The sequence below is a fragment of the Arvicanthis niloticus genome, chromosome 27 (genome assembly GCF_011762505.2).
Source record: "Arvicanthis niloticus isolate mArvNil1 chromosome 27, mArvNil1.pat.X, whole genome shotgun sequence".
Classification (NCBI taxonomy): Eukaryota; Metazoa; Chordata; class Mammalia; order Rodentia; family Muridae; genus Arvicanthis; species Arvicanthis niloticus.
Window position 1 is genome coordinate 19,098,920 of NC_133435.1, and position 72,089 is coordinate 19,171,008.

The 72,089-nt window shown below is 41.8% G+C and overlaps 2 protein-coding genes across 4 annotated transcripts; one reads left to right on the forward strand and one right to left on the reverse strand.

The window, feature by feature from the left end:
- Positions 1 to 3,605: 3,605 nt before the first annotated feature.
- On the forward strand, positions 3,606 to 9,257 carry LOC143439768 (uncharacterized). The gene is given in 2 exon segments (XM_076926314.1): positions 3,606 to 8,779; positions 9,135 to 9,257. Coding segments are annotated over 2 exon segments (4,425 nt in total). The 5' UTR covers positions 3,606 to 4,363; the 3' UTR covers positions 9,144 to 9,257.
- A 16,509-nt stretch (positions 9,258 to 25,766) lies between these two features.
- On the reverse strand, positions 25,767 to 31,828 carry Spp1 (secreted phosphoprotein 1). 3 transcript variants are annotated; one of them, XM_076926316.1, is made up of 7 exons: positions 31,687 to 31,828; positions 30,516 to 30,583; positions 30,379 to 30,417; positions 29,175 to 29,255; positions 28,582 to 28,623; positions 27,314 to 27,592; positions 25,767 to 26,626 (listed from the first exon to the last, which is right to left on the reverse strand). In XM_076926316.1, the coding sequence occupies exons 2-7, from the start codon at positions 30,567 to 30,569 to the stop codon at positions 26,198 to 26,200; spliced, it is 924 nt and encodes a 307-aa protein (XP_076782431.1). In that variant the 5' UTR covers positions 30,570 to 30,583; positions 31,687 to 31,828; the 3' UTR covers positions 25,767 to 26,197. The 3 variants fall into 3 exon arrangements, with proteins under 3 accessions (XP_076782431.1, XP_076782430.1, XP_076782432.1); XM_076926315.1 differs by having other exon boundaries at positions 31,635 to 31,787; XM_076926317.1 differs by lacking the exon at positions 31,687 to 31,828 and adding an exon at positions 31,112 to 31,133.
- Positions 31,829 to 72,089: the final 40,261 nt, after the last annotated feature.

The window sequence follows — 72,089 nt, forward strand, 5'->3', positions numbered from 1 at the left end:
GCTTGAACTGAACTCTCTGGGAAGGGAAAGAAATCCATCCTTCATTTAAAAGCCAGAAACAAATCACTAAGGCTGTCCCACTTGCACTTGGTGGCCCCCACCTCCCTGATTCTGTGTTTATCGGATGAATTCCTGTCTCCACTCTCCAGACATCTTGAAGAATCCAAGGGCTGGGTTTTGGGACTCTCAGATTTCTGATGCCTCCACCATTATCTCATTTCTGCTCCTGGCCAGCCCCTGAGTAAGGTCTAGATCTCCATCCTCACTATGCCCCAGCTGGCGCATCCTACTTAAGACTGCAGTTGGATCAGGCAAAGCCTCCTCCAAACTCAGTTTTCCCTGGTTTCCTCATCTCTTTTAAATGTCAAACCCCTGGCTGAGATCTGTGCATCTCTGCCCTCACTTCTCCAGCTACTCTAGGATGTCCTCATCCACCTCCTCTTCAAGTCCTGCATGAGTCTTCTTGTCACTTCTGTCCCCGAGGGTTTCTCTGATGCTGTCTCTGCTTTTTACTCCCACTGTGAGCAATGCCATTCCACACTGGAACAAATTATTTCTGTCATTTCCATCTCTCTTCTGCCATTCTAGTACTATAATGGCCTCTCTCTGGTTAGCCTCAGGGATAGGACTGAATTGGGAACCTATGGGTGGTATCCTGTTCCCCCGAATTCTCCAAGGCCCCACTATTTCCAGGTAAGAGGTCAGTCATGTTGGTGAATAAAGGAGTCAATGGAATTCTAGCGTAAGTGGTAACATTTCATTTCTGAAGTTTACCAAATGTGCACAATCCGATCCTGTATTAGTTTGGCAGGCTTGTTATAATATCTTACCACATGCTGTGTTCAATAATGCAAATATATTTTCTCAAAAAATAAAAAAGTTGATTGACCTTTTCTGAGGACTCTCTTGGCTTGCACATGGCCCGTTTTGCCTGTGTCTCCCCATCCTCCTCCTTTAGATGTTTCATTCTCCTTCTCTCCTCCTCCTCCTCCTCCTCCTCCTCCTCCTCCTCCTCCTCCTCCTCCTCCTCCTCCTCCTCCTTCCCCTCTTCCTCCTTCCCCTCTTCCTCTTCCTTTTCCTCTCTGTGGTCGCTGTCATCGTCATCATTATCATCATCAACATCATCACCATCATAGTTGTTACAGACAACCATAATGGTATGATTTAAATTTAATTGCTTTTATAAAGACCGGATGACCACATATAGTCATATGCTGAAGTAGCAGGGCTTGGGAATTTAACATTATGAATCTGAGAGGTACATGATTCATTTAGCTATAATGGACACTACAACACTTTTCTAGAATGATCTCCCCATCACATGTCTATCTCTCTCCCTATCATTATTTGTTAATCTCATGTACGTTTCCCATATGTAAAATTAAGAATTGGGCAACTTAAGCAAAGGACTTTGGCCTAAGAAAGGACCCAGACCTCAAGAAAAGAAAGATACAGAAGTCTCCCACTAGAAAGGTTGGGATTCCTGTCTATCAAGAGGCGTCTAGAGCAGCAGCATTCTGAGCTGAGCCACCTGCACTGCACTAACAGAATAACTGCTTAGCAGGCATATTTTCAGAGGAGCCAGGTATAAAGAGGAAGCACAGACTTGGGGTCAGAAAATAGGTTTTATGCATTGGTTTTAAAATGTGACTCAAAGAACTATAGCATCACTTAAGATACTGAGAAATAGAGACATCGGGTCCTCCACATCAATCTTACTGACTCAGAAATTCTAGGAATTCTGCCCTGGAACTCTAAGTCTCCTTGAAGCCCTCTGGGCACCCTAAGTTTGAGAAGCAACAGTATATGCACATAAAAGAGGTTTCATAAAATATATCTTGTAGCCTGGGATTTATAGTCACAGTGGTGACATCATCTAGAATCCGAGACCTAGAAGAACTGTCAATGCTGCTCCAGCCTTTGACCCTGTTTGCTTAATTAACTCATTATCAGAATCAGAGAAGCAGACAAGTGCATGACCTGGGGCAAGGTACTTCACTTGTGCCTGTGGAAATGGAGATGGTGAACGCTTGCCTCACAGGCTTGTGAAGATACGTTGAATTGATACAGATGATGATGAACGCTTGCCTCACAGGCTTGTGAACATACGTTGAATTGATACAGATGTCTAAGGCTGCTGTAACAAAAATACCACGACAGGGTGACTTATAAACATCTGTTTCAAGAGCATGGTGCTAGCCGAGTGGGTGTGTGTTTCTTCTTTTCGGATCCATGTGGCACCATTTAGATTTATCTTCATGTGGTGAAGGGACAAAATGCTGCATTAGGATTTGGGTCAGAAATGTCCTTTGAGATTCATGTATTGAAGGATCAGTTCCAGCTTGTAATCCTGTCGGAAAGTGGTGAACCCTTTGTGAGGTGGGAGCCAAGTAAAGGTAGATCTTCAGAGACATACTTCTTGAAGGGGATATTAAGATCCAGGTCTTTCCTCCCATCTCCTCTTCTCTATCTTTTGCTCACCTTCCACTCACCATGGGTAGCCTTGTTCCACCACATATGTGGGCTCCAGTGATATTCACACTCTAAATCAATACAGCCAGTAAACCATGAACTGAACCTTCTGTGACTATGCCCCCAAACAACCTTTTTACCCTTTTGATTTACCTCAGGCATTTTGTCACAGCAATGAAAAATTAACCAGCACAACTTTCTCTGGCCATATAAGCCATCCATCTCTATGACTAATATCCCTATAAAGACCCCATCTCCTTTAATCATCCTGTGATAGACAGGGATTTCAGTGTATGAATTTGGGAAACATCACATGGTAAACACCATATACTGTTACAGATGTATTCACACTTACATCTTAATCATATTAATTATTTTTGATCCACCATAATTACTCCTTGGTCTTCTTTGCCTTGGCTTGACTATGCATTTGTTGAGAACAGGGGAGCCATAGCAAATTCAAAATTGTAGAGAAAATACTTCCTGAGCATCCAGCGTGTGTGAGACACATCTCTGGGAGCAAGACACAATCTCTGAAATGGGTCAAATCTAGGCCTCATCTGTTAAGCAAGTGCTGAACCTTAAGACACTGTAGTCATAGAGCTGGACCTTTCCTGCCTCCTTGAAACAGGGCAAGGGTTGCTTGCTTGCCTTTTGGGATGTTCTTCCAACTAGAAGACAATGGGTCACTGATGAATATGTTCCTTTTTCATATGTCTTTGGCCCCTATTCCTAGTACATGTGAAGTCTTTGTTTTAAACAGTGCTGCATGGACAGGAAAAAAATGACTCACCCAAGAAAGAATAAAGCAATCAAATTCATTCAATTACTTTATATTTTCCTTGAATGTCTGATTCTGTGTCTTTACTTACATAATAAACTGTGATTCTGGTTAGGATGGGATGGACACAACTCAATGCAATTTAGGCAGATCTTTCATGGGCTAGTGTTCACCTTGGAGAGCTAGTTCCCCTGGATACAAATAACATCATGCAGGATCTAGTTAATATGGACGTTTCTAGCAAAGAGGGAACACCTAGGCTGAAGTGGTTAGGAAAAATTATGAGCCCTGAAGAGCTCAGAGTTGATTCTGATAAACAAATCACAAAGTTAGTAATGATAGTAGGGCTTTTTTTTTTTTTTTTACAGTGTTAATTACTTAAAACTAAAAGCCTTTGGGGGCTTCCCGAGCCTTTCATCTTGGTGCATGGGCCGGGAAGCTCGTCCGGGGTTTGTGTGATCACCTAGGACCTCTGAAGACCTCTTGGAGGTGGGTTTAAGTCTGTGTGTCTGTGTGTCTGTGAGTGAGGTGTATTTGAGTGCGGTGTTTGGGTGTGGATTCTGGTTTCTGGCTCTGATTTAGGTTCTGACAGCTGCCGTTGTGAGACCGTGAGGTCCAATGGCCTGAGGCTGAAAAATCTGGGAGACGTCCCAAGTGGTAGGGAGTCAGGATAGCCTGACTGCCCATTTTTTTTGAATGAAGGAGACGAAGCACTCCTCCTATAGGGGAAGGTAAGAGGACCTGCCCCATCGGAACTTGCATTTGGCTGACTATATAAGACTAAACGTGGGCGAGTGTGTTTGGCGGTGATAGGGGTTTGTGTTCTTATCCTGTTTTTGTGATAGGGTTTTGCGTTCTTATTTGTTTTTGTGCTAGGGTCTTGTGTTCTTATCCTGTTTTTGTGATAGGGTTTTGCGTTCTTATTTGTTTTTGTGCTAGGGTCTTGTGTTCTTATCCTGTTTTTGTGATAGGGTTTTGCGTTCTTATTTGTTTTTGTGCTAGGGTCTTGTGTTCTTATCCTGTTTTTGTGATAGGGTTTTGTGTTCTTACCCTGTTTTTGTGCTAGGGTCTTGTGTTCCTATCCGGATTTTGCGTTTTCTGGTGGACGAGATGGGACAGGCTGTGACAACCCCCTTGTCTTTGTCTATGGACCATTGGTCGGATGTTAGGGACAGAGGACGTTTATTGTCAGTAGTTGTAAAAAAGGGGCCTTGGCGGACCCTTTGCACCTCTGAGTGGCCAACTTTCAATGTGGGATGGCCACCTCGAGGGACTTTTGATTTACCCACCATTAGAGCCGTTAGGGCAGTTGTTTTTCAGGAAGGATCAGGGTCGCATCCAGACCATCAACCATACATCACCGTGTGGGAAAACTTGGCTCGCTATCCACCCCCATGGGTCGAGCCTTTCCTCCCACCTCGCCAACCAAGCTCCCGGGTCTTGGCTGTGCAAGAGGGCTCTGCAGAAGAAAGACCGAAACCACGTCAGAATGAAGGCGAGCCCAGCACCCCGCCGGTGTCCGTTTCAAAGATATACCCTGATATAGAAGAACCCCCTGAATGGCCCACTCCCCTGCCCCCACCTTACCCCTCAGCTCCCCAACCTGCACCCCTGCCCTCAGCCCCCGAACTGGCCCCAGCCGCCGGGGCCACAGGGGGGCCCTCAGCAGGTACTAGGAGCCGACGTGGAGCCACTCCTGTAGGACCTGACTCCACCGTGGCGCTGCCCCTTAGGGCCGTTGGGCCGCCCCCAACTGGCGAGAACGAGCTGCAGCTCCTGCAGTATTGGCCTTTTTCCTCCTCTGATCTCTATAATTGGAAAGTTAACCATCCCCCTTTTTCAGAAAATCCTGAAGGACTCACAGGCCTGATAGAGTCCCTGATGTTTTCCCACCAACCCACGTGGGATGACTGTCAGCAGCTCCTACAGACACTGTTCACTACTGAAGAGAGGGAGAGGATTCTCCTTGAGGCTCGGAAAAATATCCGAGATAATCAAGGACGCCCCGCCACTCAGGCTGCTATAGACGAGGGGTTTCCCTTGACCCGTCCTCCGTGGGATTACCACACGGCAACAGGTAGGGAACGGCTGTCCATTTACCGCCGGGCTCTCGTGGCTGGTCTCAGGGGTGCAGCGAGAAAACCCACCAATTTGGCAAAGGTAAGAGAGGTTATGCAAGGAGCGACTGAACCCCCCTCTGTGTTCCTAGAGAGGCTCATGGAGGCTTACCGTAGGTACACTCCTTTTGACCCTATGTCAGAGGGGCAGTGAGCTTCTGTAATCATGGCTTTCATTGGGCAGTCCGCCCCAGACATTAGAAGGAGGTTACATCGTATTGAGGGATTGCAAGATTATACTATCAGAGATGTGGTGAAGGAGGCTGAGAAAGTGTATCATAAGAGAGAGACAGAGGAAGAGAAACAGGAGAGAGAAAAGAAAGAAAGGGCTGAGGATGAAGATAGAAGGGAAAAGAGACAAGAAGAGAACCTAACTAGGATACTGGCCGCAGTGGTAGGAGAAGGAAGGCGTCAGGGAACTGGTAGGGCTAGACAGACAGGGAACCTGGGTGACGGCAGAAGGCAGGGGCCAAGGAGACCCAAAAGAGACCAGCTGTTACTAGAGAGAGATCAGTGTGCATACTGCAAAGAGAAGGGCCATTGGGCCCGAGAGTGTCCTAAAAAGAAAGAGACCAAAGTGCTGTCCTTAGATAATGAAGATTAGGGAAGTCGGGGTTCGGTTCCCCTCTCCGAGCCTAGGGTAACTCTGAAAATAGAGGGGACCCCTATAGATTTCTTGGTGGACACGGGAGCAGAATATTCTGTGCTAAAAAAACCTCTGGGAAAGATACAAGATAAAAAGACGCTGGTGATTGGGGCTACAGGACAAAAACCGTATCCGTGGACTACTTCTCGTACAGTGGATCTTGGAAGAAACCAGGTATCCCACTCATTTTTAGTAATACCAGAGTGCCCTACGCCCTTACTGGGCAGAGACTTGTTAACCAAATTAAAGGCCCAGATAAAATTTGCCCCCTCTGGACCGGAACTGTCATGGGGAACTGAGACACCCCAAACGTTAATATTGTCCCTTCAGCTAGAAGAAGAATACCGGCTATACCAAGAGAGAGAGAAGCCCCCCGAGGAGCTTCAGGAATGGTTACTTCGATTTCCTCAGGCGTGGGCTGAGACAGGGGGCACGGGAATGGCTAGACAGGCCCCCCCTGTGGTGATTGAGCTCAAGTCTGGAGCCACCCCCATTGGGGTCCGACAGTACCCCATGAGCAAGGAAGCCAGAGAGGGCATACGCCCCCACATTAAGAGACTGTTAGAACAGGGGATTTTAGTCCCTTGCAGGTCCCCTTGGAACACCCCCTTATTGCCAGTAAAAAAACCGGGGACAAACGACTATCGTCCGGTACAGGATCTTAGGGAAGTCAACAAGAGGGTACAAGATGTCCACCCTACAGTGCCCAACCCCTACAACTTGCTCAGTACATTGCCACCCACTCGAACCTGGTATACCGTCTTAGATTTAAAAGATGCCTTCTTCTGTCTGAGGTTACATCCAAACAGCCAGCCCCTGTTTGCTTTCGAGTGGCGGGACCCTGAGAGTGGGAGAACCGGACAACTCACGTGGACAAGGTTACCCCAAGGATTCAAAAACTCCCCAACACTGTTCGATGAAGCTCTACACCGGGACCTTGCCCCCTTCCGCGCTAATAACCCGCAGGTGACTCTTATCATTTATATTGATGACATTTTGCTGGCCACAGAGACCCGAGAAGATTGCGAACTGGGGACTCAGAAGATCCTGGCTGAGTTAGGTGAGTTGGGGTATCGGGTCTCTGCTAAGAAAGCACAGCTATGTCGAACTGAGGTGACATACTTGGGATATACCCTAAAAAATGGACAGCGGTGGCTCACAGAAGCCAGAAAACGAACAGTCACACAAATCCCAACCCCAACCACCCCTCGCCAGGTAAGGGAATTCCTGGGGACCGCGGGATTTTGTAGGCTTTGGATTCCAGGATTCGCCACTTTGGCGGCCCCATTATATCCCTTGACAAAAGAAAAAGGGAAGTTCATCTGGACAAAAGAACACCAGGTGGCTTTCGAAACTCTTAAAAAGACACTGCTACAGGCCCCTGCCCTAGCACTGCCAGATTTAAGCAAGCCTTTTACCCTATATATTGATGAGAGAAAGGGGGTTGCCAGAGGGGTCCTCACCCAAGCTCTAGGACCTTGGAAGCGTCTGGTGGCTTATCTGTCAAAAAAACTAGATCCTGTGGCTAGCGGATGGCCCTCTTGCCTGCGAGCGATAGCTGCAACAGCCACACTGATAAAAGATGCTGATAAGCTAACTCTGGGCCAGAAAGTGACAGTAGTGGCCCCCCATGCTCTCGAAAACATCATCAGACAACCGCCAGACCGCTGGATAACCAACGCTAGAATCACCCATTACCAGAGCTTGTTACTAACAGAGCGAGTGACTTTTGCTCCACCTGCCATCCTCAACCCCGCTACCCTGCTACCTGAAGCCGATGAGACCCCAGTACATCAGTGTGAGGAGATACTGGCTGAAGAAGCAGGGACCCGGTCAGATTTGACCGACCAGCCGTGGCCTGGGGCGGAGACCTGGTTCACCGACGGAAGTAGCTTCGTGAAAGAAGGTAAGCGAAGGGCTGGGGCAGCGGTAGTAGATGGAAGGACTGTCATTTGGGCTAGCAGCCTGCCGGAAGGAACTTCGGCGCAAAAAGCAGAACTTATTGCTCTGATCCAAGCCCTAAAACTGGCAGAAGGGAAGTCTGTAAACATTTATACTGATAGCCGATACGCTTTTGCAACAGCCCATGTTCATGGGGCAATTTACAGACAGCGTGGGTTGCTGACGTCTGCTGGCAGAGACATTAAAAATAAAAAGGAGATTCTTGATTTACTAGAGGCTATCCACTTGCCACGAAAGGTGGCAATCATCCACTGCCCAGGACACCAGAAGGGGACTGGCCCTATTGAAAAGGGAAACCAGATGGCAGATCAGATGGCTAAAGAGGCGGCACACGGACCAATGACTCTTATAGCCAAAGTGGGGTCCCGCCAGGATGAGAGGGCCCTGGAAAAGAGAGCCCTCACAGAAGAAGAGGGGCTAGAATACCTGACCAGTATGCACCGCCTCACCCACCTGGGGGCCAGAAAAATGATAGAACTATCCAACAAATCCCCTTACCACATTCCTAGGCTCCAAAAGACAGCCGAAGATCTGGTAAGAAACTGCAGGGCGTGTGCCCTCACTAATGCCGGATCCAGCAGGCATAGTGGGGGAAAGCGCCTACGGGGAGATCGACCTGGAACTTATTGGGAGGTCGATTTCACAGAAGTAAAACCTGCCCGATACGGCAACAAATATCTTCTAGTTTTCATAGATGTTTTCTCAGGGTGGGTCGAAGCATTTCCCACTAAGAAAGAAACAGCAAATGTAGTGGCCAAGAAGATACTGGAAGACATCCTTCCCCGATTTGGAGTACCTAAGGTAATTGGGTCAGACAATGGGCCTGCCTTCGTCTCCCAGGTAAGTCAGGGACTGGCCAGACAACTGGGGATAAATTGGAAGTTACATTGTGCTTACCGACCCCAGAGCTCAGGACAGGTAGAAAGAATGAATAGAACTATTAAAGAGACCCTTACGAAATTATCGATTGAGGCCGGCGGGATTGACTGGACAGCCCTTCTCTCCCTAGCCCTGTTCCGGGTCCGGAACACACCCGGACCTTTGGGACTAACACCCTTTGAGATACTGTTTGGTGCACCTCCGCCTCTGTTTGAAACCCTAGATAGTGTGACACGCCCTGATGACAATAATTTTATACCTTCCACCCACCTTTTAGCCCGTTTAAAGGCCCTTGAGACGATCAGGAGAGATATTTGGGAACAGCTGAAAGACACTTACACCGCCGGAGATCCTGCAGTTCCCCATCAGTTTGAGATTGGAGACGCCGTGCTGGTGCGGAGACACCGGGCGGGAAATCTCGAGCCGCGCTGGAAAGGACCCTACCTGGTACTGTTGACAACTCCAACCGCCATTAAGGTGGAAGGGATCCCCACCTGGGTTCATGCTTCACATGTCAAAAGGGCCCCTCCTGAAACTAGTCCAGATGAGTGGATTTTGGAAAAGACTAATAATCCTCTTAAGTTGCGTTTATGTCGTAAACGCAACCCTGAGTCAGGACAGCAACCCCCATGCCCCGATGCGACAAACCTGGGAGGTGATTAATGAAGAAGAAAACACTGTGTGGTCAATTTCTGCTATACATCCTCCATGGACTTGGTGGCCAGATCTTACGCCTGATATTTGTAAGTTAGCAGCCGGATTGCTTACCTGGGATCTTCCAGACCACACAGACCTAACTAAACCACCCGCTGAAAGACAGTGTGTTCCTAACGGGATAGGAGGCACACTTGGGTGCTCAGGACAATTCTACCGGGCTAATCTCCGGTCCTCAGGATTTTATGTTTGCCCTGGTCAGGGCCACAATCGGAAGCTCCGACACAAGTGTGGGGGGACCTCTGATTTTTATTGCGCTACATGGGGATGTGAAACTACCGGTGAGGCCTACTGGAATCCTACTTCCACATGGGACTTGATTACGGTAAAGAGGAACAGCAGCTATGATAAGTCCAACCAAGGAGAGAGAGATAGTTCTAAATATCCTGAGAATGGGTGTGGATTTGAAAATAGTCCCAATGGAGCCTGTAAAAACAGCTACTGCAATCCCATAGTTATAAGATTCACTGATGCAGGGAAACGAGACCATCGGAGTTGGCTTAAGGGAAACAACTGGGGATTGCGTATAGATGCTGCTGGAAAAGACCCTGGGTTAATTTTTAAAATTAAGTTGACCCTAGAAACCCCCTCTCCAACACCTATGGGACCTAACAAAGTCCTTCTTGCTCAGGGGCCCCCTCCAAAGTCCCTTACTCAAACACCAGTGCAACCTGCGCCAGTGACTGCTGGTCCTTATTATTTTACCCCCTCACAAGGCCCCAAGATCTTGACCACACCACCCGATCCTTCGACAGGACAGAGACTATTTAATTTGGTCGTTGGAGCCTTCCACGCTCTAAATAATACAAGCCCAGACTCTACTGAATCTTGCTGGCTATGTTTAGCAATAACACCCCCATACTATGAGGGAATCGCCATGAACGGTGCCTTTAATAACACCACTTCCCATCACTCCTGCACTTGGGGAACTGAGAGAAAACTAACTCTAACTGAAGTATCGGGGTCAGGTTCAGGACTCTGCCTAGGTACCCCACCTGCCTCCCACAGACATCTGTGTAATCAGACAGTCTCTCGTCCTAAAACATCTATCACCTATTATTTGGTACCAGGGCCCAACCGTTGGTGGGCTTGCAGTACAGGACTCACCCCTTGTGTGTCTACAAGTGTATTCGAACCAACTACAGACTTTTGTGTGCTTGTGCAGCTGGTACCCAGAATTTATTATCATGCTGTGGGTAGTTTCGAAGATAAATTCGATATTAGGCCAAAGATATACAAGAGAGAGCCAGTTTCCCTCACTTTAGCCATCTTACTGGGTGCAGGCATTACTGCTGGCATAGGAACAGGAGCTGCCGCACTGGCCACCGGCCAGCAAGGCCTTAATGCTCTCAGTACTGCTATTGATGAAGACCTAAAAATACTAGAAAAATCTGTTTCCAACTTAGAAAAATCTTTATCATCGCTATCAGAAGTAGTACTCCAAAACAGACGAGGGCTCGATTTGTTGTTTTTAAAAGATAGTGGACTGTGTGCAGCCCTTAAAGAAGAGTGTTGCTTTTATGCTGACCATACTGGAGTAGTCAGAGACTCGATGCAGAGGCTTAGAGAAAGACTAGATAAGAGACAAAAAGATCGAGATGCCCAACAGGGCTGGTTCGAGTCCTGGTTCTCACGATCTCCCTGGATGACTACCTTATTTTCTGCCTTAGCTGGACCGGTGATGATAATTTGCTTAATTTTGATTTTCGGCCCATGTGTGATAAATAGAGTTATGACCATCGTCAAAAATAGAGTTGATGCTGTCCAATGAATGGTGTTGAGACTACAGTGCCAACCACAGGAAGATCCTGATAAGGTAGAAAACGATTTTTAGAGCCTAGGCTAGATATTTTAAGGTTAAAATTATTCAGGAGAGGGAGAGGGAAAATAAAAGAAAATTTTATGGGTCCCATGAATTATAGATTCTTTTTCCCTAGCCTGAGTAGCTAAAGTTGCCCCTCTGGTTTGCCAACCAGAGGCCAGTTAATCCGTAAACAAAGAATGCAGAGTTACAGGACAATGGGCTACCGAGGCATCCCAGGAATGCATCCCAGGAATGAAGATCCTGATAAGGAACTGCTCCCCGCCCCCATGGACCGGTTTGGCCAGATGTTCAAAAATTGGAAAACAACCAATCGTATGCACCCGCGCGAAAGTTTCTCTTTTTCCCCATCCCGAGCTTATATAAACCCTAAACCCTGGAGCCACGAGGTCGATGCCTCTGTCTCCCACATTGAGACACGTGTCGGCCCGGAACGTTCTGCCATTAAACTACCTCGTGTTCTTGCATCAAGTTGGTCTTCCGTGTGTCCTTTGGGTGCGCGCCATCCCGTGACTCGAGTGGGGTCCCCTTTGGGGGCTTCCCGAGCCTTTCAAAACAAATATGAAACATTCTTACTAAGATGTTACCTTCACCTCTAAAAGTAATTCAGGTTGGTTAAAATGTACCTAAACAAATAAGTAATTCACATGGTGTAAAATGTTTCTAAACAAGTAATTCAGATTGGTTAAAAATGTATCTAAACAAATAACTTGAAGTTGGATGCATATTTGCCTCAATTTTACTTGCAAGAAAAGTAATATTAAGAAAATCTGCAACTTTAATGCACCATAATTCAAAAAGCACTGGGCTCCTTTATGCTGAATCTGGCTTAACTTTAGTCATGAGCTCAGCTATGCAAAGTCTTAGTTCTTTTTGGTTTGCTAATGTCCCCCACTTTGCTTTTACTTTACTGTGTTTATCCTTTCCAGAGCAACTAGCTCAAGCAAGGCCCGAGGCTGTCAGATTTTCTCCCTGTGGACAGAGTTACTTCATTTAAATAGGCATTTAAAACCCCTACTTCTCATAGAGTTTTCCTTATATAAAGTGAGATATAACAAATTGTGGTTTTCTTTGCCTGGCTACCACAGTCCTTTGTATCACATATTTCAGAAATCTGATACTGTGAGACATGTTGTGCATATCATAGATGTTGTTTGGTTTCCTTTCATCTCTGTAGTGGGCTTTTCTGGGGACACACTGCACACATCCCACATTTAGTCTGGGTACTCTGTAGACATCAGAGAAACTTGTGAACAGCAACCTTGAAGAGAGTCTACTTAGCTTTGGCACACATACATCCAACATATACGTTCAACATGCATCCAAACTATGTTCAGCAATCCACTGTTGATTTAGCTGTTTATTTACTAGTTTTCCATTGAAAACTAGTGAGACAGACACAAACTGAGTACCCGTTGGTCTGGACGGCTCCCCCTTCAATGCGAACTCCAAAAAGTTCCAGGCTGTGTGGTGTTACTTAGCAACTCACCAAACAAACATGTTTTCCCTCATTTCCCCTAAGCATGTATTTATTTAACAACATTGTAAAATAACCCTTTGTCACTCAACATCTGAAATCATTAGCAGAAAATCTGATGTTTGTGCCACTGTAAGAAGAAATGTTAGCCGTTTTTAAAGCTTTGTTTTATTCTAATTTTATTTCTAATAAGGCGAGGCTCAGATCTGTGCCATTCCATGTCTGGCTTGCATTTAGATTGGCCTGCCTGTGTCTGTGAGGGGTTATCTTGGCATCAGCCTTAGCTGGCACTGTGGTGATAGATTCCTAACCTCTCCGTCTTAGTTTCTTTTTCAGAGTAATGAAGTTAAATATCCATTTTCAGATCTCCTGCAGAATTCAGATCAAATGCTAATGAGAAAAAATTAACAAATTCACCAATCGTTTAATGAACGTTCACAGACATCAGGTGCCATGTTTGATCCCAGGGAAACAAAAATGAGACATAATTCTGTGTTCAAGGAAAACAAATTGTGTAAACAGACAACCTGGAAGTGTTTTCAAGTCTCTCTCATTCCCTCTTTTTACAGTTCACAGAAACTTAAGGATCTTTCTAGACTCAGCCTCTCAGTTATCAATGTCTCCTGGCATCTTCCTTATCTACAGCCCTAGTTTTCATTTACTTGCTGGCCCACCATGTAAATGTCTGAGTCCCTTGTACCCTCTGTCAGTCATCTTCCTGCATAAGATGCATACCCAGGTTGGGGTGGTGGTGGTTTCTTCACTGGCGTCTGTGGCTCAGCAGCCTGTCTCTTTTTGAGTGACAGTGGTAGTCAGACTTTCTGAGCAGCAATGGTTCTCTCCTATTCTGAGTCTGAGTCTGCATGTGACTCAGAGGTGGCTGGTACCCTGTATCTCCCAAAAAGTGAGTCAGGCACTCAAACATGGCCAATCAAAGTATCTGGCTCCCTCAGCCTCTGTGGTTGTAATAGAGAAGGAGTGCTATTTGATTGATGTTACTCAAGCCAGAATGTGGGTTAGTTTTTCACCAAGTATTAAAAGGGAAAACCTTCTCTTGCCTGCTAGTATGTGTTGTGGAGTTCTAAGTCCAGACAAGCTGGCAGCCAAACTTGGCTCTCAGGAAGTGTGGAACCAAGAGCATATAGGCAAAAACTGCTTCACACAGAATGTGAGGACCAGAAGCAAATCAAAATCAAATTAATGTTTGGGTTGCTGCATTATCAGTGCGCGCGCGCGCGCGCACACACACACACACACACACACACACACACACACACACACACACACCTTCTTTCATGTAATATGTAATCCAGACTGGCCTCAAACTCAGTGTGTAGCAGAGGATGACCTTGAACTTCTGATCCTCCTGTCCACACCTCCAAAAGGATGAGATTACAGTTGTGTGCCGCCATGTCCTTAATTCCAGCACTCTCCCAAACAGCACCATCTCCAGCCTGGAGATAGATATGTTCCTGTGCTATCTCCTCATTTGACCAAGTGCACATAGATTTATCCTCTGCCTCTTTATTCAAGGTGGGATGAGAACAGAATTATTTGGACTACTATATAAACCTGCATCTCAATTAACTCTAATTTATTCATTGTCACTATTCGGGCATGGTTGCTACAAGACTTTGAACTATACTTTCACCAGCCCAGACTTTCTCATAGTTTATCAGATAATTTCTCAAATACCTCTTGACTCCAACATGAACCATGGTCTCAGCATCCCAGTTCCTACCAGACTTCACACAGCACTTGCTTTGTGTTCATTTTGTAAGATTGCGGCTATGAATGAGTGGGAAGGACCATCTCTGGTGGTAGTAACTTTGTTATTAGGTTGCCACAGGAGTAAAACATTTAACCAACATTTAATACTTTATGACACACTGCCAGGAAATTGTTTTGTTCTAAAACACAGATCCTAGAACTCTGAGGAGCTCTGATCTACTGTGTGTCTTTAGCGGATCACAGAAGCATACACGTTAAAGAAAGCACAGAACAATCCTTGAGGACATGTATTTTGATGACATGACAGTTGAGACACAGAGTCAGCACTTATTGGAGCCATAGCTTTTCTTTTTTGACTGTCTTACTTAGGTTAGGGTCTCTGACACTTGCAAAGGAAATTATAACAAATAAATACATTTGGATAGAAGTGGATCATGCAGACTGATAAGAGTCATGCTAATCACACACACGAAGGACTCTATGAGCACATGTGGGCTGAGTAAGCTGAATAAGGCAAACAGTAGCTGGCCTCGGTGTCTCTAAGGTGTGTGTCTGTGTGCATATGTATGATGTATGCAAGTATGTATGTATGTATGTATGTATGTATGTATGTATGGTGTAGTTTGTGTGTGTGGTGGGCTTCATGGCACACATCTGTGTGGCATGTGTGTGTATATGGTGGTGGTTGTGGTGCTGTGTGTGCATGTGATGTATATGTGGTTTGTGTGTGTGTGTGTGGTTTATGTGGTGTGTATGTGTGTATGGTATGGTGATGGTTGTGCTATGTGTGCATGTGAAATATATGTTGTTTGTGTTTGTAGAGTGTGTGTGTAGTGTGTATGTGGTGTGTGGTATGGTCTATGTCTGTGTGGTGTATATATGTGTGTGTGTGGTGGTGGTGGTTGTGGTGTATGTGGTATATGTGTGTGTGTGTGTGTGTGTGTGTACCTGAGTCTGCTGTTAGAGGACAGGCATGAGAACATAGAACACATGTCACTTTCCATTTCTTATTTTCTTTTCTCCTGTTCTCTTTTTCCTCCTCTTAGTCATTTCTCTTTGATTTTCTCCTCTTTGACTTTTGTTACTTGAGGACCTGAGCTGGAGCTTGAAAGACACTGTTCATGTTTGTTGTGTTTGAGGGGTGGACGAGATTACACTTATACTCAGATTATGTAATAGTGTGTTAATGGGTAATTTTTTTAAAGTTAGAGTTATAGCAAGACACATTGAAAAAACATCAGCTTTTTTTCTGTAACTTATCTTTTGAATTTGAAATAACTGTAAACACACACACACACACACACACACACACACACAGAGAGAGAGAAAGAGAGAGAGAGAGAGAGAGAGAGAGAGAGAGAGAGAGAGAGAGAGAGAGAGAGATAGATAGATATCTGGTGGACCCACACCAAATCTCCCTTAGTGCTAAGTCTTGTAGAACAAAAATATGACACCAGCATTTGAAAACTGACGTCAGAGGGAGGTAAAAGCTCATTCAGATGACACAAACTGTTAGGTGTGCTCATTGCCCCGATTGGTGGCACAGATGTTGTGGGTTTGGGCCCAGCCATTGTATCCTGGATATAGTTTATCTAATTACTATTGCAACAAAAATACTTAAATCTATCATCACTAAAACACGTCCCTGGGTTACAATTTCACAGCCATGACAGCACCCTTCCTCTCTGTCTCTAGCTACTGACAATCATTCAGCTTATCACCATCTGTATATTTACATTATTTCACAAATATCCTATGACTGGAATCATATAATATGCATAATTTTGAAGTTAGCCTTTTTCACTTATAATTTCCTGAAGGTCAATCCCAGTCATTGTATATTACCAGTGTTTCCTTTTTTATTTGTGAATAGAGTATCAAGATATGGATACAGTGTTTGTCTTAGCTTTCTAATATGGTAACAAGTATCCAAGGCAACTTGTTTTTAAAAGTGAAGGGTATATTTTGGTCCACATTTCTGCTTCAGCTCATGATCCACGGGCTCCTTGCTTTTGAGCCTGTAGTGACGCAATGGTCACAGTGGGAAGCACACAGTGAAGCAACGCTATTCACCTACTGGTGGTGAGGAAGCAAAGACAGAGAAGATGCCGGAGCCCCCCAGTCCTCTTCCAATATGTCTCATGACACAACCTTCTCTCAGTAGGCTGTAATGCTTCATAGCTCCACCACATGCCAGAAGCTCTGCAGCATCTGAATGAAGTCTTTAGGGCAGTGGTTCCCCAACTGTGAGCCACAGCCCCTTTGGAGGTCACAAATCATATATTCGGCATATCAGATATTTACATTACAATGATAACAGTAGCAAAATCATAGTTATGAAGTAGCAATAAAATAATTTTATGATTGGTGGTCCCCACAACATGGGAAACTTCATTAAAGGGTCTCAGTGTTAGGAAGATTGAGAACCACTGCTTTAGGTTATATTTCAGGTGCAAACCACGACAGTGCTATTGTTTAAGCATTCACCCATTGAAGTGTGTGGTTAGTTTCCAGTTTTTACTATTTTATATAAAGTTGCTTTAAATTTTGTATATTTCCACATGAAAATAGATCCCCGCTTAGGATGTATGTCCAAGGGTTCTTTCATATGTAAAGTGCATATTAACAACAAAGAAACAAATGACCAAACTACTTTTGAGGATGAGTACTACCTTACATTCCCATCAGCCATGCATGGTCACCTGCTCCACACCCCTCACAATGTCTGACATCATTGCTATTTTCAATTGTTTTTTTTTTTTTTTTTTTTTTTTTTTCAGTACTGGAAATTGAACCTAGGGCCCTGCATCCTCAAGGTACGTGAATAATGGGCCACTGACTTACAGCCCTAAATATGTCCAAATAACACTGAACATCTTTGCATGACATCTTTATGGTCAGGTGTCTATTTTGTCTATTTTCTAGTTGTATCATCTCATTTGTTTAAAGTTTTCACTCTTTAGCATTCTTTATGATAGTGTATTAATATAAGAGGTCAGTTCTGGCCATGATTCATGAGACATGCTCCTAAAACACTTGGGCTCTTCTTGATGATAGGAGTGTCCTGCCTGGAAACAAGCTAGAGTCATCTGAAAGGAGGGGCCCTTGGTTGAGAAAATGTCTCCATAAGAGCCAGCTGTCTGTCTCTCTGCTGACACAACACTGTCTCAATTGTTATACCTGGATACTAATCTTAATACCACAAGAAAGGATGCTGTTGAGTATGCAGCAAACCAAACTGAGATATTATTGTTCACAATAATGTTATATTTCTGTTATATGTTATAAAATATTGTAATAATATGGTATTTATTTATTATTATTTACAGTAGCTATTCTTAAGGTCTTTATGTTCTCCTGTGAATTTTAGAATAAATTTCACCATACGTCCAAATTTCTCGCTAAGTTTTGGATAAGAATTGTGTTTGTCCAATTCTGACAAATTTGAGAGGAACTGCCTGAGCACTCTTCCTATCTCTCTGGTTTTCAGTCACTAGATCTCACAACATTCACCAACCAGGTTCTGCAGGTGCTTGGGGTGTTAATACCAAAACAGGGAATTTTCTTTGCAACAATTGTAATGGCAAATGGCATTCTGCTTTTGATGGTGTCTGCAACTATTCACTGTCAGAATACAGGAGTCCAACGGGTGTTCCTGTTGGTCTTTACCTTGTGATTTTACATGCTGGTTCTAGAAGTGTTTGGGTAAATAATGGTGCTGGCTGGCTTTATGTCAACTTGATACAAGCTGGAAACATCTGAGAGGAGGGAACCTCCTTTGAGAGAATGCCTCATAGCAAGCCTGTGGGGCTTTTTCTTAATTAGTGATTAACATAGGAGGGCATAGTCCATTGTGGATGCGGCCACCCCTGGACTGGTAGTCCTAGGGTCTATAAGAAAGCAGGCTAAGCAAGCCACGAGGGGCATACCAGTTATCGGCACTCCTCCATGGACTTTGCATCAGCTCCTGCCTCCAGAGCCCAGCGTGGTTTGAGAGGCAGCCTTGTCTTCCCTAAATGGACAGTGATACCCCAATATGTGAGCCAAATAAACCCTTTCCTACACAAGTCATGTTTGGTCTTTGTGTTTCATCACAACAATCGGCACACGAAGATAGAAATTGTGATTTGGCTTTTACTTTTACATAGGGCTATATAGGCTTAGATTTTTCAAAACCTACTTTTATTAAGGGTTCTTAAATGCTTTAACCTCCCTTCTAGCCCACCACCCACCAGAGGTAGTGGAAAGGAAAGGGTAATAGAGCAAAGGAGGGTGTGGATCTGTTTAGAAATAGTTTCTTTGGAGCAAATCTAGTCTATGTTGCCAGGACATCAGCAGTTCAGTTCACATGAATCAACAGTAACAGCTTGATTCACTCACAAACACCATTCACTAATCAGCAATGGCAGGTTGATCCAGAACAAACTGCGAGGCTCTGCCAATTGGCCCGAGTCCTCAGAAGTGGTAAGAAGTGTCACTGGAATATCACCAGAAGTTTTTTGGTGGCATTACTCTCTATGAAGTCATGACAAATGATGACCAGCAAGGAATGGTAAGGTGAACCAATATCACATAGCATCGTCCAGAGCCTGTTGGGTTATAAAGGTTATAAATCCTTTACAAACATCATGTGTTCTCTCAAGCATCTGCCCCTTTCCCAGGGTGCTGCCAGAAAAACACCACGTATTTGTTCTTAGGGAAACATCCTCCCACATGTCTGCTTAACATAAGACTGTTTCCTCTCATAAGACTGTTTCCAGAAAAACATCACATGACACAACTGAGTCTCCAAAGGAACCAGAAATTTCCAGTGTAGGCTTAGAATTAAGAGATTTTCTCAAGTCTGAGAAGAGACATAAAGTTTGTACTTTGAAACAATGTTGATATTGTGATAGACTGTGGGAACTTTTGAAGTTGGACTGAATGCATTTTGCATTATGATATAGCTACAAGCCTATAGGGGCCAGGGAGTAGAATATGGTGATTTGAGTGAGAATGGCCTCCAGACACTCATAGTTTGAATAGGTGGTTCCTAGTTAGTGGAACTGTTTGGGAAGGATTAGGAGGCATGGTCTTGTTGGAGGATATAGGTTACTGGTGGTTGGCTTTGACTTTTCAAAGGCCATTCCAGGCCCAGTCTGCCTCTCTCTGCCTGCGGCCTGTGGACCAGGATGTAAGCTCTCAGCCCCAAGCCTGCCTGCCTGCCACCATGATGACCTCCCCACCATGATGACCATGAGCTAACCGTCTGAAACTGTATTAAATGGTTTCTTTTATAAAATTTGCCTTGGTTGTGGTGTTTCTTCACAGTGTATAACAGTAACTAAAACTGTTAGAATTTTCTTTCCCATCCTCTATCCAGCTCTCACCTTGGTAAGGTCTCCCTACTCTGCCCAATCTTCCTCTGAACTCACAATCCTCCTGCCTTAACCTCCAGATTGCTGGGATTAAGGATTTCTGCCACAATGTTCAACATTCCCTAAGTGTTTTCTACATGAACAATCGCATCATCTGATAATAGAAATGTTTCTAGACTGTGTGCTTTTCTTTTCTTTTACCCCACTGCAGAGAATCTGACTTCCAGTTCTGTGGTGAATAAGTGTGATGAGACATTCTTGCTTTGTTGCTAAGGAAAAGCAGTGTGTTATAAAAGATGCTCTTCTGGGTTGAGAAAATAGTCTGTTCCTGTGTGTGTGTGTGTGTGTGTGTGTGTGTGTGTGTGTCTGTGGGTGGGTGTGAGTATGCATGTGTGTGTACAGTCAGTGTGTATGTGTATGAATGTATGTACGAGTGTGTGTCTGAGTGTGTGAATGTGTGTGTAAATGTGTTTATGTGTGTGTGTGGTGTGTGGGTGGGTGTGAGTGTATGTGAGTGTGCATATGTGTGCACAGACAGTGTGTATGTGTGTGAATGTGTGTGAGTGCATGTCTGAGTGTTTTTATGTATGGATGAGTGTGTGTGTGTGTGTACATGTGTGTGCAGATACTCAAGTAGGCCAGAAGTTGGCATAGGGCACCTTCTACAGTTGCTCCCCACCTTATCTCTCACTGAATCTACAGACCAACTGACTAATTAGTTGCCCAGTGAGTTTTGGGAATCTTCATTTGTCCTGAGACAGGGTTATAAATGTGTTTATCTGTGCCCAGCTTTTTAGAAGTGGATGATGCAGACACAGGTCCTGCAGTTTAGACGCCAGATGCCTTACTGATTGACCTGTTCCCGTTTCCACATGTGCTCTTCTTTTTCCTAGTTTTTTTTTTAAAGAGTGGATTGTATTTATTAAATTTTTTATATCATTGATGATATCATGTGATTTTTCTTCTTTAGTTTATTGATATAATGAAACACATTGTTCAGTTTTCAAATACAGAACAAGCCTTGCATACCAATATTGGCTCCTGCCTGGTTAAGGTGTAGAGCTAAGGTGCACATTTTCATACATGGTTGCATTTGGTTTTCTAACATTTTGCCTAGGACCTCTGTGCTCATGTTTATAAGAGTTATGTGTTTTCAGTATAATTTTGTGCCTCTGTGTGTGTCCATGTGTGCATGTGTGTGTGTTGTCTATGTCTGAATTTGGTGTGAGAGTAAAATTTGTCTTATAAAATCAGCTAGACAGAGCATCCTCCTCTTCTGCTTTCTGAAAGCAAAGATGGAAAACTTGTGTGTGTTGACACAAGTCGCCTCTTGTGCGGGGGGCCTAACACTCAGCAGTGCTCATTCTCAGAGTCCGTTTTCCTGTTGTGATTTATGAAATGGTTTTCTTTCTTTTTAAAAAAATATTTTATTTATTTTATGTATATGGGTACACTGTAGCTGTCTTCAGACGACCCAGAAGAGGGCATCAGATCCCATTACAGATGGTTGTGAGCCACCATGTGGTTTCTGGGAATTGAACTCATGACCTTTGGAAGAGCAATCAGTGCTCTTAACCACTGAGCCATCTTTCCAGCCTTGAAATGAATATATATATATATATATATATATATATATATATATATATATTCCCTGGTGTCCTTGTTCTTAAAGCAAGGCTGGTAGCCTCTTACACAGACATCCAGCAGCATTCACCTAATATTCACACACACACACACACACACACACACACACACACACACACACACACACATATATATATATATATATATATATATATATATATATATATATCTGCTACTGTTGTTTTCTCATTTTGCTTGCTGGCCTAAGGGAGACACTTCAAGTGTGCTCTCTGGTTCCTTGCAAAGATAAAGCCTCATTTTATCCTAAGGCGCTTGTCTCCATTTTATCAGAAACGGATGCTTCAGGCCAAGAACATTCAAGGACAAGAATTTTCCCAGTCATCCTGGCCAGCTATCAGCTGATCATCCTTTTTCCAAATCACCTTTGCTCTGTGATCCTGGAGTCGGACCCTGCAAGGAGCTTACTCTGCCAGCTGGCACAGTGACAGCCCTGTGTCAGTAGAGGGCACTGGAGGGACGCTGCAGAACTAGCTAGCTCTGGCTGTCTCTGGTGTCCTTGTTCTTAAAGCAAGGCTGGTAGCCTCTTACACAGACATCCAGCAGCATTCACCTAAGCACCGGCCCCCAGACACCCTGCCAGGCTCAGTGTGCTGGAGCCCTTCTGCCAGCAGACTGGCGGCTTCAGTCCACCAGCCGCAGAGCAACCCTGACCAGGGATGCACAGCAAACTTGTCTGCTCATCTGCTAGGCTGCAGCTACAGCCTTTGTAAATGCAGACTTTTAGGGAGGAGGTCTTTCTTTGCAAACTGTTCTTATATGGGTATCCCCATCCCTATGGTTATCATTAAAAATGACTTCTGTCTTCTGTTAACAGCTTCTTTCTGGTAACTAATTTTTGTATTACAGTTTTCCTTTTCAAATTGGTTGTGCGATTTCTGTCCCCTGCAGAAACTGTGTAAAATGGAGAAACAGAATGGTCTTTAAAATGTACCAGAATTCAAAGATCTGATTGTGGGGTTAAGTTGATGGTGCTCTTGGATTTCAGCATGTGCTGATAGCAGCATGTGCTGATAGGAAACAGGCTGCTTGCATCCTACGGCATGTGGGGATGACACAATTAGCTTGTGATTGTTAGGGTTGGCTGTGATAGAGCACAAGGGAAGTAAGTATACCAGGAAGCCACGAGTCCCATCAACCACTGATGTCTGCAGGGATGGTGATAAGGAGTTGTACTCTCATAAGTGGCATTACACACCATCTCTTTGATACAGTAATCTACACATGAGTCTGGGCTTAATATTTGTCTCGTGGATGTTTATATGCCAGTACTGAAATACAGTGTGCATTTTTAGTGTGTGTATGTGTGTGTGTGTTTGTGTGTGTATGTGTGTTAGAGGAAAAAAAGGAAGGTAAATTTCTCTTTATTTCTGTTATTTCATTTTTAATATTAGCTTTCATAGTCCTAGGGGAAATGTTTAGATTTATTTATTGATTTATAGAATTTATTATTTTTATATATACATATATGTGTGCTTGCATGTGTTTATGTGTGCCATGTATGTTCAGAAGCCAAGAGAGGCCGAGTCATGGACAATTGTGAGCCACCTACGTGGTCTCGGTGCTAGGAGCCAAACCCAGGTCCCTAGTTTTATTTTTTTAATTGAAATCATATTATATTTTTATATTACTCATAGGAAACCAACATTTACTGGGTTTATAAGTCTTGTAAAAAAAATACCACCTCTCTGTTTAAACCTTTTTCTGATTTCAGGAAATTTTAATTTTGAAATTAAAATACAATTTTGTCATTTTCCCTTCTCTTTTCCTTCCTCCAAATCTTCCTATATTCTCTCTCTCTCTCTCTCTCTCTCTCTCTCTCTCTCTCTCTCTCCTCTCTCTCTCCTTTTTCCTTCCCTCTCCTCGCCCTCTCCCTTTCTCACTCCCTCCCTCCCAAACTCATGGGCTGTATTCCTTGCATTGTTTTTACATATGAGTGTTATCTCTCTGTGTGTATTCCTAAATATATAAGTACAGCATGCTCAGTTGCTATGATATTACTGGTATGTGTATGGTTTCGAGGCTGACCACCTAATATTGGGTAGCTGATTCAGGGGCTCTTGCCTGGGGAAGGTGATTTCTCTTGCTTTCTGCATTCCTTAGTTACACGTAGTTCTGTGATTAAGAGTTTAGGGACCATGAGGTTTCCCCTTCCACATTAGCGTGTTTGTGGGTGTTATCAGTGTTCAGGTCTCGATTAGGCAGCCATGCTGATGAGACTTCATGGCTGTAGCTTCCCTGACATTTCTAGGAGTCACCTTCTTACAGCAGATTTTCTAATGTTCTGGTTATTGCAATCTCTCTATCCTCTCTTTCTCCATGATCCCTAAGCCTTGGGTTATAGATGTATCAGTTGAGGCTGGGTACCACACAGTCTCTTATTTTTTGCATTTTTTATAATTTGTGGTTTTCTATAGTGGTCTTCATCTGTACCAAGATGTTTCTTTGATGAGAAGTTAGATTTATAATTATCTGTGGGTTTAAGAACACACACTCAGAGTGTTCTTAGGGATCATGTTGGCTTAGTAAAGCAGCAGGTGTAGGTTCTCCAAGATCCATAACTTCATTAGTCCTGTTTATCTAGTTAAATTTCTAGTACTGGGCAGGATTTACCTCTGAGTAGGCCATCGGTCCAAGGAGAGAACTATAGGTTACTGTCAAAATATGCACACCACGAGTGCACTTAGCAGTATTGTGCAGTGATGGTTATTAGTTTAGTTCACAGGTGTCATGGCTGGGTATGACTATTGTTTGCTCCTGTCCCTTGGAAGCTTTCATGGTACCTTCTAGCTTAAGAACTAGTCCTTAGGGAGGAGGTTTTCAGATCAGATCCAGCTCAACCCTCTAGGTCCTGACTGAGGTACATGTCTTCCAAAATAGGGGCTTTTATCTTCAACCACTGGAAAACAACCAAGGACCACAGAAATAGCTTATCATTTATTTTTTGGAGGGGTCCCTTGGACAGTCCTGACCAACAACTCAAAAGAAGCATCTCATCTTAGGCTTGAGGTTTTTGATGGTCTGTAGCTCTCACGGGGAACATTGTCAGCCCAGATGGGAAATTTTCATTTAAACTATTTGTGTGTGTGTGCATGTGTGTGTGTGCATGTGTACGTGTGTGTGTGTGAATATGTGTGTGTGCATTACATATGATTTTATGTAGGTAGATAGTAATAGGATTCCTTATGACCTTTGCAGACATCCTCACTGGTATTATACCTACTTTTTTCTGGATTCATCTCAGCCCCTCCCTAATCACTGTATCCTTCCATCCACATCTCTATTGCTCCCCAACACTCCTTTCCCCTTTTTACTTTCCTGGTTTCTGTAATTACTCCAGGCTATACATTCACATCTGAAGACTTGGAGCTAGGAACCACAGATAGGCATATACACCGTTCATTTTTCTTGGTCTGAATCCCTCCTCCATACTTTTCTACTTTCATCCACCTGCTTGCAAATTTTATGATTTTATTTTTCCTTGAAAGCTGAATAGCATTCTATATACTGTATATTAGTGCCATGTTTTCATTATTCATTTGTCAGTTGAAGGATATTTGGATTGTGTTCGTGATTTCTAGATGGGATATCTAGTTTTAAAGACTAAAGTCATGTGTGGCACTGCAATCTTTCTGAAATTTCATGTTTGAATGAAACTGAAAAGGTTGGTTTTCATTTGAAACACACACACACAACCACACACACACACACATACACACACACACACACACACACACACACACAACCACACACACATAGAGAGAGAGACTTGAGAAAGCTTCTTACCTAAGAATGATCGAGATAGCTAGAAGACATACACAAGGTTACATAAGGGCAAGAAAGCCATACATTTACTGAGCAAATTAATGGATAATGACAGAAAACATAACAACTGGCTTTCGATTTCATCCAAGCTTCAACTTTCACTCGCTCTTAGTTAGTGAATGTCATAACTAGTTGAGAATACTTCAAAAGGGAGCCTTGTGGTTCTGGCTGCCATCAGCTCCCAGGTAACCCTCATTCCCCTGATTATTAAACCCTAAACGACTTTAACTGAATTTGGCATGTTCATTAAAATGGTTAATTATAGGCATTACAAAACAACTGTAAGAAACCAATAAAGAATAATTGATACCACCAGACTCCTTACACTCAAGATACAAGATTTATTCACACCAACAAAAATAATCACAACAAAATATACACTAATTATAAAACCAAAAGATTATAGTGACATAGGCCATTACAGTTTCTCTTTTAATTTTGCTTGTTTCTGTGAATTTGCTTGTCTCAACATACATTTTATTCATAAAAGAATAACAATAATTAAAATGCAGTTGTTGTTTGCATTTCTTGTACAGAAAGAACAGAAGCAAAGTGCTAAAGCATTCAGGTTACAATGGTGTTTGCATGAAACAACAAACTAAGCTAAGGACCCAAAATATCTATTTCTTTCTCTACATACATATATCCACTGAACTGAGAAATGAGCAGTTAGTATTCCTGCTTAACCCTCACTAACATTTTTTCTTGTTTTTACTAGAAGCAAAGTAAGGAATTGGGTTTTTGCCTCTTCTTTAATTGACCTCAGAAGATGAACTCTCTAATTCATGAGAAATGCGGAATTTCAGATACCTATCATCTTGCTTACTCTTAGTGTCTAGGACTAGCTTGTCCTCATGGCTGTGAAACTCGTGGCTCTGATGTTCCAGGCTGGCTTTGGAACTTGCCTGACTATCGATCATGTCAGACTGCTCGGCACTATCGATCACATCCGACTTCTCGGTGCTCTCGTGGCTAGCCTTCTGCTTATACTCCTTGGACTGCTCAAGGCTGTGTGTTTCCAGACTTGGTTCATCCAGCTGACTTGACTCATGGCTGGTCTTCCCATTGCTATCCTGATCAGGTACGCTCAGATGCTGGGCAACAGAGATGACCTTGAGAGCCTCATCGGACTCCTGGCTCTTCACGAGGGAGGTGAGGTCCTCATCTGTGGCATCAGGATACTGAGTCAAGAACAAATTGAAGAATTGTATAAACAGCCATGGATAAGAGCTTCTTAATACTTTGATTTCTAACTTTCAGGTCAAACTATACTAAATATTTTAAAATTTTTGATTGAAGAAAAATAATACTAGGATGTACTTTGTATTTCACCAGTAAGCTTCGTCTCAATCATTTCCAGTTTAATAGAGATATCATCTCTGTGTGTAATAAAACCTGTAAGGTTCTATCTCTGATGAAAAGACATTGAAAGTTGAACTGAATAGTATATACCAAGACTAAGTCTAGGCCGGACCCCTGACTAAGGGCTCATTGTAATGGTGACTTTACAATTCTGCTCACCCACTTAGCTTCTATCATATATATATATGACCATTATACATATGACCATTATATTTCACAAATAATTGCTGTTTTCCAAAGTAGCTATTTAATAACATAAATTGCTCTTAAATATTGCTCAGACTTTGGGTATGGAAAGATGGAATTGTGTGAGATAGGCAAAATTAAAAAGACATGCACACTTTAAACAGGACCATTAAAGCAGAAAAAAAAAAGCTCTGTATTCAAAGATCAATTTCAAATAAATGCACAGTACTTGGTGAATAGTGAGTGAATTTGCAGACTCTGGTTTCCTAGACATGAGCTCAAGCCATAGCCATTTTGAAACCTGTTTGTTCATCACTTACCTGTTCATCAGAAACCTGGAAACTCCTAGACTTTGACCTCAGTCCATAAGCCAAGCTATCACCTCGGCCATCGGGGACATCTACTGTAGGGACGATTGGAGTTAAAATGTCTGCTTGTGTACTGGCAGTGAAGGACTCATCAGATTCATCGGAATGGTGAGATTCGTCAGACTCATCAGAGTCCACAGAATCCTCGCTCTCTGTATGGTCTCCATCATCGTCGTCATCGTCATCGTCGTCCATGTGGTCATGGCTTTCATTGGAGTTGCTTGGAAGAGTCTAAATCAACATCAAGTTGGCTCAGTAAATTAGCGCTCAGGTTTTCTACTGTGCTAGCTTCGTTGAAATATTTTAGTTTCAAGGTCTTTGCATTTGCAATACATTCCATAGCTTTAAGCTAATGAAACAGGCCACTTGATTGCTTCTTAACACACAAACAAATGAAATAACATTCTGAGGCACTTTTTTTGGCCTTTTAAATAACATATCATTTTCTTAGATATTTTTAAGTCAAACTTATAAGTAAAACATTCATATTGATTACATATACTTCCTTGTAAATAGTGTGCATTATTAATTTACTAAATTCAAATAATTGTTAGATTGAATTTTTTCGTCTGAAACATAATTTCCCAAGACATCAGATCATCTGTATCTTAACATAGAGATAAAAAAAATCTATCATTGCCTTCCTATTATCGAGGATAGTTAAATGGCTCTGTTATACACGAGTATACAGACTATAGCCCAAATCCATACAGTGAACTAGGATTAAAGTCTATTGAACTAAAAATCTGCAAATGTCATAGTTCTTTTATCTAGTTTTCCTTATCAGAAATTATTTCTATGTTTAAATCGACTCTTAAGGGAAAGTTTTATTTATTTGCTCAGCAAATAGGGAAAGAACGCTTACAAGATAATCTTTAATATTAACAAAAACATTTTAAAGTAAAATATCTTGGCTTGGTTAAGCATTGATGATATGCTCTTCAAATATTAGTTAAAATATCTTTAAACTTTTTTATATTTTCATATTATAAGAGGCTTAAAGTTTCAAATAGCAGGCGCAGGTAGGCACTTTCTGTAACACTAAACTTCTCTGAAGAACCTGTGTATTTTGGTGATGAATGAACACAGCGCCCTTCTAAGCAAGCTTTTGAATGGAGATTTACTGGGATACTTGCTAATGAACTGACAATCTGAAGAAAATAATGCAGTGGCTTCTTCGGGGTTCCTAAAAGTGGGTCCCAGTGAATGTGAGAACTTACTTCTTGCTTAAAGTCATCCTTTTCTTCGGAGGACACAGCATTCTAGAGAAGGAAGGTCACATATCAGCACACATGCACGCTCAGCACACAACATACATGATCCGCTGTCTAACTCTAAAGTTACCCTTTTCAACCTAAAGCAGGTGTCATTTTTCAGCCTGCCGGATGATACAATGGATACAAAAGCTACAATGGATACAGAGTATCCATTGGTCCTCTAGACACTCACTTACCTCTAAGTGAGAAGATCTGGCTACCTGACCTGTGTGGCTTGGTTAGTAGCTGCACACCAGCAGTTTAGGGTTTGTTGATTTATCATTTGTTTATTTTATTTTGTGTGTGCAAGGGTTTTGCTTGTGTGTGTAGCAGTGCACCATGTGCCTGCTGTGCCTCTAGGAGATCAAAAGACTACAACAGAAGATTACTCCCTGGAACTGGAGTTAAAGAAGGATGTGAGCTGATATCTAGGTGCTGGGAAGTGAACACCCAGTCCTCTGTAAGAACAACTGTGCCATTTATCCAGCCCAGTTCTTCAGTTTTGAGAAATTAAACAAAACAAAACAAAACAAAACAAAACAAAACAAAAGCAATACCTGTGGGGTTAGGAGATTTTGCTTTTGAGATGGGTCAGGCTTCAGCCATGCGGCTACAGCATCTGGGTGTTTGCTGTAAAGCTATTTCAAAAACAAGTATACATTTGTTATTATTAAAAAAGAAATGCAGGGCTCTGTAAGCCATAATCTTAACATAAATGAATGATCATCTTCAGGAGTAGATGCTTAGAGGCTTTTTCATATTTTCTTCTGCTTATACATCTCTGAGACTCTAGAATACTGACTTTTGAGCTCTTCAGTGACACCCTAAATACCATTTGATGACCTATGATATGGTTATGCCTTTAAAAAATGCATCCCTGTATTTTAAAATATTTCTTTTGTCACATTTTTAAAGTACCAGTTATGATCTCTCTCCTGTATAGAAATTTTAATTTTCCCATTCTGTTATTGTAATTCAACATCTGTGTTCTCAAGACTGTTGGAAAACAGGCAGCCCCTCCACCCCACCACCGTCTTATACATCCTGGGTACCAATGTTTCCCTGACTCTCTTTGCTAAGCAATGAAGGTGCAGTGAAGTTCTACAATGGCCTTTATTCTGTTCATCTGGAACTGAACTCTGTGTGAACATGAGGTCTGTGTTTGACCAGCATGTTTGTACCTATCGTGGAGGAACAGGTACACCAATGCTGCTGGTGTTGTGTTGAAACATGTGAGGGTACTGGTTTGGCTTTCATTCTTGTTTAGAAAAATATAGTCTACAGTCAGCTAATATGCACAGTAGATTCAAACAGCATAAATGGACTTTTTTTTTTTTTTCACGATGGACTTGTTAGTGAATATCTTGGGCAGTATTGTAAATATCATAGTCATATGATCAGCTCCAGCTGACATCTGAGTGACGTTCTAATCTCAGCCTGTGGGATCTTCTGCTTCTAGAGAAGCACGCTGACTCAGCAAAGAAAGAATCATTCAAGGTCGTGGGACCTGCTTTATATAAGTAGCAAGAGTCCAGAACATGCTTTTATTATGTTAATAATCTAATTATGAGAGAATCTGTTTATTAAAAACAATGACATATTTGCTACTGTCTCTGTCTATAATATATAGTAAGTACTTTGAAATAAGCAGGCCTGATAATATAGATAAATAAAACAGCAACGAATAAAATGCTGTTCCCAGCAACTTTTGCGATGCTGGCAAACATTTTTCAGTTAAATGATCAACCCAGAGGTGCTTACCATCTTCTCCTCCGAGCTGCCAGAATCAGCCACTTTCACCTTTAAGACAGAAAAGTGACGGGTAAACGTGTGTGAGTGTGTTAAAGCTCAAGTTCATTTGCTGTCAAGAATACTCTTTAAGATTCAGCTATACTCACCGGGAGAGAGGAGGCAATGCCAAACAGGCAAAAGCAAATCACTGCCAATTTCATGGTTGTAGTTGGTCCTGCAACATATTTTGTGAGTCACAGTTAATGTCTTGACAGGTTCAAACACACTCTGCACCACCACACCAAACCACCAACAACTTATGGAATCTTTCTATATCTCAGAGAAAATTTCAGTGTGTAGGCTTTTGAATCAATATCTGTGTGCCTTTTCTTTCTCTCTACCTCCCATCCTTAGCAAGGGAAAGGGAAATTCCGCAGCTCTATTCATCCAAACGTTACATCTGGGGTCCCAGAGCTTATCCCCCCACTATCTGATGTCTCCAGCTCTCCACATCTAAGACCAGTTTCACAGAAGGTTCATAATTAAAATAGTGAACTACCATGAGAGTACTTTTTCCAAGAAAGAAAAGTAAAAAGAAAATAGAACAATAAAATTTGCGTTTTTCATTTTCCAATTTGCATTTCAAATGTGATTTTTTAACTTACATTATTAAGAAAGTGATACAAAGCCAAAAGAAACAAACATATCTTTGAAACTGAGTAAGATATTCTATTTGGAATATTAAAAAAAAAAAAAAACCCACTGAGAGCAGGCAACAGCTTTTCTGTGCGTGACGATGAGTCTCCTTGTTATCACACAGCGACCTTAGTGAAAAGTGTAAAAGGCAGGTGCAGAAGCAAGACATTAGAAGGATCTTTTTTGAAGTGAGACAGTTCACTAAAAATAGCAATATCTGGTTTATATAAATATAGAGGATTCTCTCTTACTGATCTCCACAGTCATCCAGCCGCTTGAAAATGATGCACACATTTGTTCCAAAGATACATAGAACTTTACATTGTGTGTGTGACACACACACACACACACACACACACACACACACACACAAACAGTGAGAGAGAGGGGGGGGAAGAGAGAGAGAGATTAGTAGCAGTTCTTTCTGTCCTTTAAAGGACCAAGTAGTTTTATTTTTAACTTCTACATCCAACCGACTTTGAAAATACCTGGAAGCCTGCAATGTTCTTGACCAGCTTATTCAAAAAGATCAGAATAGTGCGAGGGTGACTAACAAGTACTACTGTTAAAAGAATGTTCTCTGGACTCACCGTCAGAATTCAGCCAGGAGTACTGCAGCCTCCCCGGCCACTGCAGGCTTACCTTAGCTGCTTCCTCCGAGAATGCCGAATGCCGCAGGAGACTGCAAAGCCAAAGATGCTGATGCTTGGCGCCTTCAGTCCGAGCTGCTGGTAGCTCAGACCTCCCAGAATTTAAATGCTGTTCCAGACAGTCTCCACCAACCAGGAGGCGGAGTTGATGTGTCATGAGGTTTTTGCCACTGCCCCGCCCACCTGCTCCTACACTTCCCCCTCTGGTTTTGTGGTTGATTAAAAAAAAAAAAAAGGAAGAAAAGGAAACACACACAAAGCATTACTTGTGAGCAATGTCATTAGCAACCCCTTTCATTTATAGACTGCATTTAGAGTCCCGGAAGAGCATCAGGGATCCATAAGGAAGGGAAGAGTAAGTCACCCTCATAGAGATTTTGTTTATAGTTACTGAATTAGTGGAAAAACATAAATGGGAATGAAAGGTATGGATTTTCCTTCTATCTAAGTTACAGATAAAAGCCACATGGATACACTATTTGATTCTCTCAGTCTTACTGAACACTAGAGAGTTGCTGTTTCGGCAGAATTTTCAGAACCTCCCCTTTTGCCTTTGTATTTAGTAGCTTAGGTTGACTGGTGTACCGTGGCTCAGTTTCTTACTCCAAAAGATCACCATGAGTTTGAGGCTAGCCTGGGCTACATACTATGTTCCAGGTCAGTTTGGGCAACAGTGAGACCCTTTCACAAAAGAAACAGAACCTCAAAACAAAACGAACTAACGTCTCAGTTTTGACACTTGAGCTATGCAGCAGCTTGCCATTTGCACAGACCACACAGTGACCCTGAATTCCTCTCATGCCTCCACTGACCTTTAGAGACATGAACCTCGTTGCTCTGTTGGAGCAGCTGGGAGTGCTGGTTCTGATGCTATCTAAACTATAATGGCCACATAGAACAGAAGAGATGGCTACTCTGGATAGAGCCTGCCTAAGCAAGCAGTTTGTAAGTGAGAGCAGAATGCCTGCTGGCCAGAGAAGCTGCAGGAGCCAGACTCTGCCTTTCAGCCCTTCTGTAACCAATGCCCTTGTGACCTTGGACAAGTCACTTAGCCAAAGTACAGGACAATGGATTAGTGTGTGTACATACACTAACCCCGCTCCCCCACATGCTAAAGAACATGTATAGTAACTATTACAGAAATCTTCAGCAGAGGCAAGGAGCCGTGATTTGTGATGTCTTTGAATTGATCTTTAAGCTATACACATTAAAGCATATTCTGAATATTTTTAAAGACACAACTTATATTTCTGGATTATCTTTTTTGAGTTTTATTTTCTAGAATATATAAGGTTGGCTACTTAAAAAGATTTTAATATTTGTATTAACAAAACATTACTGAATAGTTAAGAAGTATTCAAATGGGATAAAATTTAGGTGAAACAGACTGCTTTAAATATTTAATGTTGTCCTGCAAGTATGTCTTTTCTTCCCTTACCTGAAATGGAGAACACAGGACTTATTACCTTACATCTCCAGTGTAAGAGGCATGCAGTAATTGAGATTAAAGTTAAGTCAAACCTTTGTTGTATTAGCCATCAGTGCTACTTAGAAAATCCTGCTTTAAATATAAATATAGATTAAGTAATCTTCTACAGGGTTAAACTAATTAGCACAAAGCTGTTGTGAGCATTTGGGTTATCTCTTGACGAATGTATTCTAAATGAATTAATATTATTACTTTGGAGGTCATTATCACAGGCTTTATTAAGATAACACCTATGACTATCAAATATAAATCACACAGGTTATAAAGTTGTAAAAACAGACTTCTTATTCCTTTTTTTAAAAAACGTCTTTTTGCCACTTAAGCACAACACCCACATCAGTTTGTGTTTTCAGTGTTTTGCAGGGAAATTCCACAAATCCTAAGGCAACAAGCAGTCCACAGTGCTCACTGCAGCTTACCCTGCGCCCACAGGAATGATTCAACAGGAATCGGGAGGTATAGGAATAGATTTTGCTGGAGCTGCGCCATCTCGAGCTGAACCATATGACCCTTCCAGGACTCTGTTACTCCCAAGTGCCACACGATGGCAGCATTTCTAGAAACGGCGACAGACTCAAAGGCTTCAAAGATTTTTCTGATTCAACAAAGTAAAACATCCTTAGAGGCAGACTGTATACACCCCGTTTCCCAGAATGCCGAGTAGGGAAGTATTTCTCAGCAATGACCCAGTTGGGAACCAGGGCCAGGGACCCTGAAAACCAAAGCACCCCTGTCCCGCTCTGTTGATCCCTTCAGCAATCCCAGGTCGACAGACAGGACTGTCTGCTTCCCCCTTCCTACACTCACACCAGCTTTGAGTGTCTGCGACCTTGAGGATGAGGCACTTTGTGCTGGGAGCAATTCTGCAAAACAGAGGACAAAACGCCCTTCTGACTTGAGGCGCGTGCTTTTGGTTTCTGAATTCAACTATGCTGCTTACATTTTTCCTGAGTGGGATTTTCCAATTGTTTAGAATTCACACATTAAACAATTTAAACGCAGCACTGTCAGTTAGCTCTTGTATTTCCAAGTCTCAGGCTTAGCTAACAGCTGGTAGGTAGGAGCAAAGTCTGAAACACACACATTCTTTGTGAATCCTGTCAGTGGAAATAAAGAAGTTTAGTTGCAAAGAGTGATTTGTGATCTTAAAACCGTAAGTGTGATGTAAACACCATAAGAAGTTACATGGAAACATAAAGAACATTGTTATTCTCCTGTTTACATAAAAAATTCCCACATCACTGGAAAAGTTAAGTGTTTAATGCCATTTAAGTTGATGGGAAATTTTATTATACTGACATTCACCTTATCTGGAGGTTTCTAACTAGATTCTATATAGTACAGCATTCTCAGCTATATGTATTCATTTTGTCCCCAAATAAAGGTTCAGATGTCTTGGAATTGTCTTGACACCATAACTAATCTGTCAGAAGTTTAGTTTATGGAAAGGAGACTAAAGGGTGAGATTTTTAGATTCAGACATGGAAATAGTATGTTTTACAAACACCACTAAGAAATAATATAAATTCTTTTATCCCATTGTTTAGTGCCACAGACAACAAAATCCACCTCTGAGAAGGTGATCTTTCTTATAGAAGGTGGTATCATAGAAGATGGTCTTATAGAAGGTGGTCTTACATGGGTAATTATCAGTTTTGAACTAAAACAAATGAAAAAAACTTTGACCTCAAAGTTTTTTTCTTTAATCTATATGTTTTAGAGCACAGAAAGGTTTCACTGTGATATTCATGCATGTATATCATTATGCTTTGTTCTTATTCTTTCTCCCCAGACTTTTTCTCTGTCCTCTCTTGTTCCCTCTTGTTGGTCTCCCAAACAGTCTTCCCTTTTGGTTTCCTAATAAGTAGCATCAACTCCATCAACTCTCCATCTTATCTCACTGCTTCCTTTAAACTTCTTCCTCTTCTCTCAGGGTCCCTTTCTACCTTCACATTCTCCCCCCCCCCCCCACATGCACACACAAACACATACATACACATAGATATGCACACACACACATGTACAGGCACTCATATACAGGTACACACAAAGCACACACACATACACAGGCACACACATGCACATGCACAAATACATGCACACACAGACACACACATGCACACATACATGCACAGGTATACACACATACATAAACAGGCACATATACACATACACACATACACAGGTGAACACAAACAAACACATACACACAGATATACACATACAGGCTCACAAACACACACAGATACATACACACAGACACACACAATAACACACAGAGACACATAGACACACAGACACACTCAGGTACACACACAGGCACACAGACACACACACAATGTACATGCACGGGGACACAGACAGACGCATAGGCGCACATATCTCACACACACAAACTTAAATCTATACTTGTGTATTTTTCTTTTAACATACATAATCTCTACTCTCATCTATTTTTCTATGAATACCATAATTTCGGTCTTTATAACTGAGTAAAATCCCATTGTGTACGTGTACCACATTTTCTTTATTCATTCATCCATGGTTCATCTAGGTTAGTTCCATTTTTTTTTGGCCTTTGTGAACAGTGCAGCAATGTACTTGGATATGTAGATGCCTTTACAGTGTATTAACTTAGAATCCTTATTATGTGTGGCTTACATTTCTATACAAAGGCAAGGCTCCACACGTGAGCCTGCCTTATGAATCTGGCTTATTTGATTAAGATGGTGATCTCTAGTTGTATTTCATTTTATAGCACGCACCACATTTTCTTTAACTGTTCATCTGTCGATAGATATCTAGGCTGAGTTTATAACTTGACCACTATGAATAGTGCTGCCGTAAATATGAGCTGCAGGTACTTCCGTGTTGTGTCAAATGGAGCACATAATATATTTGTGCTGTGTGGTCTTTCTACTTTTTAGGGGTGTTGTTGTTGTTGTTATTGTTGTTTTGTGATAGGGTTTCTCTGTGTAACAACAGTCCTGGCTGTCCTGGAACTTGCTTTGTAGACTAGGCTGGCCTCAAATTCAGACCTACATCTGTTTCCCTAGTGCTGGGATTAAAGGCGTGCACCACCACCTTGCCTAAGTGAATACATGGCAAAGACAGCACCTCGCCCTCTTAGATTGTCTTAGAAAGACCCATACTGACTGCTTATTTCTACAGTTAAGTGATTACACTCATTCATACTCCCCCCAGCAGTGTATGAAGGAGTCCTGATTCTTCCTGTTCTACACTGAAACAGTCTCTGTAGTGTGCTCTACCATTGAGATAGTTTCTCTTTCTAATATTTATTTATTTATTCATTCATTCATTTATTTGTCATTATTCACAATGGGGATACTTTAACGTTCTTCACGTGGAAGTTCCCTTAAAATAGATTTATTTTCTCAAATGATATTTTCCTATCCTGATAGGCTGGATACTCATGAAAATGAAACCACATTTGAAACTTGTGCAGTCACTGGGGTTAAGGAAGCGTGGTTGAGAAGGAAAATCTGGGATGTGGACAGAGAGGCTCATGGTCACCATCCTGTGTCTACACTGTCATTGAAAGAGCATTGTGGGTTTTGACTCGAAAGGAAGTCTCCCCTTCCAGCATCCATCATAGGAGCAGAGAACTGTACACCAATAGCAACAATGAGGCAGGCACTGGTAATTACAGAAATTCTGAAGACGGAGGTCTCTGCTTCTGACAAGAAGCTAGATAAACGTCTGGCAGCCACAGGCTCTCATTTGTGCAGATAGCTAATTGTAGCAATAAGTGATAATGACAGATTTATGAAGAATGTATGAAGGGACAGAAACATAAGAGAATACTTGTGAAAATTTGATGTTTAAGCAATTTAATATAAGGTAATATAAGAATGTGACTGTCTTAGTGTATAACAACAACAACAACAACAACAACAAACCAAAAGAGAAAGAGACAAAATCTGGACCCCAAGAAAGAGGCTAAGGTGGATGTTTTCAAATTCCATTTTCCTAGAGGCATTTTCTTTTTTGACTGTTGTTGAGGAATAACAGCATTAATATCTCTCTTCCCGACAAATACAGGACATAAATAATTGCAACCCAAGTTTGATAGTTTTCTTTAGTGTTTGAATCTTTAATAAAATATAAGTTCTATGATGTGTTTCTGCAGCTTATATGTCAATATGCATTCAGTGAAGGAATAAATTAATCTTCTGTCATAAAATGTACGTTATTCTTATGCAGTTCAGGTGACTCCTGATGGATTTTTTTCTGTTGCTTTCATAAAGCCCCATCTTTACCATCTTTTCTGGATCCCATTGAAAATAACTCTCACATTTTTCTCCCATTTCCTAGAGGATCCTGGGAAATTCCTCCACTGGTTCATTCCTTGACAGTATTGATCTGGATTATTTCAAAGTCAGTTTCAGCTCTAAACTTGTATGATTTTGTGTTTCTTTTAAGTTTCTGAAAAATGCAATATCGACTTTACAAGAGGAGGAACGATTAGGTCACTGCAATAAACTGCAGCTAGATCCAGAGACGTTCAAATTGAAGGGTGAATTCTGACACAGAGAGCCACTAACAGGACAGTAGCCACCAAGAAGCTGAAAAGCTGAGATATTTATTCATTGTAAAATATCATGCACGCTTTCTTGTACTTTAAATGGAGATAAAAACAAAGGAACACTATAATACTAGTGACAATGAAGCTGTGTTTTTATTTCATTTAACATTTGTCTGTGTGTGTATGTGTGTGTGTGTGTACACATGTGTGTGCACATACGTGTGTGCTGTGCATGTGGAGGCCAGAGGTCTAACGTGGGTGTTGTTCCTCAAGGCTGCCATTCCTTTACTCACTTAGTCATCCTGCAAACCCCAAAATGGTATTTTTAAAAGCATTAAATCACTCTCAACAAATGACTTTACTGTCAGTCTACCATGTGCTGGAAACTATGCTCTGACTTCCCACAATATAGATTTTCTACAGGCATTTCTCAATGTGGGTCAGATTCTGTTGTCCCATGAGTAGGAGGCTGGAACCGAAGAGGTTGGTCTGTTTCTTTCCTGGAAAGGGAGTCTGTGGCTTGGGGGCAGCTTTACTGCTGATCCGATCAGGCCTCTGCAGCTGACCGTGACCCCAGCTGTTTTTAGATCTTGCTTCCTTCACTCCTTCCCTCTGCATTTCCAAGCACCCATGGACATGATATTCAGATAAACCTTAAATTTCACTTTGTATCCAGGTAAGTTGCCGAGGAGCCACACAGGATGAAATTTGTCTCCAAGGCTGTGCTCTCCACCCAGACCACCCTCAAGACAATTTACACTGCTTGGTTTTTTTGTAAATATTTCTGTGTAATTACAAGGCATTTACTTCTTTCTGTGGTAAAAAAAAAAAAAAAAAAAAAAAAAAACAACCCCAAACCTACCTTTGCTTATTCAAAACCGAGATATTCAAAATAATAACTACAATGCTGACAAGTTTACGTGTTTTATGAGACTTATATATTGAACAATTTTTTAGAAGGTGCATTAAATCAAGTATTCCTAACAACTATCTTATTTGCATAATAACTTGATTTTTTTTTTCAATTCTTATACTAGAAGCTAAGTACTATCTCTGTCCTGTCCGTTTGTGAGGTCTGCTCACTTCTTGAAAATGCATGGCAGGGTTGGGAGATAGCTTGCCTTTTCAGCGGAAAGATCTGAACCGAGTCTACAGAGCCCTCACTGCCAAGGTGGGGGTGGGTGGGAGGATGGAGGGGGCGAATGAACAGACAAAAGAAACAAAGAAAGAAACAAAGAGACAAAGAAGCAAAGACAAAGAAAGCCATCCTTCCATCCATCACTGCTCAGGGTTGGAATTCTAGCACTGGGGAGTTACAGACAGTTGTTCCCTCAGGACTCTCTGGCTGCCTTAGCCTGCTTGCTGAGTTCCAGGCCAGTGAAAGACCCTGTCTCAAAAAATGTAGACAGCACCGGAGGAACTAAGCCTGAGCTTGTCCTCTGACCTCCATATGTGTGCATACTACCCCATGAGTGTGTACTAACACATGCTTGCATATTACCCCATGTACGTACACTACCCCATGTGTACATACTAGCACATATGCTGTATACACACGTGTGTACACACTAACACATGTGCATACTACCCCCTGTGTGCACACTAACACATGTGCATACTACCCCCTGTGTGCACACTAGCACATGTGTGTATATAGCACATGTGTGCATACTACCCCATGTGGGCATATATCCCAAGTGTGGGCACTAGTCCATGCATGTGTGTATACTACTCCATGTATGCATACTACCCCATGTGAACACATGACATTATATGTGAATTGATAAAATTGATAGTTTTGTCTGACAAGCTCAGATCTACTACAAATGAAAAGCTTTGTTTTTCCACGTATGTCACGCAGCAGAAGGGCCATGACATGAAAGGGTCATGAGCTACAGAGCATGAGAGAATATCACTGTATATTTGCTGTGAATAACCAATGCCAAGCATACTCTTGCACACTGTGGGTTGATATGAACTTCGTGCTGAATACGTAATGCAATAACCTTGACTACTTTTCTTGACCCTGCAAAGGTGAATTGTTGATATTTTAACAGAGGCCATGGAGAAAGGCACATTCCAACCTTGTGTCGTTGTGTCTGAACCCCACTTCATACCCAACACAACAATGGTAGCAGGGACAGCTGCTGTATCAGCGCTGCATCACTGCATCATCTTCCAGGAAGTGGGCCGTGGAGCTGATGCCACTTTCCAGCCTTCCTGCATCTCGATGTGATTAGTTCTTGGCGGTGGGATATGTTTTCACTCCCAGATAGAAGAACCTCTAGTTTTCCTCTTTTGTTTGTTTGTTTGTTAGTTTTTCAAGACAGGCTTTCTCTGTATAGCCTTGGCTGTCCTGGAACTCACTCGGTAGATCAGGCTGGCCTCGAACTCAGAAATCCGCCTGCCTCTGCCTCCCAAGTGCTGGGATTAAAGGCGTGCGCCACCACCGCCTGGCTAGTTTTCCTCTTTATCAGCCTCACAGTTTGTCCAAATGGGAGGATTTGGGAAGCATTTTTAGAAAGTTTAGTGGCAGAAAGGACCTACTGTATGTTGTCTGTTGACCGTAGACCTTGGTTTTAGGTATCACATGACTAAGATACATGTTTCTCTTGTCTAGAGAATCTGACATCTATTAGGTAGATGCTGTCTTAATTAATGCAACGCCGTGCATGTAATATCACTCCCTCTATAGATTTGAGTTTGAAGCCCATGTAACTAGATTCATGAAACTGACTTTAAGTCACAAGGCCAATATGTCACACATATTTCCTACTTTCTGATTTCTAAAATCTATGCAATGTTACCAATATGCTAATTAGGATCTGGTTACCAGATCAAATATTATGTGGGTGGTAAATTCCAGGAAACGTGGAGTATTTTAAAGCAGTCTCCCACCCGACTGTGGGAATAACCATAATTAGAGGAAGCGGTAAGCTAGACCAGAAGCTGTTATGGTTGGGAGATAGAGTATGCCGTTTTCCTGTGTAGTTCATCGATATCCTCTGACCCTTGCGGGAGAGTTTTGGTCTGTGTATCAGAAGTTGGCCAAGGGGTTAGCCAGCATTCTCTGCGCAGCCGCTGAAGAGCTTCTGTGTAGCTCGCCATCTGCAGGGCTGGTCCACCCACTTGTCTGGGTCGTGGAGGAAGTGGACGCAGGGACAGAAAGTGACCCTTTCCTGCTTTGGGCCATTTCTGAAGTTCTTCAGACTTGAGTTTCGCCTTTATTTTTGTTTACCGGGAAGTGGTTCAGACACAAGCCAAGCTCTGGAGTTGATCTCCCTGAAGGTTTCATAATGTCTCCTTTCATCAGGTTCCATCACTTTGTAATTAAATTTACGTTGTAAGGATCTGGTGTTGTGACGTCAGAAAGTGAAAGGCAAAGATTTTCGTTTAAGTCTGTAGTTTCTGACTGGCATGGAAATAAATGAAAAGCATTCTGCTTTTCTACTTTTGAAAGCAATAAAAATTCTACACATGACACTCATTTTTCTGAAACACACTGTTTTCAGAGAGCTGTGGTAAGTTGCGGCAGCTGTTGTTCCTGGTGGTCCTGACATCTATAATGCGTGTCATACTCGTGGGCAGAAGACAAGGCCAGCAAATGCCATTGATTAAGCTGTTACTCCACAAACCAGAGAATGAGGGAGTACCAGGCTGCCTGGCTGTACATCTTCTGCACAAATGATTTAAGTACTTCCAATAAAGGTTTATAAAATATAAGGGAATATAATTAATAGTTATGGATTTGGGAGAAGAAAGCTTAAAAATGAACACATTTTATATTAATTGCAGAAAAATTATATTTAAAGCATCTAGCTTGATAGATTGGCTCATAAATATTAAGTTTCACAAATCACCATAAGTTTGAAAAAATGCTTAAAACCCACCAATTTAAGTTTTTTATAAAATACCTTTAAAGTTCTAGTTAGGTATTTTAAAAGGAGCTTTTCAGGGAAAAATGAAAAATATATTAAAAATAGCACTGCATATTCTAGGGCTATGATTCTAGTCCTGGAATTTCCCTGCAGAAGGAGGGACTGGTGAAGGAGGGAACCTGTGGCAGAAGGTTGGGGCAGGGTACAGGGCTTGATTCTTAGCTACCATTTTAGCTCTAAGACAACTCAAATGCTAGAAGTATAGAAAAATCATAAATATAGACACAGGTTAAAAAAATTTAATTCAAATAAGAAAGACTGTCTGTCCTCTGCAGGGCCAACTCAGTGAGTTCAGGAGGCAGCTATGGAATGGCACTGCAAGCCAATGAGTTTCTCTTTGGTCCATGATAAATTTTAACCCCGGGCATGTTTTTAACTGGGTTCCAGGTTAAAAGACTTCAGCGTCATAATTCCTTTATCTTTACAAAATTATGGCGATTCAGTCATGTGATCAGAGTAAGCCAGGCCTTGGGGAAACCTACCTACAACATACATTTTTTAAAAGTTATATTTATTATTTCATATATTACAAACCTCAGTGTCCCCTCCCTCCTCTCCTCCCAAGCCCTCTCTCCCACCTTCCCTGTCATCCTAGTCCACTCCTCTTCCATTTCCCTTCAAAATGGAGCTGGCGTCCCAGGGACATCATCCAAACATAGCGTATCAAGTACCAATAAGACTGGAACATCCCATAATAGTAAGGCTAGAAGAGGCAACCCAGTAGGAGGAAATGGGTCCCAAAAGTAGGTAAAAGAGTCAAAGACAGCCCCTGCTTGTCCTGTTTGGAGTATCACAAGAACATCAAGCTTCTTAGCCTTAGCAAATATGCAGAGGGCCTAGTCAGACAGGCTCCCTGATTGTTGGTCCAGGGTTTGCGAGGCCCTATGAGCCAGTCATCTATAACGTAATTTTGTAAATAAAATTTGTGTTGGTCAGGGGTATTTTTTTTGTTACTGTGACAGAATAACTGAATAAGTCCAACCTTTAAGCTATAAGCTCATTAGATTCATAGTTCTTTTTTTTTGGGGGGGGGGTTCAAGAGCATAACACTATTTCAGCATAACTGTGGTGAGGAGATCTCTCTACAGTGGCCTAGTGTAGTGTGATAGATGACAATGAATTGATGGTGCCACAATGTGATAGAGCAAGCAGTTCTATCATGAACCAGGAAGCCAGAGACATACTAGGGTCTCCTCATCCCTTCTAAGTTCACATCCCCAATGACTTATAGATACCCCACTTTAAATAGGTCTATCATCTCAACACTGCCACACTGGGGACCAAATCTCTTAACACATGCATCCTTGGGAGATAAGACATGTCCAACTAAAAGCATCCTTTTACTGGAAAATATCCACATTCTCCAATTATATGTCACCTATAGCAGTAGGGCCAAGTCAACATGAAAGATCTTTCATGGTCAGCAAAGCCATAAGTATTTAGTGTCTGGCCCTTCTCAGGAAAGAATTGTACCCTTTTGTTCTGAGTGTAATATGCATGCACTTCCTTATATTTGTCTGTGTTTTGTTTTCACGTGTATGTGTATGATATTCATGGGTGCATAGAAGTGGGTTAACATGTGTGAGGGGCACACACGTGTGTGTGTGTGTGTGTGCTTTTGTCTACAGGCCAGAAGCAGATGTTAGGACTCTACCTCCATCACCCTCCACTTTGCTTATAGAGCAAGAGTCTCTCCCTATGGCTACTGTAGCTGGCCAGTGTCCCCCTGAGTTCTGGAATTACACACCAAGCTGACCTTTTATGAGTTATGGGTGTCTGAACTCTTACTTGTACAGCAAGTGCTTTACACATGGAGCCAAATCTATTTTTCCACTCAAGTATGAGCCAATCCTTTCCATTAGTTCCGATTCTGTCATTTCCTGCCACGTGATGCTATTTTTGAGGAATGATGAATAATTATTTTGTGTATAGGGTTGGAGCCTTGAACTTAGTTTTGAATCACACAATACAATACTTTCTGTTTTGTTTCAATTCTCTCAGGTTATCATTACATCTTGCATTGCAATGTGTATAGGATACTTCATCAACGATGTTAGCGACGCACATGTAATAATAATCTTCATATCTATTTTTTATTATAGGCAATAGGTCACTATAAAAATTTACAAAGATGCTTGGATTTCTGGAAGTTGTAAATAGCATTACATATCTTTTTTATTTTTAAATTCTGCCATCAAATACTGTAGGTTTTTTTAATTGGATATTTTCTTTATTTACATTTCAATTGTTTTCTCCTTTCCAAGTCTCCCCTTCAGAAATCCCCTATCCCATCCCCCCTCCCTCTGTCTCTATGGGGGTGCTCCTCCATCCACCCACTCCCATCTTCCCACCCTGGCATTCCCCTACACTGGGGCATGGGGAACACCTTCAGGCCCAAGGGTCGCTCCTCCCACTGACTTTCAACAAGGCCATCCTCTGCCACATATGTGGCTGGAGCCATGGGTCTCTCCGTGTGTACTCTTTGGTTGGTGGTCCAGTTCCTGGGAGCTCCAGAGGGTGGGATCTGGCTGGTTGACACTGTTGCTCCCCCCCATGGGGTTGCAAACTCAGCTCCTTCAGTTCCTTCTCCAACTCCTCTATTGGGGACCCCATGCTCAGTCCAATGGTTGGAGCATCCACCTCTGTCAGGCTCTAGCAGAGCTTCTCAGGAGACAGCTATATCAGGCTCCTGTCAGCAAACACTTCCCGGGCATTCACAATAGTGTCCTGTTTTGGTGACTGTATATGGGATGGATCCCCAGGTGGGGCAGTCTCTGGATGGCCTTTCCTTCAGTCTCTGCTCCATAGTTTGTCTCCATATTTCCTCATGTGAGTATTTTGTTCCCCCTTCTAAGAAGAACTGAAGCACCCACACTTTGGTCTTTCTTCTTCTTGGGCTTCATGTAGTCTGTGAATTGTATCTTGGGTATTCCAAGCTTTTGGGCTAATATCCATGTATCAGTGAGTGCATACTGTGTGTGTTCTTATGTGACTGACTTACCTCACTCAGGATGATATTTTCAAGTTGCATCCATTTGCCTGCGAATTTCATGAGCATTACATATCTTACGCAACTCAACTGAAACTAATCTGTAACTTTGCCTTTTCTTTTCAGGTACTCATGTAGTAATTCTCTTATCTAACCCAGAGACCTTTCTTTTCGGATTGTGTATATATGGGTGTTCACATGTATGTGAGCATGTATCTATGTGTGAATGAACATGTGTAAACCAGAGGTTGGTATCACTTGTAGCCCTCAGTTGCTTGTATAAAATACTTTATGTATTTGCAAGGTCTCTCACTTGAATCTAGAGCTTGCTATTTGTCTAGTCTATCTAGTCAACTTGCTCCAGGGATCTGCAGTTTCTACTGAGTGCTGGGGTTAAAGGCAAGTCACCATACTCACACACAGTTTACACAGGTGCTGTGTAACTTTACATCCAAATTCTGGTCTTCAGGTTTATGCAGCAAGTATTTTCTCTACTGAGCCATCCCCCAGCCTACCTCTAAGATCTGGACACAATCTGTGAATGCTTGATTGTGGAAGCATCTTTCTACAAGTCTGTATGTCTGTTAAGAGGATTCAGGTCTTGTGGGCTGAGGACCTCAGTTCCTTTTTGTCGAGAGGACCCTTCTCCAACAGAAGGAATCTCATTACAGTATATAAACTGCATTAGTCAGGGTTCTCTAGAGTCACAGAATTTAGAGAATGAATCTTTCTATTTCTCTCTATATAAAAGTAAATTATTGGAATGACATACAACTAATGGGCAACAATTGGCAGCTGTGAATGGACAGTCCAGGAATCCAGTAGTTACTCAGTCCCACAAGTCTGGGTGTCTCAGCTGATCTCTGTAGATGCTGGAATCCCGAAGAACTAGGCTCAAATGCCAGTGAAAAAATGGGTGTGCTATCGAGGTGAGAGCAAGCAGGCAAAGAGCAAAGCCTTCCTTCTTCCATGTTCTTACAGAAGCTGTGGCCCAGATTAGATGTGTGTTGTCCTGAGTCAGGATCTGGGTCACATGCAGGTTGTCTTCCCAACTCAAGATTCGGGTCACAGGTGTGCACTCCACTTCTGGATTGCAGTTTATTCCAGGTTGAGTCAAATTGACAACCAAGAATAGATGTCACAAAAGCTAAGAAAGCAATGGAGGAATCTGCCAGCAGGTTGGAAGAGACATGGAAGTGCCATTTTACTGCCATTGTGTCCCATTTCTTAGAGCTTTTCCTCCATGATCCAGGGCAGGAATTTCACCAATGGGATTCAGCGATCATGAGGGCTGCTGTAGAGGCAGAGCATCACAAAGTGTATGTGTTATGAATTTTTTAGAGTTAGGTAAATAAAAAGAGCCGTTAGAGATCAAGACTTTCACATCAAAGTGTAAATCTTAGTGTATTTTGTGAAAAATGACATGGGTTTTGTAAGTAAAAAGGAACATGTGTGTTCATGCATGTACACATAGGAGGTATGTGTGGAATGAGGGAATGGCACACATCATTGCATGATGGGGAATGGTTTCAGGTGTGCAGAACAGGACAGAAGCTGACACAGAAGCCTCCACAGCTCACTCTGCTTTCTTTCAGCATTATAAGAACATAATTACAGAGTTATACAAGACAAATAATTTTTAATGCAAAAATTCCTTAGCAGGAATTAACTGATAATATTATTGCCTCAATATCCAAGTTTTTCTGCCCTATTTATTCATTGAATCCTTCATTTATTTCTAAACCAAATTGTTTTACTCAATAAATTATTAGATGTTTAAAAAGATTATTTACAAGAACATGTATAATTTTCTAGACTGATTCCTACGCCACCCTATTGTGTAACCAACTCTCCAAATATGTCTGATTATGAGACAAATTCTTCTTTTTTTTTTTTTTTCCCCACAAGATGACGCGGGAAGACGGGAGAGACGGCGGGACTCGAACCGGCGCACCAAGAGACGGGGCGCCCTCTGCGGGCGGGAGCCTTAAGGGCCGAGCCACCGGCGGTTCGCTACGAGACAAATTCTTAGTCACAATAAAGCAACCATTTTATTTAATCCTATTACAGATTCCGTGTTTTGAATGTTTTTGCCTCCTATGAATTTTATGTCAGGACTTAAATTTCCAGTACAACCAAAATGTGGCTTTTAGGAGGTGACTGGGTTATGATAGTCTTTGGCTTCTGAATGTTTGCAGATTCCCCTGTAAATGGGCTTGGCAGGGGCTGGGGAGATGGTGTAAATGATAAGGCAGCTTTCCTTCTAAGTCTGAGAATCTGAGTTCAGATCGGTACCTCCACATAGGAGTACAAGTATGTAACTCTGTTGCTGAGCAGGAGAAGGTATAGAAACAAGGCGTCCAGAACTTTCTTGCCAGAAAATCTAGTTGAATCAGTAAGCTCTCAATTCAGTGAAAGATCCTGTCTCAAAAAAATAAAGAAGTCACCAGATATCAGCGTCTGGTCTCCATAGGTTCGCTCTCTCCCTCTCTCCCACCTCCTATCCCTCTCTGTCTCTCTCTCCCTCCCTCTCTCCCTCTCTATCTTTCTGTGTCTGTCTGTCTGTCTTTCTGTCTGTCTGTCTGTCTCCTCTCCCTCGCTTTCTCACACACACACACAGAAGCGAAGACAGCACACATTTTCTCTCTCACATATACACACAAATAAACTTTTTAAAAGGGAGGAGCTCTGTGCTCATGGCTGCAACAGTGCTGGCTGGGATTTATTGGGTAATTACTGGCTTTCTGGTGAGATTTTAGACCCTTTCTAGAGGAGGAAACTCAGGCCTGGTATTGTAAACTTGGCGGTTAGTGGCCAAGAGACCACAGGCCTTGGTTGAGGAACACGCTATTGTTATTTTCCTAAATGGACATGTGATCAAACTGCCTTCTAAATGCCTAGATTTATATTCATGGATTAGTTCTGCTCCCAGTTTTTGGTCATGGAAGCTTCTTTTTGGAGTGGGTGGCAGTCAATGTAAAGACTCCTAATTGTCTAAAGGGCCTAGAAGGAACAGCAGAGTGTCTGTCCTAAATGGACCATTAACATCACCCCTTCCAATCTCAGGGAATATCCTGAAAAAGGGGGCAGAAATAATAAAAGGGTAGACAATAGGGAAGTGTGTGCTATAGGGGTGCTTTCTGAGTATGACGCTGTCATTGCCAGTTACTCCCAGATCCAGCCCTGCAGTCCTCCTTGTTCTGGATCACAGGGACTGACGGTGGGGTAGGTGATATCCATGTCACCTGCCTTTGGCTGGTTTTATCAGTGAATGATGCTGGTGGGCAGAAGGAGGGCTGGGAGAAGGCGAAGGCCAAGGCTTCTCCATACACCTTTGTGTATCTCCCAGCATCTCTGACCAGGCCTGTGTCATCCTCATGACCCCAGCATCCACTGGATACCCCCCCATCTGTCTGATTCAGGGGTTGCGGCATCTCCCCAATGTTGTATCACTAAAGTCTATTTGTGTTCTCTGAGTTTTCACAGTGATGATGCTCTTCATTAAATTCTTTCCACTCTGTGTGCTTGTAATAATTTCTAGTTACTTAGACTTTGACATGGGAAGTTTTAGAAGAATCTTAAGAAATCAAGGAATCACATTCACCTCTTCAACATAAAAATCCGCACAGACCAGCAGTGGCTCCATTCATGCTTGAAACGTGTCAGGAGCTCAGTAGCTGCTTCGGGTTCCTAGGGAGGATAGCAGGTAGAATGTGATCCTGAAGCAACAAGGTTTCCCTGGTTTTCCAAGGAAAACCATGCTTTTTAATGTAAGAAAGGTGCTATTATTTCTATATTAATACTTTTAAAAAATACTAATATGCTGGGGAGGGGAAATGAGGAAAGGGAATGACATCTGAAATGTAAATAAATAAAATATTTAATAAAAAATAGCAATCTGTAATGGAAAAGAAAATGAAGAAAAAACACAAGGAGATAGGAAAAAGGTAATGAAATGATGAGGAAAAGAATACAGGAAGAACATAATAATAATAATAATAATAATAATAATAATAATAATAATGATAACAACATTAGAAATAATAATAGTAATGATGATGATGATGATGATGATGATGATGATGATATAAAACCGTGCTTTTTGAGAGGGTCAGCAGCTTTGGTTAAGGGGTACCAGTGATTCACACTTGTAATCTTAGGACTTAGAGGACTGAGACAGGAGGATTTCTGTAAGTTCAAAGCTAGTTTGGGCTACATAGTAAGTTTCAGGCCACTTTGAGATCCAGAGTGAGACCTTACCTCAGAAAAACATTAATTTTAGACATAATATTCATAACATTGAAGTTCAGAGCTACAGAGATTTACATAAAGTCACTAACCTTTAAATATATAGAAGTCCATGATTGAAAATACAAATAATCACATCTGTCTAGTGAACTCTTTGACCACAGTAGAGATGAAGGATCTCACAGTGAAAGCACAGAGTGGAATGAATGCCCCCAAACAGAACAAATACTTATAAGGGAGAAGGCTGCCCCATGACCTTTACACTAAGGTCTACAGTGTTGTTTATGTTCCTCCCTGGAGCTCTCCTAGCTGACTGCTTCAGTGAAGTTGAACTTTGAATTAGCATTCCCAGTGGTCACTGCCTATGACATCAACTGTAAAGAAGCAGAAGCCTTCCTTTAATGCCCCATGATATTGCTGCAATACTGCCCATTGGCCAGAAGCAGCACTGTGATTCTGCACTCAGGAGTTCAGTAGACTCAGGTGAAAACATGTGCCAGTCACCTTCAAATAATGCAGGATAATAATCATGTACATAACCTAAATAATCCAGTAAATTAACTATGCACATAATAACATTTACCTTCCATAAGGTATTATAAGTTAGGTTTGGTGGTGTGCAAATGCTACATTACTTTCTATAAAGACTTGGAGCATTCACAGATTTAGAAGGGGTTATAGGACCAATACCTATGGATACCATGACACGGTGGTGCAGCAGCTACTCAAAGCAAGTGTTCTGCACTCAGCCTGCCTCAGCCAAAGGCTGTAGTGACCTTTTAAAATATGGCACTTAATTTTTCCTGGGGCATCTTTGCACTAAAAGAGAGAGATCACCAGCTTTAGAATGTTTTAAAGATTAAATGATATGTATGTACATATAAAGCTTAGCCAGATGCCCAAGATCTGATAAACAATTAAAGATGCAGGTCATTTTTTTTTCAAATCCGAGGCATATGAGGGCTGAAATGTGGCTCAGGTGGTCCAGTGTTTGCCTAGTACGCACAGTATCATGTGTTCAATCCTCAGCAATGCACAATCGGGCCTACATACCATTCATCCCAACACTCAGGAATTGGAGGCAGCAGGAGAGAAGCTTGAAGCTATTTGCTACATAAAGACTTCGAGCCAAGCCAACCCAAGATACAAGTGATCTTCTTGCCTTAAGGGGAAAGGGGGGAGATATCTATGCAAGCTTGATCTTGATCCTTGAAACCCATGTAAAGGTAGGAGAGAGCTGACTCCGTAATGTTCTCCTCTGACCTCACATGCATGCCGAGGTGTGACCCGCTCATGATACCTGTACAACAATAATAAATAAATATAAAAAGAAAAAACCATGACATATATTATTTAGAGCATGGGTGAAAGCCAAATTATGAAGAGCACGCTTAAACATATAAAGCTACAGAACATGCTAAATGAAAGGATTCATGTTTATACCAGGCTTTATCTTACAAACAAAAATCATTGACAACTGACTGACTGAGGGACTTACATAGACAGCAACAAATGTGCTTAAAGTCAGAACTCCATTGTCAGGTGAATGCTGTATATACACTGTGGGGAGAGATGGCCTCTGTATGCTCTGAGAGCAGGCAGTAGGAGTAGGGGCCCGCAAGTGTGTAGCAAATCAGAATTATTCCATATACATAAGCAGGATGTTGAGAAATATTAGGTCTGGAACCATAGTTAATACTTAGCTTGTTTCCTTGTTTCCGGAGAGGTTTTTGGCTTATTGAAGTCATATGACATCTCTGTACAAATGCAAGATGATGAGCTGTCTGTGGCAGTGAGCACGTGTCCTAACTGGGTGACATCATATCCATGAGGATCTTTTAAAAATAGATAGAAATTATTTGGTATAAGCTTGTGTTCTCCTTCCTTCCCTCCCTCCTGCCCTCCATCTCTCCCTCCTTCTCTCCCTCCCTCTCTCCCTCTCTCCCTCCTTTTCTCCCTCCCTCCCTCCCTCTCTCCCTCCTTCTCTCCCTCCCTCCCTCCCTCCTTCTCTCCCTCCCTCCTTTCCTCCCTCCCTCCCTCCCTCCCCCTCTCTCCCTCCTTCTCTCCCTCCCTCCCTTCCTCTCTCCCTCCTTCTCTCCCTCCCTCCCTCCCTCCCTCCCTCCCTCCCTCCCTCCTTCCCTCCTTTCCTCCCTCCCTCCCTCCCTCCCTCCCTCCCTCCCTCCCTCCCTCCCCCTCTCTCCCTCCTTCTCTCCCTCCCTCCCTCCTTTTCTCCCTCCTTCTCTCCCTCCCTCCCTCCTTCTCTCCCACCTTCTCTCCCTCCCTCCTTCCAGTGGATGGAGACTTCTTCAGTGGTCACCCCTACATCTTGAATAGGATGCCCATTCTTCTGCTGTCACTGCTGGGGCTTTTGTTTTGCAGCAGGCTGTGAATCCTGCTATAATGGTGTTGATGAGTGCTGGATCCATGCAGGATCTTTGCCCAAGAACCCCTGAACTAAAACATCAAATGAGAACCACTGAACTGCATTAGTTGTACGTGTGTTCACCTCCAGGGGAGGGCATAACCTTGTATTCACTATCGGAGAAGTTATCATCATACCCTTCCCTCCAGAATAAGATTAATGTTGATTAATTCAAATAGGTGGGTGGTGTCATCTCTGGCTCATTTGGCTGGAGTGACATGTTGATGTGTCATTGTGGGGATGGCCACACAACTCTATGGACAGATAGAAAGGACAACATTGTGATCAGGAGCTGATGGGCACTCAAGGTCCATAGTGTGGTTATCTCATAGTGAGTCCAGTGATGTGAGCTTGTGTGTATGTGTGTGTGTGTGTGTGCGCATGCCTGCATGAATGTGTATGTTTGTGTGTGTATGCCTGTGCATCCTTGCATATGTGTGTGTGCATGCATAAATGTGTGTGTGCTTTATTTTATTAGGGTCTTTAGAGGGTCTCATGTACCAAGTCTGGCCTTATTACATATCTGGGGATGGCATTGAACTTCTGATCCTCCCAGGTCCGCCCCTCGAGTGCTGGGATTATATGCATGTGCCACTAAAACCAGTTCGTAGAGTTCTGGTGGTGGAGCCCAGGGCTCTGGCATGCCAGGTTAGCATTCTGTCAACTGAGATACATCCCCAGCATTAGTTAAAATGCTAACTCTCCAGCATTTTAAGCTACTGTGCTTTGATACCAAATCTCCTTTTCTGGAATTTGGAGACAACACCAGCCTCTGATTGGTGAAAACAACTCAAAGGCCCAACTGTTACCTTTCTCCTGAATGGTCACACCGGTTTCATGAGCTACTATTGCTGAGAAGGACAAGTATCTCTTCCATCGTGGTCAAACAATGCTTTATATGCAAAGCCTTCATGGCTATTCCAAAAGAAGGTCTTTACCCCATCACCATGCTCACTAGGACTCTTTTCACACACTGCACCTGTCAGTTGGATGGGGAAAGGGAAAAAAAAAAACCAGTATGAAAATAAATCCAAATGAAAACACCCAATCATTGCAGATGACTTCTTTAGACAGTGTATCGAAAGAAGACTTGTAGAAAGAGGTGATGTGTAAATCAGAACATAAGAATGGGCCAGAGGGCTATAAAGAGAGAACACTCTAAAGCAGTGGTTCTCAACATGGGAGTATGACCCCTCTGGGCATTGTAGAGTTGCCTAAGACCACCTGCATATCAGATGTTTACATTATGATTTGTAACAGTATCAAAATTATAGTTACAAAGTAGCAATAAAATAATTTTGTGATTAGAAATCACTGCAACATGAGGGACTATATTAAAGGGTTTTGGCTTTAGAAAGATCCCAAGGGAAGTCCAGCCAGACTGGAACTCAGTGAATGTTCCATAACAGTAGATAGCACGTGGCTACTAAACCTAATCTCTTTGGTAAAAACTTTATTATTATTATTTTTTTTTTATTTTCTCAGAGGAGAAAAGGGAGAATGCTGTAACACATCTGTGGAGGTCGGGGGACAACTTTGAGGCATCTGTTCTCACCTTCTACCTTGTTGAAGCAGGGTCTGTCCTGTTTTTGCATCCCTCCTCACGTCAGGAGGCCAAGGTCACATATGCCTGCCTCCACATTCAGCTTTTCCATGTGGGGACAAGGGTTGAAGTCAGATTATCAGGCTTTGACAGTAAGCAATTTTACTTGCCAATCCATCTCCCTGGCCCAAAATGGTTTTTAAAATACCATTTTGTTTGGAATGTACCGCTAAGCAGGACCTAGTAGATTTACCCATATCGCTTAGACTGTGTTGTCCAATATAGAAACCACTTTTAATTGCTAGCCATAGAAAAGCTTAACTCATGAAAGGTGTTGGTAACTAGAGATACTTCTGTTTATACCAGTTTAGTTCCTAATCCATATGAAGTTTGCTATGTTTTAAGAAAGTAACTTGGAGCTAAAGAATAAAGTATCCAGTTTATGCAAGTATTCGAAGGTAGCCATGTGAAGCAGGTGCTGGTCTCTAACTTCCTGCTGAAATAGCGAGAAGTCTACCGTGACCAAGCAATTGATCCTGACAGCTTATCCAGGGAGACCTTTCCCCTGCTGTAAACAGAGTTCAGGAAAATAAGTCAACAGCTCACCACAGCTCGTGGGCACAATGTGCTGAGCTGATCGAAATTGCATAGAACAAACTCCAGTGTCAGAAGTTGGAAACTGTATTATAAAATTAAATTGCAGCCAATTAAAGCTATACTTATAGAGAAAGAAGTATTCAAGTCAGTGTCAGCTGTTGGGAATACTAGCTACTAAAGACAAAACTGAAAAAAAAAAAACAAAACCCAAGCATCAGAAATCAAGTCAGGAGATAAAAATTTGTCTTCATAGAGTAAAACACTTTCTTTAACTGAAAGATGAAATACAGGGGATTCCCCTAGTCAAGGGGGCTCTCTGTTCAAAGGTGGCTGGTAGATGCCTCAGGCCACAGAGAGTTGTGATCCTGCATTCCTTGCCTTTTCCTGTGTGTGTGGCCATGGTAATATTAATTTATTGTTTAGGCATAGCTAACTAGTTTAATGTAATCTTGGCATTTCTCATAACATACTGTAATAAAAGCTCTATGAGTATGGTCTCAAAATATATTATTATAACTGGTAGAGATCTCAGTAGCCTCAGCATACACATTTTCTCTTCTCACTGATCTTTTTTTAAACTTCTTTGGAAGTAAGCACATTATGGTTTCTGTTTTGAATACCTAGTGTGACCAGAGGATCCATACATAGATAAGGTCACTTGAATATTAGCATTTCAATACTGAGGCAGTTGACCTGATAACCGAGGGCTGATAGATGATTGACAGGTGGGTAGCCTGCAGGCAGGATGCCCTCAACAAGGGCATCTAGCCTGCAGCCTGGATACCCCCACCAAGGGCACCTAGCCTCCAGCCTGGATACATCCACCAAGGGCATCATTTGTGTCCTGAGCAGAGTAGAGAGGAAGGGGGAGGGATTTCATCATCCTACGCAATGTACAATTTATGAATTGTTGTCTCTAACCAGAGCTGGCTGCGCTGCTGCTCTGGTTAGCAAGCAAAGTGCAGGGAGCTTCTAGTGGTGAAAGCTTCAAAGAGCATTCTCTTCCCAGGCAGGTCTTATACAACAGATGCTCTCAGACAATGACGGAGTAATTCTCACACCTTTATTCCTTCTGGATAGGATCTTAAACACAGGTTTGGGGTGGGTTGGGGGTCTAACAGCAGATCTGAGATGTTAGGGAAACCTCATCTACTTGACTGGTGGCCTCAATTCTCTCTATGGGGGGCTGTGACCATGTGACAGGGGCCTGGATTTAGGACTTAGGATTTAGGCAAAGCTCCTACTGTTCCTTCGGGGTCCCCAGGGCTTTAAGCCCAGCTTGACCTTACCAGGCTTCCTCTCAAGGTCCACACCCCACACTAACCCTCTACTGCAATAATTTGTTTTCCCCATTAAATTACCGCACGTTTTAGAGATAGGAAAGTATTTAGACTGTTGAAGAAAAATGTTTTATCAGCCTGTCTTTATTTTTTAGCATCTTCCATATTAGCATACAAGGGTGTTTAAAATTATATGACTCTCAGGACAAAGATGAGCACCGAGACTCTACTCTAGGTGTAATTTGATTGTCTAGCAAATGTAGACGAACAGATTTAATGCACGGTACCTAAATTCCAATTTTCCACCCACATTAAGCCACCATAGCACAAACTGTTTACTTAATAGAAACTTTTTTTTTAATCTTCAAAAAAAATGTGTGAGTACATGTTTTCATACACGGTAGATAGGTGCACATGTATGTGTCAGGGCAGGCAGAGGTCACCCTGGGATGCCATTCTGCAGCACAGTACTCCACTGTCCTTGTTGAGACAGGGTCTCTTACTGATCAGGCTAGACCTGTTGCCCAGCAGATTCTAGGGACCCTCCTTTTTCTGCCTTCCCAGCTGTGGAATCATAGGAGTATCACAGGCTTAGATGTGTGTGTGTGTGTGTGTGTGTGTGTGTGTGTGTGTGCGCGCACGCATGTGTGTATGGGTCTGTGTGTCCTGTAAGTTGAACTCAGGTCCTCATGCAAGAATTATAAAAGTTGAGCTGTCTTACAATTCTCTACTTTATTGTATTGTTTTCAGAAGAAACCCAAGCTTGATCACAAGATGTCCCAACTAACAGTCTTAGTAAAATGTGAGAACATGAAAAACAGTGTCATAACAGGACAGTTATCCACTAAGCCCCACCCTCAGTCCTTATCTATTTAGGACTGACTGGCTCCTTTAGTCTGTCTGGGCCTTTAAAACAGAAGCCAGGCATCTCAGAGAGCACTCCTTCAGGACCATGTAGTCACAGCAGTGGTCCTGGAAGCTGCTCCTCCCTCTCTGTGGTTTTGGCCCCAGCTCAAGTTTCCTTTTCTTTTTTCGTTTCTTTTCTTTCTTTTCTTTTTTTCTTTTCTTTTCTTTCTTTTTTTCTTGCCTCTTGTTTCTTGCAAGTATGAACAGTTTTCTAAATCTTTTTGCTACACTTCGTTCAATGCTTCGAATCTGTCATCAGCTGAAATATAAAAAACACAAGGTGTTGTAGATAACACCCCATTCAGCAGTGAAGGTGGTCATGTCCTTACAGGAAGAAGCGATGAAAGCAGCAGAGAGGCATGTTGGAAAGGTGGGTCAAGTAAACACAAAGAGAAGGTAGCCATCTGCAAGACAAGGAGAAACATCCCTGTCCACATTTCCATCTTGGCCCTTTAGCTCCCATAATCATGAAAAAATAAATTTCAGTGATTTAAGCCATTTGCTTTGTCCTTTGTTTTTGGCATTCCAAGATTTATTCAGCAAACAACAGAATGAGCCAGCAAGGCAATGACCAGCAGCAGCGGTAGAGTGGGGCTGGGGGTGAGGAGAATGGGAAGGCACATCTGTAGGCTGTGCCCTCCATGGTAGAACATGGATAACTCTTACTAAATTTTAGCTTTTGGCTGGAAGTCAGCCTTCACTGACATGACCTTGCTTCACCTTAATTACCTCTTGAAGGCTGGATCTAAAACAATCTCATTCTTAAGTACCGGGATTAAGATTTCAACATGTACTTTTTTTTTTGGAGAGACAGAATTCATCCCATGACAATTTCCAAATTCTCTGTCTTGCTCTAGACTTCCAATACTTCAGCTCAGCATCTTATGCAGAATCCTTAATCATCGGTTACTCGTCTATATGTTGAATGAAAAATGATGCCCACTTCAGACCTCCGCAGCTTAGAGGAAAGCTTGCAATTGCAGTTTCTCGTAAATGCAGGTAAGTCAGTCCTACAGTAGGTCTCATTTCATAGTCACTCCATGCACACACAAGAGACAAAACAACTATGGGGTCTTGAAATTCTCACAGAGCCACAAGGGAGATAAAGGTTTATTTTTACATCTATGAATGTATTTTCACTTTTACTTATTTGAAATAGAGTAAGAATTTTCAGTGTTACTAATTTAACATTAAGAGAAAATATCACTTATTCTTTTAATGTTTTTTATTAACAGTAAAATTTCATTTGGTTGCATCAATAAACTAAAGAAATGTACTTGACTTTCTATGTCTCTCCCTCTTTAGTCCCTCCTATCTTGGCAACTTCCTTCAGTGTCCCTTTTGGGAACTTATTTTTTTCAATTCAAGGGCACTCTCACTAACTCATCCTTATTGAGGAATTATATTTTCTCTAATTTTTGACATTCTTACAAGATAGATATCATCAACTGTTTTATAAATCGGCACAGGTTAAGGTACCCGTCACGTTGTATTGACAAAATCTGCATTTGATCTATATCTGTTAGGTTCTTACATTTACTACCCCAAATTAGTAAATACACAATATATCTTCCAATTTGAAATTTTGGAAGCTTTAGAATTCTTATGATTCTTATTCCTGCCTTTGAGCATTGCGCCATTGTTTTAAAATTAAAGAATAGGGGTTTTCCTTGACCTTACAATCCCATAGAACTGCCTTTATTAATTTTTCATTATACCCAGAACTCCTGGTTGACACTGGTTTACATATTATCCAGCTCTTGGCCAACCCTTTTTGTTTTGGACAGAAAGAGAAGTTGTTCCTGCCAGTTAGGATCATAAACGGGGGGGGGGGGGTGGGGGGTGGGGGGGGTGGGGGGTGGGGGGTGGGGGGTGGGGGGGTGGGGGGGAGTGCTGGGCAGTTGGTGGGAAGCAATGAAGGAAAAGAGAGCTAGGTAAGTGCCAACAGAGTCAATGACTGACATGCCGTTCCAGGAAGCAGGGGGCCAGCAGAGATGTTGGGAAAGCAGAGAACACCTCCTATCTATGGACTACTTTAAGTAGAACATTCACAATCTAGGGACCTAATCAGTAGCACATTTGTAATCTAGGAAGTAGTTCAGCAGAACATTCAAAATCTAGGGACATACTCAGCAGAACATCTGCAATTTAGAGTCTAATTCAGCAAAACATCTGCAATCTATGGACTAGTAGAACACTCAACCTAGGGACTAGTTCAATCGGTAAACCAAGACAGAAAGCCCATTAGGAAACAAGAAAAAGAAGTGTAGTCTGGTATTTTCAGATTCACTTCTTTATAATAAGATATGATTAATTACAGGCTCCTAAGGTAAGCACTGTTTAGTTTATCTGAGTTTCTTTTTTGTTTTTCCTACCATTGTTTGGGAAACAGAAACAAGCTTATGCTTGTTATGGGTGGTTTGTATAGTGTGCTCCTGAAAACACTGTGGATAACTATATTATTATTGTTACTCAACAGAAAGAGAATACAATGGCACAGAAGTGCTAAGTCCTGTTCCCCTACTGCCACCCCCCTCCCCAGCCACGGAAGAGTAAGTGACACAGCAAAAATTTGAGTTGATGCAACTTGGGAGGAGAAGAATGACACAGTGTTAACAAATGAACACACAAACTCCACTTAACAAGGAAACCAGCAAGAGCCAATCATGATACATTGTTTTTCCTCTTTACAGGTTATTCTAATATGAGACCACGTAAAGGTTATCCTTGACTATACTCTAAAGTCAGCTCAGATACTGCTCTTCTTGCCTGGACACCTAAAGGAACACATAGCAAAGACTCTTGCCACCAGTTTTCTTTTTACTAAATAGTCTTGTCTTAAGGGCATTCCTGTCTTACAGGGCTGTGGTGTTCCATTCTATTGCATGCTTCAAAAATTCTGGATACATGCTATAAGGACTCATTGCTTGAACTAAAATTTTTATAAGAGGTAACGGGGAGGAGAAATTAAAAAGACATCGGTGAAAGGTTATACTTAAGAGCAAATGTTTTTAAAATTGTGTCCAGAATGAGCATATATACTAATACATATAAAGAATACAATTGATTCTATGGAGATTGGGATACAAAGGGAGATAAATATTGGTTGTGGAGTTTATTTTTGATGTGAAGATAAGTTCCTAAAAATCTAGAGTAATATCAGTGTACAATTGTGATTATATTAAAAGTTATTGGACTTTCCTCTCTAAGTAGGTAAATAATATGGTTAAGTGAATTATAACTCAGTAAAACTATTTAGAAACAAATATTCATAGTTGTATAAAAGTGAATCACTAGTTTAAATAGCACATCAAGTGCTGCATGACAGTTTTTATACCTCGGGCAGTTTGGATAGCTGCTTTCTAGAACAAGGATTTTCCTGTGACTAGTTATTCCTGTGTGTACAATCCCAGGTATGATTATGGACCGGAAATAGTAGTGCAATTTCCTTTTCAATGGCCTGGCTTTTTGCCACGAACTTTCACAAGAGAAACATAATGAGAAAATAAGATTCATTTCGTTCCCAAGGCATTTGTCAGTTAGTGCAGAAGGTCTCATTCCTCTGTACTCTCCATTCTACACAAAGCCAAGAAAAAACCATGGTTAATCCTGCGGCACTGGGAACATGGGGTTCTAGCTAATTGAGGGTTTAATGAAAGTGCCTGTCATTAAAGTCCTAATGACACCTCATTACGTCTGTCTACAGTTGTGGCCAGTAAAAGCACTGAAGTCAGTCATCAGCCTACTTCTGGTGGGCTTTACTAAAATGAAACAGAACAAAAATATATATAAAAAAAATAGTTACTTTCTTCTAGTGCTTATACTTTTTCTAATCCTGCAAAGGGAGTTTATAATTTATCATTCTTCCTTAGTTAGGATAATTATTAATTAGGTTATTTTGGAGGTTTAGTTTTTAAATCTTCATTATATTTTAATGACATCATAATTAGAGTTGGCAAAAACTCTCTAATACAAGCTTGTTTAATTACATTGAAACTCATTCCTGCTTGGGCAATGGAAGTCACCCATGTGACTTGTGGAAGCATTGCAAATGTAAATGAGGCACAGAGCGTGCTGGCCCCCCCATTCCTGCCCAGCCCAAGTTTGGTTATAACCAATAGGAGTGAGTTGAATCCAGAGCCTGAAATTCTACCCTCTTAAATTCCTGACCAGCAATTTGAAAACTTGAGAAATTTGAAAGCTGTCCTAACAGTGATTATTTGTTCTTGAGACAGCCTCAAGTATTCTGCTTTCATCACGTAGACTTCCTGAACTGGCAGAGGGGCATCTCTGTGACACTTGAGATAGTATAAGCAAAGATGTCTTTCAGAGCAAATCATACAGGGAAATTCGAAATGCTTTTAGATTGGAAGATGTTGGTCCCTTTCAAGAGCAACTGCCTTCTCAGGACTTCTGTCTCTCCTGCATGTCAAGGGGCATTACTTATATTTTAATACTGTTTTCCAGCCTGGGAGAGGAATGTTATATATTTAAATTCTATTTTATGAAGCCTGTGTGCTTATTACTACCAAGCCATTAAAAAAATCTTCCCAAAATCCATGACTTCTTGTCAAGGAGAGTTTGAAATATCAGTCTGGGACCACCAACAGGTCCTCAAGGTCTCTTCTCTTTCCAACCATCTGCTGGTGACATTTAAGCAAGGTTGAGTGGCCTGTGTCCTCTTCCCCAAGCTACACTCCCTACTACATTGAAGCTGTTCAGAATCCCGCCACACATGTAAGGAATTATCAACCAACAGACACAAAAGCTCTGGCTGCCTTTTTAAGTTGTTTGTGCTTCTGTCGCAGAATTTATTTTAAGGCCATCGTGCTGAGTTTCAGTGTGGGCAATCCAATCATTTAATAGGAAGAGGTAAACAAAGTCTATTCCAGAATGTAGGGGTGTGTATGTATGTATGTGCATGTGTGTTGTATGTATGTGCATGTGTGTGGTGTGTGTGTGTGTATGTATGTGTGCGTGTGGTATATTTTTGTATGTGTGAGTATGTGTGTGTGGTTTGTGTGTGCATGCACACACACAGGTTTATATGCAGAGGTCAGGGCATGGAGACATAGGACCTGTAGGTCAGAAGCCCTGTAAATATGAGTCAGACTTTACCCTTTTCATGCAAGGATAAGAGTGCTTGAACAAACCTCTTAAAAATAAATTGTATTTATTAAGTACCAGTAACCACAGCAAAGAGACATTATTCCCAATACTCTTACTGTTATTTTACCAGCATTTTGGTGGCTATTCAGGTAGTGACCTTTAGAACACTTGTCAAAAGCGTGTCTGGAATTATTACTCCTAATTATGGACCCACAAAGCCTCTAAGTACTCCAGTGTGAATTAGTGCACACATTAATCAGCTGCCCCAGGTGGTTGGTTATGGTTAACATGGGCCCCTCCCACCCCCAAACTATTGCTTACTTAAGTACGGTAAACTCTGTTCCCCGTGATTTAACAGCTTCACATGTATTCTTTAATATAAAACAAAACTTCAAATCCTTTCTTGAACCTTTAAGTGGCTATATGATCTGTCCCACACTAAGCTCTTAGCAAGATACACACATCTCTGACTCACTGGTTCTAATCACACGTGTCTTCCCCTATCTCTTTCCTATCACCCCAGCTTCCTGGACAACTGCCCTTTCCTGAAGATGGCATGTGGACTGCCTTGCACACCCTGCCTTTCCCCATGACTTTTTAATCTTTATAGATTTTACCTTTTCCTCATATTTCAGTAGACATTAGCTAGCCCTCAGGCCTGTTGTCTAGCTCACTAGGTTATGTACAGAGGGAGTTTTCTTCTTGGCTTTTACTTCATCCTTAGCACCTAAGATAAACCTGGATCATCATAGTTGCTCAAAAAGACTTTCTGTTGGATAAACAGCTCAATCATTGTCTTAGGGTTTTACTGCTGTGAACAGACACCATGACCAAGGCAGTTCTTATAAGGACAACATTTAATTGAGACTGCCTTACAGGTTCGGAGGTGCAGTCCAGTATCATCAAGGTAAGAACATGGCAGCATCCAGGTAGGGATGGTGCATGAAGAACTGAGAGTTCTATACCTTGCTCCAAAGGAAAACAGGAGAAGACATTCAACATCTTCATCTGCCGGCCTCTAAGAGAAAACTGACTTCCAGGCAGCTAGGAAATAGCCCACACCCACAGTGACACACCTACTCCAACAGGACCACACCTTCTAGTGCCATTCCCTGGACCAAGCTTATGCAAACCATCACATTCCACTCCCTGTCCCCCAATAGGCTTGTTCAAACATGAGTCTATGGAGGCCATACCTAAACATAGCATAATGAAAAATACATTTCTCCCAATTTCAAAAGTCCCCATAGTCTATAGCAGTCTCAACAGTATTAAAAATCCAAAGTTCAAGGTCTCTTCTGAGATTCTTCCAATCACTTAACTGTAATCCCCAAAGCAAGTCAGGAAACCAGCTGGGAAACTCCAAACCTTGCATCTCTATGTCCGAGGTCAAAGCAGTCTTCAGATTGTCAACTCCTTTTTTTTTTTTTTTTTCATTTTTGTTGACTGCAACAAACTTTTTTCACCTGGGCTGGTTCCACTCTCTGTTAGCAGCTTTTCTCAGTAGATAGACCACGATTCTGGCATCTCAAACATTTTGGGGTCTCCAAGGCAACTTTAGTGTTAAAACTTCTTGTTTCAATGTCTGGGATCCACACATGATCTTCTGGGCTCCTCCAAAGGGCTGGTGTCACTTCTCTAGCTCTGCACTCTGTAGCACTCTAGGCTCTGGTTGATCCACTTCCACTGCTGTTCTTGGTGATCATCCATGGTACTGGCATCTCCAATACACTGGGGTCTTCCACTGCAACTAGGCTTCACCAATAGCCTTTCATAGGCTCTCTTCAAGGTGCCAAGCCTCAAATCCTTTGCATGACCCCTTCAGTCCTGGGCTGTCAACTGCAGCTGGGGCTGCATCTTCACCAATCACTGTTAGATGATTTGGAGCTGTACTCTCTTATTTCGTAGTGAGGCTTGAGAGAATATGTAATGGCACCAACCGAGCACTGGATTCTCTCTTCTTCTTATTCTTCTTCTTCTTCTTCTTCTTCTTATTCTTCTTCTTCTTCTTCTTCTTCTTCTTCTTCTTATTCTTCTTCTGTCTCTCTCTCTCTCTCTCTCTCTCTCTCTCTCTCTCTCTCTCTCTTCTCTCTCTGCCCCTATCTATCTACCTATCATCTATCTATCTATCTATCTATCTATCTATCTATCTATCTATCTATCTATCTACCTATCTACCTACCTACCTATATACTTATCTACCTATTTATTTTACATCCCAATATCAGCCCCCTCCCTCTCAGTCCCCATCACACAGCTCCTCTCTTTCCCCCTCTCCTCTGAGAAGGCGGTCCCCCACCTGGACATCATGCTACTCTGGCACATCAAGTCACTGCAGGACTAGACACATCATCTTCCACTGAGGCCATACAAGGTGGCCCAGTCAGGGAAACAAGATCCACGGGCAACAGATTCATAGATAGCCCCCTAATCCCTTCCCCCACTCCAGTCGATGGGGGACCTGCATGAAGACCAAGCTGCAGTCTAGTGCCCAAAACACTGGAAATTTTAAACTGTTTGAGAATCAGCACATTGAATCCTGTTGTGGGCTAAATTGTATCCCCTCCAAACTTCTATGCGAAATTCATTACTTTTCTTGACACTAGTATCCCAGGCTGGCCCAGAACTCACCAGACAAAACTGTCTGGTCTTGAATTCCTGATTGTCCTCTTGCCTCAGTTTCCCAAACACTGTGGTTATAGGCATAATTCATCACACCAGGTTTCGGGTTTGTTCTGTGATTCTATGTCTGGTTGTTCTTTGAAAGCTCGGGCCAAACAAATTTCTTTAAATCTTGGCTGAGGGCAAAGAATGTTTTGAACAATGACTCAGTAGATTCTGAGAACAATAGACATCTGTATTGCTGATGTGCATAGCTGTGGAATGAGAGGGTGAACTTGAACTTCTGAAAGCTGTGCACTCATTTTTAGAGGTGTCTCCGCTTTCTTGGGAATAGACCAGAGAATGCTATTTCCAGTTTCTAGATCATTTGAAATCTACAGAAGTCACCAAAGTATAACAGTCCCCCCCAAAATTGAATTTTTATTATTTTAATTTCTGAAAACTGTAGACCTCAAAAAGACTGAACCCCGATGTGGGATTTGCAAGCTCCTGTTGGTGGGACCGCCTTCACCATACCTGTTACATTATCATCAGCCCACAGGTGGAAACTGAACGTAACCGGAAGTAAATTATACAAAGTGTTTGTAGAGACTTTCCTTTGGTCGTTTCCAGTCTTTCCCTTTCTCTTTAACCCTGCTCTGAGCACCATGGTAAGTGCCCTGCGATGCTGTTGGTGCCCAGCCTTCATGTTATAACCACCATACAACCTGAATGCTTTGTGGTCATGAGTTAAATATTATTGGGTTTCTCTCAGCATCTTTCAAGATGATGTAACAAATAAAACTTTTCACGTTCCCTTTCTCATTCTCTTACCCTCCCTTCTGTCTTTTCCTTACTTCATCTCTCCTCTGTTTCTTCTTGTCTTTCTTCTTGTGCTGACTTAAACCCAGAGCTCTGCATTCTCCCACTGAGATTCCCCACACAACAATATGTTGTATGGAAGAATGTTTGGACAACCCTGCAGTGTTATATACACTTGTTTAGATACCTCTTTAGAGATCCCTATTATTTCAGTCTCTGAGAAGAGAGCATGGAAGGTAGGCAGGGTTCAACCCTACCTTCCATTGATGTAAATAAGGTGCCATTTGTACTGTCAACTAGAGAGGGACTATTGAATCTGTCAAAAAGATGTAAAATCCAATAAAGCAGGGCTTCCAATTTCTGCTTGAAGAAAAAAAAATCTACTGGTGGTTTTTCAGTTATTACACAACTGGGAAGAGGCAGACACAGAATGCTTTCTTTGTGCTGGGGCAAGAATACTGTGAAAAACCACAGCCCTTGGGCAATTACTTTACTTTTCTAGCTGTGTTGAGAAGTCTGCATTTAGTTAAGAAGTAATGGAGGGAGCACAACTATTTTTATGGCCACAGTGGGTTTTTTTTCCCCTTGTGAAAACATGAAAAAAATTAGTTTTCATTTTTGTTAATATAAGAGTCTACCAGTCTTCTGTTAGAAGAGTAGGAGGAGCCTTATAGCAATTTTTCTCTCAGAGAATGTCCCCCAAGGTGTCAGCTCTGAAAGAGTTCTTCAAGGGTGATTTGGTGACAAGCTGGCAAGATTGCTATGGAGAGACTCTAAAGGGAGAAGCTTGAGGCAGAACTGTCAGAGTGCTCAGGAGAAACTAAGGGCCAGCCTTTGCTATGCACTCTTCCCTGACGGCCTCTGCATTACTCTCCACAACTTTTGCTCTCACGGCTGAGGGCTGCTGAGCCTGTTGCTTTGCCAGTATGTTCATGATCTTACCTGGGATTCAAGGGTGTTTTAAACAATCTGTACTCTGCATCCACTCAGCATTCAATCACCACCAGACTTGGAATGTATCTCTGTGGAACAAGTACAGGCTTTTGTTCCTGTTCCTCCCTTCCCTCCCCTCTCCTCCTCCCCCTCCCCTCTCTTCCCCAGTATGACATATCCTGGCACAGATTTTACATTATATCACAAGCCGTTTAGAGTTAAAAGTGCACGTGGGAAAATGCATAGATGCAAATACTATGTCATCTTATCTATTTTGTATGAGGATTTAGAATATGTAAATAGAACCAATTTCTGGTGGATATTAAAAGATCATCTTTTAACAAATGCACCAGAAAAAAAAGAACTGTTTAGAATCTTACTGAATAAATAGAGTTTGTCTTCTCTGAAGGCTGCCTGCATTCCAGACACTAAGATTCACTAAAAATATGGGCTCTGCTTTCTTTTCTGTGGTCTTGACAACCCAGCCTCTGCTTTTGCTGGATCCTGTTAAACATGGCAGTGCCAACCCCACCCCAACTCTCATGGTCTTCTCAGGAGGCAATGCCCCAGCTCCTTTGAACTGAGTTCATTGAGGGTTCTCACCGAGTTTAGTTCTAATCTGTTTTACACTCCAACCAGAATTCTGGCAACTTCTAAGCAAAGCACAGAGTTCTCCTTCCCTAGAAATTAGCACCCTTTAAGCTCAAGGAATCCAACTCCCTCCTACAGTAAGACCAGACCCACTTTTGACCTCAAAACTTCAAGTCTGCCATCAATCACTGCAAGAACTTCTTAACCTTACTCCTACCTTAGTTCTGAAACCTATAAGCTACTAACACCCCCCTGGGCAGGCGTGCTGTGCCCAGCATCCAAAAAAGGAAAACACACTATTTCTGTTTGAAGAAACAAGCTTTTGCTCATGAGTTCATTTAGCAGTGTAGAAAATTCACTAAGATATCAATATTTTGTAAATATTTCATCACTCTGTGTGTGTCTGTGTGTGTACACATTAGTGTACATAAAAGGACAACTATGGCAGGTTATTCCTCCACTGTGTGTATTCTGGAGGATTGATTCAGGTTATTAGAACTGGTGACAAAGCACCTCTACCCACTGAGAAATATTGCCTGCTCAAGATATCAATCTTTGAGCATTTATTAATAACTGTGGGTTGCCAGAGGTATAAGTTAAAGTTCTGGCCTTTGCATTTTGACCAGAGCAGCAAATAAAAACCCAGCTCTCATGTGGGATATGGCTATGGATCCAGCCTGGAGAGTCTCAGCTAACTGCATAGGAAGCAGTTTGCTTTCAAGTATCAGGGACAATAGATTGCAATGTTAATTATGTTCATTCAGTTCATCTTATTATGATACAATTTGGAGGGAACTTGATTATCTTGGTACCACCAGGGCTCTGTGCTAGTGCGTTAAGTGAGTTGGACCTAGTGAGAGGTTCCCAGCTGACCTAGTAAGGTAACTTCTGGCCACAGGGTGGATCCAGGGACCTGTCATTGATGGAGACAGTTTTAGAAATCTAGTCATCTGAGATATTCAGCGACATTCTTTCTAAAGTGAGATCTACCTTTCTGGACCATGTTTGGCCTGCTGCAAAGAGCGAAATAGTGTTGTGAGTCCCTCTGGAGTTAGGAAGCTGCACGTGTCACATGTAGAATAACTACTACTACCATTTGCTGAAAACCTTCAACAATGGCAGATCTAAACAGAGAAGAGAATAAGAAAAACAACAAAAGGCCTTTCCTCCAGTCTAGGTCATCTTGTTAGCTGTGATGCTCACTCATACTAAACACTTCTTTATTATGCAGGGTTTCTGGCAAGCTTGCAATGAAGGCCCTTAGGTGTTTGAAATAATACTTGGCTTCCTCAGTCAGAGACTCTCAACATGAAAAACATGTTAGCATCATCTTAGGTGTGGCAAAGACTAAACACGTGACCTTGGGATACAAGTGAATACGCAATATAAATTGGAACACAGACATACCATTACAGTATGAAATGCAAATTGTGTATGTGAGACATGAGACAGTAGCTTTAGCTTCCAGGGCAGCTTGTGTTTTATGTCAACATGACAAAACTAGAGTCACCTCCCTTTTAGAATATCTAGGGTCTGATCTTAGTACATACTATAGTTGAATAAACAAACAGTGATCAGTGTTATCTCACTGAGATAACCGCAACTCCAGGCTTTTAAAGTTCTGAGTTGTCATGGTTTGATGCCATGACAATTGATATTCATATACTGGAATCTTTTCTCCATCTGATACCCTGAACATCAAAATGCCACGAGAGCCACAACTCCACGAGAAAGAGGGTATATGCTCTGTAAAAGTAATGCTGGCCCTCCTGTCTGCTTAGCCTGCTCTGGGTCTGGAAACGATTTCCATCTCTCAAAATATATGCTGTTGAACAATTTAAGACAGTAGACGTTAGGAAGTTCAGAAAATTCCACAACTTAGCAGCCAAACAATATCGGTAAGAGCTGGAATGATAATGTCCCCTTATTGTAAGAATTCCTGGAGTTTTTCATATGCAAATGGATAATTTACAGGTGATAGTATGCCACCCAAAGCTGTCCAAATTTATTAGATAGAAAGTGCTTTTATTAGAATGTTAATGTATCATTTTCTCAAAGTTTTAGCAGTAGGCACCATGTTAATAGGCAAGTTTTGTTGTACAGATTAACGATGAATTATTGTTTGTGTGTAGAGAAGAGGGGGGTGTTTATAATGGTGTCTTCTGAACTTCTTCTGTGTATCTCGTTCTTGTGAAAGTCAGTCTTTTTGTCAAGTTTACGTTTGCCAAGTTTTTGTTTCTCCAGTCAAGCCCCATGTTATTTTTGACTCTCTAGCTATTCTAGAGGGGTTGGAACATTTGAAAGCCTATTACCACTTTCTTCTGTGCAGATCCAGACAATGTTTAAAGAAGGATGATAGTCACTTGTCTCATTGCTGCTGGCACAGTCTGTACTGTCCTTTATAGGTGTTCCTCTGTATTATGATTTAGATTCTTAATGATCCCAAGGAATAAAGAAGATTGAGGAATGGAGGTGTTTTGATGAGCATAATGGTATCTCATAGTTGAATGTATGAGTAACAAGAATAGTTTTTCCTCCTGGAATTTTAATATTAAAGTGTTTTCTAAGGTATAGGAAGAGTATACTAAACTAGCTGGCTTATTACAATAGACTAGAGACTTAGGCACCGCCACCACCTTCCTGCTGCCTCGCCTTCCTCCTCACTGCTACAGTTAGGAGCTTCTCTGTTCCCCTCCACCTCTAACTCCCCATGGCTCCTCTGGTGTTCTTGGCAGCACCTTTTACAGTTGTTACAAAGTTTAGTCCGCAGAAGAAAACAAACAAACAAGGATAACACAGGAGTTGCAGCATACTGTGCACTTGAACACCTTTGTCGCTGAGAGGCCATGATGGCCTTTGGATGCCTCACTGAGAGGTGATCATGAGGTTCTTTCCCAGCTGAGGAATTCTTGGCAAATGCTGGCTGCTGGGAAAAGGACAGACAGTTTTTATTAAGGGTTGGGCCTCCAGTTGGTAGATCAGCCACGCTCTGTGACTAAGAATATTTGGGCAATACAATCTGGTCAGAGATAGAACGCAACAAAAAGAAAAATAGAGTAGGGAGGTGAGGGCGGATCTGGGAGGAGTTGGGGGCCCGGGTGTGAGTATGACCGAAGTGTACTGTGGGAAATTATCAAACAATCAATCAATGAATCAATGAAACCCATTGTATTGTATAAATAATGTGTGCTAATGAAACCCAAATGTTCTTATGAACATTATAAGGGAATTTTCTGTGAAGATAGCCTAATTGTTCCCTGTTAGTTCAGTGACTTCCTGATCCTGCACTGTGTCTCAGGCTCCTGCCTTCTCATGCACTTCCATCCCCAGCACCATGATGATCCAGAAATGAAAATGGCCCTTTGCTTTGCACTCCCTTCCCCATACACACCAACATTCCTTACCACATCACCTACAGTTCAGTCGACTTTAATACCAAAGTGCAGAAGTAAGCAGCTTATAAGTAAGCATCTAATTACATGTAAAGTGTGTGTGTGTGTGTGTGTGTGGCTTTGGATAGACAAATATGTATGTGTATTGTTTTAAAAAGAATAAATGAATAACACACACATACACACATATAATACATATACACATACACACATACACATATACAAAGTTTGCGAACAGAGAGCTACCTTTGCTAAAAAAAAATTTAAGTTTAAGAACTGAGAGAAGAAAACTCATGGGGTGAGTTCAGCAGGTCAGACTCTGCCAGGGAGACTGGGAAATATTGGAAAGACAATGAAACACAGACTAAGTATCGCAGCACTGAGACAGGCCAACTCTTAGACACTCTGATTGGAGTAAGATAGCTCTCAAAGAACCTTTAATCTTCATTTTCCTGATGACTGAGGATGCTGAACATTTAAAAAAAATTCTTACCCATTTGTATTTCCTTGCTTGAGAACTGTCTGTCCTGTTCCCTAACTCCTTTAAACTTGCAAATGATCCCAATTATACAACACTTTGCTCTTTTCCATTTTTATGTCTCATATTTGCCTTTTAAATTATTTTGTGGTAAAAGGTAAAATAAATAATACATCTTTTAAAATGAATAACACTCCTGAAAGTGGTTTATTAGAATGATCCAAAATGTTATTAAGAGGCTCAGACATCTGTCCCCTGTGTGTCACCAGAAACCCAAGAGTTCAATACTACTAAATTCATCCCTTCCCCTTGAATTCCTTAACTGTTTTTTTTTTCAAAATGGGTGAAATCATGATAAAGTAAAATAAACTATTTACATTTATTTATGATCTCTAAAGACTTTGTAACTTCTAAGCAAGCTAGACACCAGATTTCATTTCACATGTAAGCAGGGCACCTGCTTTATTAATATCTGCCTGTATTGCACGCTAAAGATAGACAGTAGACTCAAATGGAGGCACTCCTGCAGCTGGCAGTGCCTCTGGAACACAGATTGTAATGTGCTGAATGAACAGTTAGGGTCTGGGGTCCTCTTTGTTGTATATTCTGCCACACACAGTTTACACAAGTGTTGGTGTAGAAAGGTTTTATTGCTCTTCTCACAAGACTGCTCTTCCCAAAGTTTGTGACACACAAAGCCAGTCAGTGCCCTGTACAGAAAAGCAGTGTTTATTTCGTGGTGTGTGACAAACTTGTCTCGATTAAAATGAGGAAGAAAGGGACTGAAAAAGAATAAGGGAAATCAGGTATGAAGGAAAAAGGACAGGAAGGAAGGATGGAAGAAAGAATAAAAGAGGGGGATAGGGAGAAAAGGAAAGAAGGAAGGAAGGAAGGAAGGAAGGAAGGAAGGAAGGAAGGAAGGAGAGTTGAGAGGGAGGGGGAGAGAAAAGGGGATAGGGAGGAGGGGTAGGAGGGAGGAGGGGTAAGAGGGGACTGAGGGAGAAAGGAGAAGAAGGAGGGAGGGAGGAGGAGAGGGAAGGAGGAGAGGGAGGGAGGAGGGGAGAAGAGTGAACATGTTGGTACAGTATATTAACATGAACATAATATTGAGCTTATTTATATTGTTTGGGCTTAGAATGTAGTGTCTCATAATTACAAGATAAAAGATGAATATGGTTTAAAACTTAAAACAACAGAAACTTCCAAAACAGAAAAGGATCTATACAGTTGTCATCAGATGTAGGCATTATTATGTTAAAATATTGTCTGTATTTAGCTAACTATAAATGTACATTTTCTTCATTTCTAAGATAACTATACCTGTATATTTTATATAATGACTTAAAACATTATTTTTAACTTTGTTTGTTGATGTATTCATTGTACCCACACTTGGTTTCCCAATGTTTTTGTGCAGATATATAGTGTGTTTCGACCACACCTCTCTTTGCATGCTCTTTAACTCTCACTTCTCTCTTATCCCTCTTGTTTGCATCCTTCATCCCATGACAGTTTTCTTCCTACTTCCATGTCACATATACACAGGTGACACTATGTAGCTCTGTAATTAAGATCCAGAAATAAGAGAAATTGTGATATTTGTCTTCCTGAATCCGATTGAATTACTTTAAGTTGACAATCACCAGTTGTATCTATTTTCCTGAAATGACTTAAGTTCATCCTTAGAGCTGAGCCAACTCCCTCATGTATATAGCACACTTTTTTCGTTTGTTCCTCTGTTGAAGGACAGATGCTGGTTCTGAGACCTGGCTATTGTGAACAATGTTGTTGCCACATCTGTTCAAATGTCTTTGTGAACCACTGACTCCCAGTCGTGCAGGAACTGATTCTGTAAAGTGTGAGCTGCGGTGAGCTGTCATGTCTGCTTATTACCCAATGCAACTGGAGGAGATAGAAAGTCAATATGTTACTACAGTGAAACAAATTAACATATTTGTCTTGGCTAACAATTTCTGACCTTACAACTTTTTCAGCTAAAATTTAGAGATGGAGTTAAGTCATTGGTTTCCTGATACCATCTGGATCAGTGTTAATTTTGGAGAAAATTCTACTGATCTGCAATAAAGAGCATATTTGGGTTAGTTTCTCAGGTATGTAATTAATTTAAATATATTTTGATTTTTTCCATTTATATCGACACTTGGACATTATACATATTTACAGCATACCACCTGATACTGTATAACATCTATATGATACGTTTGTCAGATCAGGTAACTGGCACAGCATTACCTTGGATATTTATTTCTTCTCTGAGTTGGACACACTCTCACTCCTCTCTCCCATATGTTTTGAGGTTCACAGTCCATGCTGTCATAGTTACCCTGTTGTGTTGTAGGATATTACAAGTCATTCTTGCCCAATTGTGCCCTATTAAAGTCTTTATTATGTTTATTCTGTGTTTGTATGCCTGTGAGTATGGATGTATGCCTCTATGTGTATATGTGCACACACACACACACACACACACACACACACACACACACACAC

Excerpts from the sequence above, each read along its gene's own strand:
- Spp1 (XM_076926316.1), bottom strand. The coding sequence starts at position 30,569 with ATGAAATTGGCAGTGATTTGCTTTTGCCTGTTTGGCATTGCCTCCTCT. Across the intron at positions 29,256-30,378 it reads GCAGCTCGGAGGAGAAGATG|CTTTACAGCAAACACCCAGA; the intron begins GTAAGCACCTCT and ends TTTTTGAAATAG. Across the intron at positions 28,624-29,174 it reads AAAATCTCCTAACCCCACAG|AATGCTGTGTCCTCCGAAGA; the intron begins GTATTGCTTTTG and ends TTCCTTCTCTAG.